At 34.0% G+C, this 72089-nt stretch overlaps 2 protein-coding genes, 1 long non-coding RNA gene and 4 pseudogenes across 3 annotated transcripts; 4 read left to right on the plus strand and 3 right to left on the minus strand.

Annotated features, from left to right (window-relative positions):
- Positions 1–11226: 11226 nt before the first annotated feature.
- LOC125825101 (uncharacterized) lies at positions 11227–13550 on the plus strand. The gene is made up of 9 exons (XM_049504447.1): positions 11227–11367; positions 11513–11801; positions 11894–11978; positions 12124–12267; positions 12335–12412; positions 12494–12629; positions 12770–12927; positions 13013–13136; positions 13263–13550. The coding sequence occupies exons 1-9, from the start codon at positions 11227–11229 to the stop codon at positions 13548–13550; spliced, it is 1443 nt and encodes a 480-aa protein (XP_049360404.1).
- A 23312-nt stretch (positions 13551–36862) lies between these two features.
- LOC125825094 (uncharacterized) lies at positions 36863–43312 on the plus strand. The gene is made up of 5 exons (XM_049504436.1): positions 36863–37184; positions 42001–42153; positions 42278–42383; positions 42484–42598; positions 43030–43312. Exons 1-5 carry the CDS (start codon positions 36887–36889, stop codon positions 43066–43068), a joined length of 711 nt encoding a protein of 236 aa, XP_049360393.1. The 5' UTR covers positions 36863–36886; the 3' UTR covers positions 43069–43312.
- Positions 38648–39070, minus strand: LOC125825096 (uncharacterized). Its single transcript, XR_007442834.1, has 3 exons — positions 39010–39070; positions 38824–38928; positions 38648–38708 (listed from the first exon to the last, which is right to left on the minus strand). It is a non-coding gene; the product is annotated as an uncharacterized LOC125825096 (long non-coding RNA).
- A 1260-nt stretch (positions 43313–44572) lies between the features above and the next one.
- LOC125825112 (F-box/kelch-repeat protein At3g23880-like) lies at positions 44573–45831 on the minus strand (annotated as a pseudogene).
- A 516-nt stretch (positions 45832–46347) lies between these two features.
- On the plus strand, positions 46348–47521 carry LOC125825113 (F-box/kelch-repeat protein At3g23880-like; annotated as a pseudogene).
- Positions 47522–50174: 2653 nt separating this feature from the next.
- On the minus strand, positions 50175–51353 carry LOC125825114 (F-box/kelch-repeat protein At3g23880-like; annotated as a pseudogene).
- Positions 51354–52919: 1566 nt separating this feature from the next.
- LOC125825115 (F-box protein At3g07870-like) lies at positions 52920–54093 on the plus strand (annotated as a pseudogene).
- Positions 54094–72089: the final 17996 nt, after the last annotated feature.

A 72089-nucleotide genomic window follows, 5' to 3' on the forward strand; every position in this document is an offset into this window, starting at 1 on the left:
GATTTTCCTCTTAGCCTATGTTATGGGTTAGCATTGCACGATTCGAGAGGGTGTTTGAGGGTTGGGCGGAGCATGTGGACCCAATATCCTTGTCATCTTGTGCTTGTACGTTATGACCGTCCTTCTACTTCTTTAGGATGAAATTTATTTTAGTAGTGGATGTTGTAATCACCCTCCAGGTCATTTTTGTGCAAGTTTTTGTGTTTCGAAGCATTTATAACTTGAACACTTGACTTCGGACAAAAGTTCATGAAGACGTCCTCAAAATGTAATGTTAACGGTTCTATCAACTCCAGAAGGGTCATTTTAGGCTAGGGGCATGGTTGGTTCAGGCCCCGAGGCTCCCGGTACAAGTTGAAGTTGTTAGGCATTTTAACTTTGAAGCTTAAGCCAAGGTTTGACTTCGGTCGACATTCTTGATAAACATGCTCGAATGGAAATTCTGTCAGTGTAGTTAGGTCTGAAATGTCGAGTTTGGTTTAAAAGGATATTTCGCGCAGTTCCCAAGGCTTACAATCTCATTTTGAGCATTCTTGTGGATTTTAGCTTAAAATAGAACTTGGGTGTGGGATCCGCTTTTCTTCAAGATGACTTCGGATGGAATTTTCAACGGTTCCGTTGAGTTTGAATGCCAATTTGTACGGGTAGCATATTTCATTTGCACGCACGAGGTTTTGAACTAATCTCGGGCACCTGTTAAAGAATTCAGAGTTTGAGAAAACCTGTTGAAGTGGTGTTATCTGGTGGTGCAGGCTTGTAGAGACCAAAATTTGGACTTTTAAAGATCAAAATTCCTTTTAGTGACCAGATTTCTGGTATTTAAATATCGAAAATCAACATCAACCCTCATTTTCAAACTTTGATATCTCGTGCTAGGAAGCTTAATTTTGGGTGATTCAAGTTGTGTTTCTTCTGTAATTGGCTTGGTTACGTGTTGGGATGATCATAAAGTGTCGAGGACTCTCCGATTGAAGTAATTTCTTCCCCCAAGGTGCTACCCAACTCTCTTTGGTCTCTTTAAATGGTGATTTTGTTTCATGTGCGTGTTTGGGCTATTTTGGGCATGGAATTGAGCCCCATTTCAGGGCACAAGCTTTGTTAGTCGATTAGGACCTTTTGACAAAGTCAATTTTGGGATTCCCTGCGCGGGTCTCATATTCTCATTTTTTACTTAACTTTGGTTTCATTTCCAATTGTTGTGATTTTTGTGTGTAAATAATCGTAATGATGTTGTGATCGATAATTTGATGATGTGGCCGTGTTTGGAGGCATTTCTGAAGCAGATATCCCTTGTGTGGTGGATTTAGAGCACTCATGATCAGCTTTGAGGTAGGCTTCAATATAATTTCTTGATTGAGCTTATTAGATAATGCTTAGTATAGATTTCATGTGATTTTGGATTAGATTTTCCAAATATTTAGCTTTCACCTTATTATTTCATATTTTCTTGCACTACAAGAAAACTGTTAATTACATGGAGACTTTGTAGGGGATTAGTATGAAAATTTGCAGGAAAATAAGATTCATGTGGATTTTCATACTAATCCCCAGGAAAATCCTCATGTAATTCACACTTTTTTTGTAGTGTTGATTTCGTAGGAGCCTTGGGATTATTTGCAGGTTCTAGGATCCTTAGTTTAGGCTTGTAACTTCATTTGTGGATTAGTTGATCTCGTTTATCCTTGTTAGGTTTGTTATTTGTTGCTTTAGGCTAGGTTTGGACCTTAGATGTCTTAGATTGTGTTTTATTGCCCTTGTTGTTGTGAATTGCTCCCGGTAGGGCTTGTTTTGGGTTGTTCTTCTTGTGTTGGTGCTTAAGACCTTAGTGGTTCGTAGTAGCCGTAGGTTGGCACTATTTGTGCGTAGTTAGGGATTGGAGCGGTGTGATTGGGTTAGGGAGTCATCCCTTGAGTTTTCTCCCCCTTTATTGATTTGGAATCTCTTTTTTGATCATTTTACTTGTTGTTTAGCAGTAGGCATGTTGTACCCTTATTGAGCTTATGATTATATTGTTGGGCCCAAGGCTGTGTGCGAGGATCAGTTGGATCCCATGTTAGTATTCTCTTCCTTGATAGTGTGGTTTGGTTGTTGTGTATTTATTTGAATTGGAGTGCCTTATTTGGATATGGGTGATGACATTCATTGTATTGTTTGTTCATTCTCACAAATTTATGGTACGATCCCGATTCATGCATTGGCATATTTATCTTTTATGTTGAAACATTATTTTACTCGACTCTATTCTAAATTGGTTTTAATGGGAGTCTTAACATCTAGATAACTTGGTTTCTAGTTTTTGAGATTATAAGGTGTCATGAACGTGCTCCTTTCCTACTTGAGCTATTAGAGGCATCTTGGATTTTCTCTATTTTCACTTGGTCATCCGACGTGTCGACACCCTTTCTTACATGGTTTTGGTCTTACTTACATCAATGGGTTACTCTTGCTAGTTGGGCTGGGAATTTACTGTCTGGATGGGCGACTGTGATTTGCATGAGATCCTCTTCGGAGTCGACATGCCCCCGGGTCACTCTTGCTAGTTGGGCGGCTTACACCCTACGAGTGGACTGACTGGTTGGGCGGCCTATATTATTCATATGCATTTCCTATCACCAGTATACTTGTTTGCTGATTGCACCCTCTGGTTTTATGGGGGCGGTTGTGTTATATTTGTAGATTGTACTTTCCCGACTTATGAAGTATGGTTAGGTTATTGTTTGACTATATTTTGTTTTATGTCATTGTTTTCTTTTTAGCTGATAAGCTTTGACTTTAGAATTGTGGTTGTGAGCCTCATTGCCCTAGGTAGTTGATTCGGTATCTCAGCTGCTTTCGAATAGGTTATTGGAGTGCATTCTAGGTACGTTCTTGACTCGACTTCTTACCCCTTTTATCCTGTTTATGTTCCTTATTGTTGTCTACATTAGCATCTTCTGTTTAGTTACTTGTACCTTCATGATTACTTGTGGTTTATGCTTGCGTTATTTTTTAACTCAGTTGATCGATCCCTACTGAATATCGTTTTGATACTCATACTACACTTCTACTCCATGCAGATCATAGTTAAAATTATGGTCATTGATTTGGAGTGGTGCGAATCAACTTGGAGTTCTAGAGACTATGGGGTGAGCTTCCTGAAGTGCGGAGTTGCCAGTTTTCGTCTATTTTTTGTTAGAATTAGTCTTTATATTGTATTCAGAGACAATTGGTACTTATCTAGTATTTGTAAAAGCTTTGTACTCTTATTTTGGATTAGATGCTCAATTACTGACTAATGGCAAGTCTTGGGATGGTTCCTTGTGTTGCATTTCTATTGATTACCCTTTCTTCGCCTCGTTATAAGCTTTATGCTTCTTGTTGTTGACTTTCACTTGGTAGTGTGTTGCTTATGGCTCCGGGCTAAGGGTTAGGCTTACCTACTGGTGAGGTGTAGTAGGAGTCATCATGACCTGAGAAATCGGGTCGTGACAGGGATGTTCTCAATTACTAAAACAAGATAGTATACTGCTAAATCTATCAAAAAATCAATTCACGCTAATTACTGACCTTCATGTAATTAACTAGTGATTAATACACAATTTCTTTATTGTCTAAAAACATGATGCTAGAATAGTAATAGGGATGATAATAAAAATATGTATCTCTTTTATATTAATTAAATTTATAAAAAAGATTTGGGACCTTTAAAGGCCAAATATTCTATTACTCTTTCTTCCACTTTATTCTTTTCATTAGTTTATTTTAAGAACTCTAAAAGATAATACTAAACTAATTTAATATCCGAAAATAAGTTGTTATAGGATAATTAGGTGAAATGATGTCTGCGTTGATATTTACTTTTTGATCGACTTGATTGTAAATATATTCATCAAGTTACAATAAATTAATACATATTTAGGGATCAAGAAATTTTTTTTAGTAAGAATCTTTTCCAAAGTTTAGTAGGGGAGACTATATGTTAAAGTTTACAAAATGTGTTATCATTTGCTTAATGTTTGTCTAGTAAGAATCTATTTCAATGTTTAGTAGGGGAGACTGTTAAAATCAAAAAGATATATATTATCATTGGGTTTAAAATTATTACATTTATTTTTAAAGTAGGTTCTCTCTTTAATCATTGTGTTGGATGTTTCTTTGGTGGGGGGGGGGGGGGGGGTCTAAGAAATAAAAAATGTTAACTGTAGTTATATGTGACATTGAATTTCTAAATGCTAGAAAAACTTTAAGCATAAAATTTGATTAATACTTCTTAGTTATATACGTTTTTGAATTTTTTTTTATTACATAGGCATTTTGATCATGACTTCACAATTAAAATTACTAGGCGAATGAATTTTACTATGTTGAGTGCAATATGAGAATTTGATTCCTGCTATCACATTTTGTGCGCTTTGAGAGGTTGAACAATCATGACACCGCAATAAGATAAGTTTTCGGCTAATACGTTGCATTTTGCTCTCCAAGCATGCTTAATATCAAACAATTGACATAAATTACCTTTAGACAACAAGGTATACAACTTTTTCATTTCAAGCAATTTAGTTCAGTTATGCCTATAAACGACAATGAAGGTGCAAAGTTTTACTTTTCACTAGTTCTTTTCTTCATCAATTTCTTTATCACAGTAAAAAAAATCATTTCAACATTGCAAGGACTTACATTAGAACAGGCGAAATTCAAAACATAAGGATAGTTCACTACAATGTGAGTTTCATGCTTGAAATAACCTTATATTCTTTGAGGTAAGGAGTTTGCATGGTTGGTTCAATTGAATCAATGAATCTAATTTATTGGAAAAAGGGGGGGAGAATATAACAAATAAACAATTAACTGATTTGTTATGCATGAGTAACTTATTCACGATTTATTTTTCATTATTTGGTGTAGTTGAAAGATATGTGAAATGATATTCTTATTCATTTTTATCCAGCTCGAAAAGGATTAATAAGACAATATTAGATGTATTTCATATTGCAACTCCAATCCAAATTTTAACACTGATAAAATTAGAGGTGCTTTCTGAGAAATTGCAACTCCGATAAATGGTCTAGATGACATATAAATCGAGATATATGAGGAAGTTGAGTGCCGGACAATGTCAAATCTGAAAATAATTAATAGGGATAACCACATTGCAAGAAGCATCGGCAATAACAACAAAAAATGTTTTGTGGCTAGTGATTTAGTGTCATCAACAATGGATGATTTTGAATAGAGGACTTGCTGAGGCATAATTTATTCTAAATAATTTGTTCTTCCTATGTTATTTTATCAAACTCCAAGAGATGTGCTTTTGAATTTTCATCAACTTTATCAAGTATATGACTAATCAGTGAACGTGTCCGCGCTTCGCGCGGCTATAAAAGATTAGTACACACAATTTTATTAAATATTATTTCTTCTATTTCATATTAAATGATTTTTTAAACCTTTTTTGATTGTTTAAACTAATCAATTTGTTCAAAGTTCAAGATAAATGTTTGATTTTTTTTCCTTATTTGTCCTTCCCTTTAAGGTTTTACATTTTTCCAAACTCTTTTGAATAATAACTATTTTACTTTTAAGAATAACTTGGGAATAACCAAAAGGAAAATAGTGGGAAATATAGTTTAATATATGTCCTTGAATATTTTTCTTAATATAAAAGGAAGATGTATTTACAATATTATTGCTATGAGCTTTATTGTTAAAAAAATAAATGAATAAATTTATGAAATCTTTGTATAATCTTCTGAGAGAATAAATTTATGAATTCTTTGTATAATCTTTTGAGTTCTTGTTGACATTCACTTTCACAAGAAGATTTATAGGACTACAATATGAAATATCAAATAATGTATTGTGACTATTGATTATTTTAGGGGTTTCAATAATAAAAAGTTATTGGAGTAATGAAGATAATAACCATTAATTTTTACATAAAAAAAAATATTTCTATAAAACAACTAATATCTCACATATTTATCGATATATTGTTTTCATGTTAATCAATATATATTTGCTACAAACTAATCATTGTTTACATCTTTCTGATAATAAATTTAGATACCCTTAAATTTCCATACTGATGCACAACTGGTGTTTGATAATATGTCTGAAACAAATCAATAATATTGTTTTTCTTGCTTCTTTCCTTTTCTTTTTCTTTTTTTTTTTAGTTGAATAAACAAGCGAGGATTGTAATGAAGTTGCTGGATGGTGAGAATTGCGAGGTCAGAACTAAACTTTTCATTTCTCGAAAATAATTGTCGCATTAGTTAAACACACTTGAAGTATTCTAGAGGGTAATATAATTCTCAAGTACTTTTAGAGTGTTCTTACAAATGGCTATAACGTTGAAACATTATTTTTACTTCTCGAGCACCAAACTATACTGTAATCCTCGAGTTCTTCTTCATATGAGAAAGTGAAAAACTAATAAATGCATACACCTCTACAGAATGAAGAAGGCATGGATGGATATCACTCTCAATTTATATGGACTATGTAATTCTTTATCTATTCTTTTCCGATTTCTCATTTGTATCTTGCCCACGACATAATATACGTGATTTATTATAATTGCTACACACTTTCATTGTAATCACAGTTAAAAAGTATTGTTCTTTCATCTAAATAATCAGGGGTTAAAATCTCAAGTGGTCCTTATTAGATGGAGCTCTCAAATTCACTCTTCCTAAAGAGTCTCATGATCTGGATAGGGATAGCCAAGATTTTCCCCAGGAATTTGAGAAAGCTGCTACTTATGGACGAAATGAAAATGGCAGTTGTATTCGATTATTCAAGTGCAGGGTTGAAGAAAAGGCCAGTCTTATTAACTACGTACAATTGAGATTTATTTTTTCCCGTGACGTTTGAATTGATACAATTGAAATATATGTGACTAAGATTTGCTTCTTCTCACATTATCTTGACTGTTCTTATGTTGTCCAATAATAAATATCTTCCTTTTTGAGATATTTGATTACTGAAAAAGAACATCTTTTTGAGTTCTCGAATTAATGAAAGAATCTCGCCCTGATAGTGAAGGAACTAGGGAAATAAACTAGCAAAGATAGTATGTTGGTTATTCCAGCTCTTTCGTTGCCTTAACGTTCCAGATTTACAAAGTAAATTAATATGTACTATGTGTTAGTTTACATGAAACAACTATAGCTTTAACCACATGATATTAATTGATCTTAATAGATACTTTTACAATTGTTCGGATTTGACATTTCATTAGCTTTAGCCTAACAGTTCAGCTAAGAAGCTATAAATCATGAATTAGTTGCCTAAAGTTATATATTATTTTGCTTTATTTTTCTTTCCACTAATCTCTATATTGTGTCTGTTGCAAATGCAGACTATGACAACATTTATGCCCGCAACAACCTTTCAAGTATGATCCCTTTGTGTAGGTAAACACAAAGCTCAAAGGACATCATAAAAGAATAATTGGGCTTGCTTTGTCGAATGTTTTCAACGTCCTTATATCTGCAGGAGCAGATTCTCAGGTAAATTAATTTGATATAGGTGTATTTCGACATATACCTTACTTAATAGAAAAATATAGGTTTTGTGTTTTGGGCAAATTTGTTGCTTGATGTTGTTGATAATAGTTGTTGTCGTTGATGAACAATTTCAGCACTTTGGCCATTTTTCTGCTACAATCTGTTGAGGCTAACAATGAAACAACTTTGCTTATTTAGCTACTGTTTGGCATGTTTATCGTTACATCATGTATTTGATGAGAATTAATTATTGTCTTTGATGAGGTTGAGTGCTACAGTTTGACACCTCATTTTGAAGTTGAATCACTATTGCATTTTGGCCTGTTGCTGCTCCATTTTGTAATGTTTTCTGAGTCCGGGTTGTTGTAATTTTTCTTTTACTACTGCTGAATTTTAAACTAAGATATTTGCTATACTTTTTGCCAAATTTGAGCCAATGGTTGATATGTGGTGAGCTAAACTTCACTGCACTTGTAATTTAGCCATATTGTCAAAAATATTGCTATGATAACTATGGTACTTTAGGCAGAAATTGAGGCTTAAGAACTACTGCATTTTTGCCAAACTATTGTTGCATTTTTTAGTTGGTTGGGGTTCATTATTGCTCTATGTTTTCGTGAAAAAAAGGGTACTTTAAGGCGGTTTGAAACAACTGCTTCACTTAAATATTTTCATCTATTGCGCTTTAAATGTTTAATTGATTCGAACAAATACTATTGACCGATTAAATTCAATTTAAGGCCATGCTCCTTTGAAATATCCCTCGGTTTGGGTCACTTGGCAAAAAGGTGATGACCAAGTATCTAAATAGTGGTAAGACAAAGAAACTCATTTAGAATGGCCGATGAGCCATGAGCTAGCTTCCAGCCATGTTGATGATTATGACCATTTCACACATACAAAAGAAAGTGTTATGTTCTACCCATGTTGGTACATAAGATAATTATTGTTAATGAATTTTCTCACTGATGCTTAAATGTCAAGTTCAATTAATCATTCTCATAGTCTTGCCTCAGTGTTTCATAAATTTCTTTCCTCCAAGAAGAAAAATTAATTGTTTGATATGCTGAAGTCTAAAATTTTCATTACAAATGATTGAAAGTATGTGAAATAAATAACTCTAAAATATAAATGGTAGAGAACAACATTTGAGGTCTATAAGCTTGCTTAAAGATTGGATCTTCTTATATATGAGTGAAACCTGATTTGAAAGGCTCGCCCTACTTATTTTCGCATTATGCAGGTTATAGTAAAAAATATGTTACTTTTGTAAAATGATTGACCAAGAGGATTATGACATCATGTTGGAGTTGACACTGTCATATGTCTCTTTTCTAGATCCATTGGTGATGCTATTTGATTGCATCCGCTTGCTTGATCTTTAATCGTCCGCTAAGCTCCTTTCGCCTATGTTGTCTCAGTCTTGGATAGAGTCCATTACCTATCTTTCTTTGTTTGAATGAAACTATCTGATGTCCTTTCATCTCAAATTGAATGCAATAAGAGTGTTAAATTCAGAGTTTCAAAGATCTTCGATGGATTGGTATATATATATATGTGTGTGTGTATTTATATGTATATATTGTTATTTTGTATTGATATTCAAAATGCCTAAATGATTTTCTTAGTGTAAACTTATGCTGTTTGGATTCTTAACTAAATAATGTTTGTAAGCCTTAATTTTCTCTTGCTGACCATATAAATCGTTCATTCTACTTCTATTAAAGATTAATGGTGTAGAATCTACACCTACTTGTGAAATTATATTGCATTTATGCTCAATATGAAAGATGCCCGTTGCTTCGAGACTTAGACCTTCTGTTGTTCAAGAATGCAGTGACAAACTCCAGAGCGTTGGACGAATTGGAACGTGTCAATCACCAAGTATATCTGACCTAGTTGACTAGCAAATTGTAGGTCCTCCCTAATTTAAAGAATAAGTCCTACTAATTTTGCTATGTTCAGGTAAGCAGATATCTCCTATCTTAAGTAGTAATTTATTGGCTTTTGTAGAGATGGAAGTTTTATGTATATATATACCAACTGTAAAATTCAACTTTGACAGGAGTTGAAACTTGCTTCACGACGGAGCATTTTGTTAGAAAATTCAACACTTTTTTAGTGGGACCTCAAAGATAATATACTGCTTTGATTTTATTATTATAGTTGCATATTATATAGCTTATGCAGACATCTAAAACATAATTAACAACTTCTCCAGGTATCCTTTCGAATGATTAATTCACTGCAAGAAATTTCGATAACGACTAAGTGACTGAATTGATAATACAAAGTCTACAAGTTTTTTTGAGAATTAAAAGTTATTTGGTAGCATTTTCATTGTTGAAAAAAGATAGGAATGAGATGTGCCGCCTCATACGCTAGATTCATAAGTTGGGTAAATTCTTTAACCAGTTTGAAGTAATCTGTTGAGGTTATTGTATATCTTGCACATCCACTCTACCTTTTCAACAATGAAAAAGATATTAGAATAACTCTTAATTCTCAAAGAGATCCTAAGAGGCACCTTCATAGCAATTTGGCCTCTTAAGTCATATCCGCAATCATCGTTCGCTGGATCACACTCAACATAAATACATAATACACGTACTTGGACAAAGGTAAGTGATTTCCACCACTTTTATTTTCTATTCCATGTTTATAAAGTCTCAATTACTTCTCTACTCTTCCTCAATCAATCAATTTAATAATACAAAAAACAAAACAAATATAGGAAATTACACAATCTCACTCTCCTCCACAAACATAAATGAAAGAGCTTTCAAATTTATATAAGGGCTATATATATATATATATATATATATATATATATATATATATATATATATATATATAAATAATGGCCTTAAAACAAACTTGGACCAAAAGTTATTCAAATTGTTGTACTGTAAATAACATCTGAAAAATCATAAGTTATATTGTACTGTGAATAACATCTGAAAATCATAAGTTATCTAATTATGGAGTTCAAAAAGAAACTTCAACCAAAGGCTGGTCAAATTGTACTGTCAAATGTAATAACTTATTCTCTTTTTTGACATAATTTCATTCGCTATTAAAACCCATCAAATTTCCACGAGACACATCACTAAATAATTAGACCAAAGCCTGTTCAAATTTGACTATGAAATGTAATAATTTTGTCTTTTTTTTTTGCACAATTTCATTGGCTACCAAAACCCCATCATTTTTTAAGAAGACGCCTGTACTTTTATATATATTGTATTATATATTTATTATTCATAGAGCACAAATTTATTAGGCTTTCATTGAAGAAAAACTTTTTCTCCCTTTCTCAGGTATTTTTTTTCTCCTTTTCATGTTTTCCTTTTCCCATTTTCAATTTTTCTTGCAGATTTTGTTTGTCATCAAAGGAGAAAATCAAAATGGGACAAAATTAGAGTTATTATTTTCACTTAAAATTCTAATTTTATTACTCAGCAGACAAATTTGGGGGTATTTATTATATTTTCTAATGTTTCAGTAAGTTAGGGATAATTATGTTCTTGCATGTTCCGAATTTGATTCAAAATATTCATATTGTGTTTTCATTACATTTTCTGACTTTTAGTATGTGGAGAGAAATTATGTTGTTGCATGTTCCTAATTTAATCGCCCTTGTTCATGCAACCACAAAAAAGAAAGGACTTTGACTCAATAGTCATGCTATCATGCAGATACTACTGTTTGGTTAAATATATTTCGTCTAAACATGGTACTTAGATTGAACATCAACCGAATAGAATTAGCAACACGAGATTGGATTTGTAAAGTTCAAATTGTGGAAATCGGACGCCCGCGAGAAAGTCCTGACAAGAAATGTAGATTCCAAAATTTGATTTTGGAAGATGAAGAGGTGAGCTCATTATATTTTATCTTATGAATATTCTTCTTTTTCTTTTTACCTCAGATGAACATTTTTCCATGGTTTTACTGTTGGTAAGTAGTTAGAGTTAATCTCAGCTTAGTTAATCTCAGTTTTTTATAACTCTTACTTTCAAGAATGCCAGATTAAGGCAGTAATGTATGCCGATGAAATTGAGCAGTATGCAGATAAGCTTAAACTCATGAATACCTATCTCATCTCTACCGCAAAAGTCAAAGTCTCGCCAACTTCATACGGCAAGCCAATACATAAATTTTACTGGGTTCTTGACAAAGAAACAGTAATTGAACATATCAAACCATCTAACGAACTTGAGAAACCACTTCCACCACCAACCAAGCTGGATATCACAACCTTTGACCGCATTCCTCATATGATGGTTGATTCTGCTGCTGAAATTGGTATATCGATCCTAATAGCTATTATCAGGCTAAAATATACATGTTTACTAATACACACACTTACAACATTTCATTATGTATTATATAAGCAGATATACTGGCAATCGTTCTTCGTTGTGGTCCTTACGCAGGTCGCAGTCATCAGAAGTGTCGAGAAATTACCATTTGTGACAATCAGTAAGTATAACATTTCACCTTCTATTTTCCCATTTTCTGAAAAGATTTTAAATAAGTAAACACTTTTTTTGGTTTGTTTGATCGGATCATCAGTTATCGTCTGGGTGTTATCATGGTACTTAGTATTCTCTCTTCACATTCTCAGGAAAAATCAGTTTCTCCTCACTCTATGGGAGGATTTCGGAGAAATAGAAGGAAATGAAATTGAAGCTAAAATGGCAACAGAGGTAGATCTAATTGTAATCCTCGGAAGGAGTATAGGAATCTCTACTTATCAAGGTACAGATGCGTTGAACTCTTTGCCAACATAATTTTAGATAATAACAAAACATTGTACAAGCTATGTGTTATACAAGGTTGTCACTGAAGATTAGGTTCAATTCAACAATACGTGTGGATCCTAATTACCCACAAGCAGTAGAACTCATCAACTGGTATTCACATTTCATCATTATTCTCTAGCTTTAATTTGCATGTAAAGAACTTACTAAACATATTAGTTGTTGTAACAATAGGGCAAAAGAAAACAAAGCAATGTTGTTAAGTCGTGCGTCAGAGAAAACCTCAACAAGCTCATCTGCCCGTCCTATGGTAGTGACTCCTGACGGCCAACAAGTTATCTCTATTGCAGAAATGTCATCATCAGCTTCTGTAAGTCATACTTCAAGTTGATCGTTTGAGGGTATGCTTATTAATTTTCTGATTGTCTAGCTTTAGCTAAATAATAAAAACAAATTATATTTACTCATGAGTAATTTAAGACGTATTATGTAAATGATATTTTTCGACAGATGGGACTCTTCTATGTTGAGGCAGAAATGGACATATCAGATGAATTCCAAGAGTTTTGTGTGATTGAATGCTCAGGATGCAAACAGAAGAAGCACACAAAGGATAGAAAGGATTTTGAATGTCCAAAATGCAATCGGAAAACAACATTAGTGCCTCGGTACTATACTTTTGACTTGTAAATTATAGTTTGTACAAAATATAGCGAATATTATACACAAATTTTAAACTTGCCATGATTTTAGGTGTATCTTTCAAATTGATCTTATTGATAGTACTGCTACAACCACAACATCTATCTCTGGTGAATTGGGAGAAAAACTACTATCCATGACAGCGGAAGACATATTTGACATAACTTGCTTTAAGGTGATCTCCCATTCCCGCTGGCTACTTGTACTTATCTATTGTCACAACACCATATATCTTGAGCAGAAACAGTTTAGCATATATGTTTAGTTCTAAAGAGTTTGTTGTGACTCTTTACATTTACAGAGGCAATCATTGTCTGTTAATCATGTCCATGAGATGCTGTCAAACAAACTATTTCAAATTCAGCTAAGGAAGTCATCTTGGGGAAGCTCAAATAACACACATGCAACTTTGTCCATTCTTTCCTACATGGAAAAGGAACATACTCCGCATAGCACTACTGATAGGAATTCTAAAAAGATAAGGCCTTTGGAAATAAGTGAGGTGGAGGTGATGGCAACAACTACTACAGCTGGTTCTTCAAATGCGATGCCAAAATTTGAACCACCCACACCAACCAAAAAGGTGTAAAAGGTCAGTCTACATCTGACCTTCACACCAAACTATGTCACAATGATTAACAATTCGAAATATTTAGAAGTATTTAAAAAAGTTCTGGTAAAAAAAACTAACAGAGTTTTAAAAAGTAAAGGTAGAATCATTGAGGTATTGGAAGAATATTGTTCATAATGTGATCAGTAAGTTGTGCAACTCTTTTGAAATCCAGAAAGTATACTACTGGAAGAATTTACAACCAACTACATTTCTCTTCCTCCAAAGTTATAATTCATTTGGGATTTCAATTTTTTTTAACTGTGTTGGATTTTGATGATTCTGAGTTAGATTACTGATGTAATTAAATTCCTTTATACGAAAGAAAGTATGGAGAATGAAGAATATGAATTAGATTATTTTAGTTATAACAATTGAGCAGCTTGATTACTTCAGAGTAGACCATCTCTTTGGGTAGTGATCTATGCGTGTTTGTCAAGTTATTAAGCATTCAAATGTCTTTTATTTTTATGGAAATGAATTGTGAACTATTGCCATACCAACAATTCAATACACTTATGGAGCATCTATACTCTTAAACATTGATTCCAAGAATGATAAACCTCAATTATACTAATTACAGAGCTGATCACAAAGAGATTCAACAGGGAATCTATCACTTTTATCGTGATTCCATGACTTTCTTTCTATTTGATACCTAATGGGCATATAAATTTACCTTGAAAGTTTTGCTCATTCTAGGTGATTAGCTCCCCCCCCCCCCCCCCCCGTTATCTGACGTGTATTGTTCTTTCTGAAATTTCCATTTGCTCTTTTCCAGTTTCTAACTAAAAATGTGCTAGTTTGGAGGCTAATATTTAAATTGTTTTGCTATGTGTTGCCATATTTTTCAGTTTCAGACAGACTTTAAACTGTCTAATTACAGGAACTCCCTCACACCATTTTGTGACTTTTGCTTAATAGGGAGAATAAAATGAATCAGTCTCCCTATGCTATGGTTTTTTGAATGAAGAAGATTAGCTACTAAGAAGTGAACTCCGGCGTCCTCTACATATGATAAACAATGACATGCTAATCTTATATACTAAAACTGAAACATTTGCTATCTTATTTTGGTTGTATTACATTAGTTAGTATTTGCAGATCGTTCAAATCGACATCATATTGATGTCTGTTGTACATATTCTGAATATTTCTAATAGTATATAATATATGCTATTATCCATCTTCTGCAAAAGTAATCACCCTTGATTCATTAATATTAATATTTTTACAAGCATAATATTTTGACTATTGGGCCCGTGCTTGCCACGGGCCTCCCCCATCTAGTCTCTATATATATACATATAAGCCAACAATATATATATATTATATGAATTGGACTAGCACAGCATATAGAAGTTGCACCAAAAGTAAAGTGAGTTGTACCAATAGGGTTAATTTGGTAATTTGACTCATGGCTTTCTAACTAATGTGTATATTCATCTGTGAAACATGTGTCCTAGCTACGTGATATATCGCTGTTCTTTTTCATCCATTCTCTGTCCCAAGAAAAAATGCTCTGCAAATGGGAAGGATTTTGCAAGCCCTAATATGAAATTCTCACTTAAACTGCATACCTTCCTAGGTATGCAATGCTTCTTCCCTTCCTTCTTTCTTCTCATTTTTGTTTTGCCTTTTGATTTTAGATCCGTTTTGTCGATTTTTTCATTCGATGAGTTCCGACTTTTTATTTATTTATCAATTTTGGTGTTTAGGTTGTGGTAATGTTGCATGCACTGAATCTAAACTTGATTGGATGTTGTTGTTATGGTCGTTTACTTCTCTTCTTCTCCGTTCTCCCTCTTTATTGCTTTGTATTTCAATTTTTGTGCTTTGATTATTGAAATGTAGTGTTTCTTCCACTTTTGTTCTTGATGTGGGTCAGTGGGTGTTTTCTCAATTTGTTAATTTTTCATAAATAGGACTTTACAGGTACTTGGAGAAGAAAGGTAAGGAAAGAAATTGAAAAGATGCCATGCAGGGAACATTGAGCATTATCAGGTACATCTAACTTAATTTTGATTTTTTTTCTCGAAAACACTTTCAACTGGAAGGATTAGCTATTAGAGTTACCCTATTTTCACAACCCGTTCTCCTATGTGGAAAGTCCAGTATTTCTCCCTCTTTTGTTGATTTAATTTTCCAGTTGGATATGCAGTTGAATTATAATGTTGAATACTAACATATGTATATGTAGATAAACACAAACTATAATTTGCTTATATGACAAGGGAGACTTTCTTTGAACATGAAGAATTCTTTGTAAGATAAGTTATTTATTTTTCATAGAGTGCAAGTTTCGGTATATAAATAGCAAACAATCTCCATTTTTAACACATCTTATTCATTTATCTAAAAGCAATTGAAAAATGCAGATTTCAATCAACAGTTATCGCCTTCAGGGAATTACAAAATCGGCTCAGAGATTTGCTCCTATACCATTTGCCCCTAATGGTTTAACTGAAGAATTTTATGATCTGGATGCTTATAACCCTGCTGAAAGTAAGTTCATTATGAAACTTCAAGTTCATCTAGAACGAATGAGCCAAGAAGATAGTCACAAATTTGATTTACTTATCAGGTACTATTATAAATTTCTATTTCTACTAAATTTTAAAAAACGTAATGAAGATGTACGTGTTCAGTTTGAAATAAGCTATAAGATAGTCATGTTATGATTTATTCAGTTCATTACTTAATTGATGTAAACAGGTGCAACATTTACTAGGAACAGACAGAAGACATACAAAGATACATATTAATTAGGCGTCATTTCCATGATCACATTCATACTTATCGGCTCCGTTGACTCCTCAAAGTCAAAGTGAAATTCTTGAAGAAAGCTTTCAAGGTCACAAGGAATGACTGGTATATAAACACTTCCCTTTAAAATTTTCGATGATTGTTTTATTAAAGACATTGAAGCTTTCCAATAATTCTTGATCTTGATAAGTTGATTAACTGTTTTCTTTGTACACTTAAACTATAGGCAAAAATTGCTTACCTGAGCCAGCTTAGAAGATGAACACATGCTTCTGGAGTGCGAATTCATGCCGAGAGGAAGTTTGGAAAATCATCTATTTAGAAGTAAGTATAGTTTGTGTGAAACCATAACTGCATATTTGATGCAAGAACGGATCCACAATATGTTATGTAGATTCATGGGGACCCAATTGCTTTTTCTAAACCATATATAAGAAATTTATTTTACTATGAACTTAGTTCATTATAGAAATCCATAAACTTGAGATCTTGAATCCACATCTAATTTGAGGACGTCTAGTAATATCATCCATGTAATGTCATTGAATTAACCTTTGGTACATCTTGAATAGAGGAGTGCTTATTTCCAACCACTATCATAGAATCTCCGAATGAAGGTTACTCTCGAGGCAGCTAAAGGACTGACATATCTCCACAACCCAGAAGCTAAAATTATATATCAGAATTTCAAATCATCTAACATTTTGCTTGTTGCTGTATGTAAAACTACTTTAAAATTTAGTCTTCTACAAGTTTTAACAATATTTATGTTGTCCTCTTATGATCTGTCCATACATGAATTGACAGAATTACAATGCAAAGTTGAGTCAATCAACAGTAAAATGGGTACCTTCTATTGTGCTGCTCCCGAGTATATGACCACTGGTAATATACAATTTCAATTTACTCCTAATTGTTCTTGTGCTTTACCTGAGCTGAGCGTCAAGCGGAAGCCAAGTACAAAAGTAGTTAAAAGATAGAGATGGTGTCATTAGGAATAACTTGGTTGGTCCATTTCCATCTGTTTCTCTGTTCAAAGAGTATCAAAATGCAGCGATGGTAGTAAATTGATCAATTTTCACTGTACTATGTCATATTTCCAGCATTAGATAGTACATTTATCAATAGTTTAGCCAATTTTTAGATATAAGTGTATCCAAATTGCTTAAAAGCTGCACAACTAGACTGTTTTGGCATGATAAATGATGTTGTTCGACCTGAAATTTAATATGAATTTGGTATATTACCCGTTGTTATGCGAGCTTAATGTTTTATTTTTTGATTCACATGTAAAAATTGACAGTCCATAGTAGCCTCTTTCTCGATATAGTTGTCAGTTGTAACTTTGTTTTCTGTTCTTTAAGCTACTTTACTGCACTTGAAGAGAAAATTCAGTAAAAATGTGGCTTAGATACTTAAAGTCGGAGGAATTCAAAAATGAAGTAAGATGAATTCCTCATTAATGTGTTTTGATGGATTTTATGGTCAACTTGGTGGCTATGTTATATGAATTTTGTTGGACATCACTGAAATTAGTTGCTGACTGTTTTGTGTGTACTTGATGAATTGTATCCACATTACATGGACTCTTCACTTTCAATGCAGCATCAATGTTGAATTAATTTGACAGCATGTCCAGTCTCCTCAACTTTTGTAAATGTAACTCTTTAGGACACTCTAATTATCGACCTGTGGCTTGTTTGATTTATCTGTCTCTTTATTAGGTAGATTTTTTGTTTCTGCGTCGAAAACCTACATGTTGACCATTCATTTAGGTAGTGTAAATGATGTTTTAATAAAAGACTACTGCAAAAAATTCCTCCACCTTAAAGCATAATCGAACTTGCATAACACGACAGTCATAGGTGATTCATGTAAATACAGAGGGATAACACACACTGCTCAATTAGTTCTAATGGTAAATGTTGTTTTATCACATCCTCAAATAGAGGCCTCACATTCGAACTTGGGAAACATTAAGTCAATAAGTGCACTAAAATGAATATAGTGTGAATAGACTTCCTTCATCAATTAGCCTCGCTGAATTTGTTAAATTATCACACAAATTTTCTTAAGTTCTTGATGAGGTCTCTCTTAAGAGTTATCTCCTCTGTTTAATCCTTCAGTCTTTCATACTCGCAAATATCAATACTATGTGTCCTGAAAGAAATTGGGAGTGTAACACTACTTGGTTTGTTCTGTCATGTAACCTGAGATAATTTCTTTTCTCAGCTTCTGATTGTCGCCTCTCATATGTAAATCATATGACCACCAGAAGTGACGTATACAGTTTTGGAGTTGAAGAAAAACCGCCCCCACGGAGAACATAATCTAATCCAATAGGCTTAAGCCTTTACAGATTACCTCTATTTTATAGTTTACTGGCAAATTAAAGTTCATCTCAAGAGTTGTACATGTTCATGAATAAAAGTAATAAACTTAATTTTATTTCTTTAACATGTGATGCACTCACTGTATTACTTCAAAAATAATGAATAGTTGGTGGATTTACACAATATCTCTTTACTTATTGTTTGTCTACTATAGATTGGAAGACCATAGGGTGAGATTGTATTCATTTTGTCCCTATATAAGATGACATAGTTATGTCGATTATTGTCTCCTAACTCCTTGGAGAAGAGATTTTCCATTTTGTATAGGATAGTCAAGGGATTGGATGGGGGAGGGGGGGGGGGGGGGTTGTAATCTAGCAAAACTCAATGGGATGGATGGGTGAGGATTTAGGGGTAGCCGGTGTAGGATAGTCCAGGGATGGGATGGGAGTTGGATGCAATGGCTAATTTGGAATTTTCACTAAGGTTGTTTAGTAATTTCTTTTTTTTTAAATAGTACTAGGAATCTAAAGGAAATTAAAAGACTTTCTGGGAATAAAGAAGTTGTTGTTGATGTTTTGAATAGCAAAGCTCAAGTTATTTTTACCCCATTTTTGTCAATGTGAGTAATCTGATTCTTCATTTTCAGGATTTTTAGTTGCAGATGAACGTAAGAATTTGATCTTTACGGAAGTTTTACTAGATTCTGGTAATGATTTAGGCTTATTATGTAGAAATTCTACAAAGGATTATCCAAGTTTAAGATTTTTTTTTTGTTTTGATAATTGTGGTGTTTGAGCTAGCTTGCATGGACCTCGACTAATTTTATGGGTACTTGATACCTCTCACGAGCATAGGCATCAGATAACTTTGTCCCCCCGAGGCTGTGAATCGAGGTTTAAGATTCTTGAAAAACAAAGTTTGAGTTATCTTTTGCCTTAGCTATGTTAGTGTGAGTCCATTCTTTTATGCTTATTTCAACAACAACAACATCAACATATCTAGTGTAATCTCATAAGTGAGTTTTGAGGAGGTAGAGTGTATGTAGACCCTTACCCCTACTTCAGGGAGATAGAGAGGCTCTTTCCAAAAGACAAACTTATTTCTGCAAGAGAGTACAAATTTGTTTCTTTTTTCAAGTTTTTCTGAATTTTGCTGATCATATGAACTAATTAGGTAGAGTTTGAAACTTTCCTTTATATTTTATTTATGATTCTTATAGAAGTAAGACACATTGAATATGTTATGTATGTTCTAAGCATCTTGGTTGTTTATATAGAAATGAGTTATATAAATTAAAAAATTTATCAAGATATCGTAAAAAAATCAATTGATTCCTAATTAAGGGTCAATCACTTCTTCTTCGTTTGTCTACAGTTGAGTTGAACGGTAAGCGGTGATCAAATATTCACTTCTTCTTTGTTTGTCTACAATTACTTTGAATGGTAAGCTAATCAATCTTTGTTTCTGCTTCGTTTATATAATCCTTATTTCACATACTTCATATAACATGCCTTTGATGTAGATTTTTTTCTTTCCTTTGATTACTGAAAACGTTGATCCTATTTGTTGTGCGACATGTTTAATCAGTTCAAATAGATATGAAAAGAAGGGGTTTTCATTTATACACCCCTCATATAAAACTCTTTATCAGTTTAGTGTGTCTACAAGTGATAATGGTCAAATGGGTGAATTTGCTGATCTCCACAATTAACTCTGCAAGAATGTTGAAAAAAAACGGAAGCATTATTAAGTGTTTGAGAAAGTAAATGAAAGGGTAGTTTCTTATCCTGTTGTTCTTCGAATTCTCTTAATAATTGATTTTCTCATAAGTCATGTTTATGGGTAACAAGAAACGCGTGGTTATAATATATTTTTCCTTGTGCACATGGCGTATTGCTAAGACCAAGCATGTGGAAGTGATTTTCCATAGAGAACCACACAGTCACGAGAATTTCTGCCACAGTTTTATTAGTGCCTTTAATTTGCAAGAATGTCTTGATTTGTTTTCCTTGAGATTTTGAGTTGTTGCAATATTTAGTTGTATAGTAGATCACCATCAATATGAATCTACTACTCAAATTGGTTGTCCCTCTTTTTAACTCTTGAGAAATGTAGCATCGTATTTCATTTTCTTAATTTCATTTAATCCCTATCTGCCCTTCTGGAGAGATTTATGTATTAGAATGAGTGTTGGTTAACCTGGATGTATGTGGTTAGTTCATTTTGATTTTATCTTAGTCTTGATTTCTTAAAGCTGCAGTTCAGATTACCTACTCAACAATAACTATCGGGACCAGTGATTTGATCTTTCGGAAAGAGTATCTCTACCCCCACGAGGTAGTGATAAGATCTGATAAGATATGTTGTTGTTTGAACTCTATTGATTTGTATAATCTCTTCCTCATTCTACAACTTAACTATCACTAAGACTTCAGAGTCTTAAGTATTGTTCATGTTTATTACCTACTTTACTGTTCTCCAAGTGATTTTGTTCCAAAATTAAGTACACTATGTCAGTTACCTGTTTTCCAGATCAAGCTGGATAAAAATGGTATTGGGAAGAGAGGACAACAAAACAGGAAGTGAGATGAGAGGGACGACAAAATGGAAAGGGGAAGCAACATGAAGGAGCACATAAAAGGGCAAGATAGACAAAATAAAAGGTCATTTTCTATTAAGTTTTACCAATTTACTCTCTAACAATTTCTTTTTGGTTAGAATTGGCAAATATCTTATATAATGGGCACGTAATTGACACATTCACTTTGACTTCAATTTTCTTACTTCACATGATTCATTTACTCCATCCCTCGGGTTACCATCATCTTTCATTTATTTATTGAAAAGTGTTCATTGTTGTTTTATTAGATTTAGAAGCTACAATGTCTTAAGTACAATAAATTAGGTACATCAATTACTGACTTTTTTACTAGGTAAAATAAAATACAAAACAAAGTATATGATCTTTAGCATCAATTGTTGATACACTTTTTCCAATAATTTGCAGGAACGACAGTACAAAAAGTTGAAGAGTTGATGGTCCATGTTAAAGTTGTGACACCACTAGAATTGAATGATAGACTGTAAAATTTTAATGTTCTTTCACCTCCTTGATTATTCTTCTTTTCTTTCTTTCTTTTGAAGTTGTTTAATTTGAGTTAACATTTCATGTCTTTTTCTTTATTGATGGTTTGGTATGGTGTATAGTTTGTAGATGCTTGAATGAATAAACTTTGTTTTCTAATTTTTCAGATCACATCTTTTATTTTAACAAACACATAACTTGAATTAGTTAATACTTGCAATTGGTCACTTATATAAGTGAATAGTTTCCAACAATGCTTTGCCTATATTGAGAATAATAGACTAATTATGTTTATGTTGGGCCCGTGCTTATATATATAAAGGAAGAAAAGATAAAAATGGTTGTAACCAAATTGAAATTATAATGCTTAATTAGTAAATTCAATTAATAAAAAATAAATGCTATTGAGATCTATCAAAATTTGACAAGTGTTTTTTTTTTAATAAATAAAAAAATACCAGAGAAGGTAAAAGAAGGTTCTCAGGAAAATTAATTAATAATATTAATGATAAAATAAAAAACACTTTCAGTTTTCTACAAATTTTTATGGCAACAAATTAAATGAGATTGAATGATAGAAAAATTAACGGGAAGAAGAATAGTTTATGGTAATGAGGAGGAGAGATACATATGATATCTTATTTTTGGAAAATTGAAGTGTCACATTATTATTTTATTCAACATAACATATCAAAGAATTATTTGAATTTCAAATAGTGAATGTCCATCATATAGGCCTAATTTTGCCTTATTTTGAGAAATGAAATTGAATACCTCATAATTCTTACAAGTGTTTCAAATTCTTGGTTTACTTTGGAATATCTTAATAAAATATGTGAAGTCTTCAAAAGGTTAAATTCACAATAAATTATGGAAAGAAAGAATAAGAGAGACTACAAATACACCTTCATTGGCTTCCTTGAAAAAATTTAGCACAACAATCTCCTCCATTCCTATCACAAGAAAATTATATATATAGAGAGAGAGGAAGAAAAAGTAAAAATGGTTATAACCAATTTGAAATTATAATGCTTAATTAGTAAATTCAATTAATAAAAAATAAATGTGATTGAGATTTATCAAAATTTGATAAGTGTTTTATTTTTTAATAAATAAAAAAATACCAGAGAAGGTAAAAGAAGGTTCTCAGGAAAATTAATTAATAATATTAATGATAAAATAAAAAACACTTTCAGTTTTCTACAAATTTTTATGGCAACAAATTAAATGAGATTGAATGATAGAAAAATTAATAGGAATAAGAATAGTTTATGGTAATAAGGAAGAGAGATAGATATGATATCTTATTTTTGGAAAATTGTAAAAATAAAAGGTATAATAATAAATTATGGTGTTTTATAAGGAGGATAGATAAATAAATTCTTTTATTTTAGAAAACTATAAAAAATAGAAGGTGTCACGTTAAGAATTTAAGGAAAAGTAAAATTATAGTATTGATGAAGAAAGAGGAAAAGTAATAGATTGTAGTAACATTGAGGAGAAATAAATAAAATATTTTATATTATTATATTATTATATTTTGCAGATTTTTATATATTTAAAAATAAATAAAAATTTGATTGAAATAATAAATAATGATAATCGTGATAAAAGAGAAGTGTCACATTATTATTTTATTCAACATATCATATCAAAGAAATATTTGAATTTCAAATAGTGCATGTCCATCATATAGGCCTCATTTTGCCTCATTTTGAGAAATGAAATTGAATACCTCATAATTCTTACAAGTGTTTCAAATTCTTGGTTCACTTTGAAATATCTTAATAAAATAAATAAAGTCTTTAAAAGGTTAAATTCACAATAAATTATGAAAAGAAAAAAAAGAGAGATTACAAATACACCTTTCTTGATTTCCTTGAAAAAATTTAGCACAACAATCTCCTCCATTTCTGTCACAAGAAAATTATATTATTACCATTATTTAGAAATGGCAGTTAGAAGGACTAACACAACAACAAAATGTTGTACTTAAAGTAACACATGTTGTACGGTGAATTAGCAACAAAAGGGTTGTACTTAAAGTACCACACGTTGTATGGTAAATTGATGAATTATAAAAAGTTTTTTTTGTTGTCCTACTTCAGTTGCTAACACGTGTTTAATATCGTGTCATTTTTTTCCTGATTTTATACTCTTCTACTTTCTTCTCTGTTGTTGTATCTGAAGCCCAATTTTGATTTCACAATTTCATGGGTTCAATGAGGATCAATTACACATTTATTATGATTGAGCAGTTTGTTAGTAAATCACAAGATAAGAGCATTAATGTTCACAATTTCACTACTTACTCTCACAGAAGGTATCCGATCTATACATATAATTGTTCACAATTTTGGCTGTTCTGTAAAATGATTCTGCTTCCATCCATATGATTTTTGTTTTTTTTTAATCTCAAATTCATCAACTTTTTAGTTGGTGATTTTTTCTGCAATATTTATGTATAGTTACTGCATTTCATTATCTATCAACCCTTTTAATTTTCTTTTTGAGTTGTTTCTTACTGATTTCTCCACATGCATGTTGATGTAATTTTCTTATATGTTTAAAAGTACAAGGCAAAGGAAGAAGAGATCGATGAGATTGTACTACGAAAAAGAAGGAAAAGTTATTAGATGGATATCACTTTCAACTTTTATGGTGTAGGTAATGAATGCTTTGTCATTATTTTTCGATTTCCCATTAACGTACATGCTTACTTATAAATTCTATAATTTTCTGAGAAGTTGATGTGATGAAGAGTCTAATTAATTAGGCTACCTATCCCAGATGCGGAATCAAATTTGGGACCAATTTATACATACTGTGTTGGTGAAACTTTGTAAAGATGCACATGTTTTTCTCACATATTTAGCTTGGAATGGATGATATGAGAGTTACACGAAAATGTCATCACAAGTATCTTTTAATTATTTAATTTCTTAAGATTATGAATTGGGTAGTACAGTTCGTATGAATTTCTGTGAGATGAGATATTCTCTCATTAGTTTCAGTTGATAATTCTTTTGTTAATTGCAAAAGCTAAAGGAGTAGCGATTTATTAATTTCAGTGTTAGTATCATCGTCATGTTGCATGTTAAACATGTAGCAAGAGTTTCAGTTAATTAACCTACATAAGGGCATTGCAATTGAGCCGATTTTACAAATTGTTGGTCAGCTATATATTCATGATCCATAATTATTTGATGAATGGTGGTTGACCTATACATAGAAATATCGAATTTAGCCAAGGTTGCGACATTACTTTATATATATATTGATCCTTTTCTATATTGTTCTTTCTTATGCTAATTGTTGAATGTTTAACTTGCAACATGGGATAAGTCTTTTGTTGAGTCGAGTTGAAGCTAAATGTTTTTCACAAAACAACATATACTTCGTAGAACATTTCTATCAACTTACCTAAAACGATGCTCATTCACTTTCTATGTGAATTCCGTCATATTCTGGTACTTACACAGTAAGTCCTAAAATTCCTGTCTGACTACATTATTTGTTTGGAGCAGACAAACTTCAAGTTTAGCCCCTTAAGAAGAATGAAGTTGAAGTGGTATTAGACAGAATTTTTTGTGCCAAGATAAATACAAACAATTTGAATGTCTAGGCATATTGATGCAAATAGCTGAAGATGTAACATGTGAATTTCAGCAGTTGATGACTTAATAGGAGGTAGGTTATGTAAAATTGTGTAATAGGAAGATATCTATAAAATTTAAAGGTAAGTTTTATAGTACAATTGTTAGTCCGATAATCTTACATGCATGTGAGTGAATATTGAGCCTCTTAGCTTAATATGTTTGCTAGATGAAAGTCATAAAATACATATAAATAAGGGTGTGCAGTTATATAAGATTAGAAATGCTTAAATTCGATCGAAGGCATAGACGGAACATAGAATAAAATGACATCTCTCTCTTTAAGGACATCCAATGAAAAAGATAAGAGGATTAAGTAAGAAATGACCAAAGTTAATGTAGGATGTTGGACACATAAAGAGACTTGCCGACGACCAAATTAGTTTAGGAGCTATCTTAGGAGGGGAGGGGTAGAGGGTAGAAAAATATTGCAACAGTGTTGGTTACTTTAGTGTTATTTGTGCACGACTCCAGATTACTACAGTGTAGTTGTGGTAGGAATTCAATTCTTATTCTTTTTTAGATTTGGAAAGTCTTAGTTGTCTATTTTCATGTATATTTTATAGCTTTTTCTTTCCTTTTCGTTTATTATTTGGGAAACAAGAGATCAGGTTACCAATTAACTATATATGATTGAGGTTTCAGATTTTTTCTCTCTTACAAAAGTAGACAATTTTTTCCTTTGTAAAGTATATCTTTAACTATTACTAAAATTCATCTTCAACCTTCGGGTTTCACTCGAATAGTGTAGTATAGCTTTGTGTGACTTGAAAAACATCCACTACTAAAAAAACAGTGAATACCGACCTAAAAATTATCGACCTCAAATGGAGGTCAGTAATTTCCGACCTCCGGAGGTCGGTATTGTTAAAAAGAATTAAAAAAAAAAAAAAACTTTAGAAAACTTTTTATGCAAAATAAAGCAGAAAAAACAAAATTCCGACCTCTGGAGGTCAGAATTTTTCCCGGAAAAAATGAATTTCAATAAAAACGACCTCTTGATGTCAGTATTAAATAAAATAAATAAATTACAATATTTTATTTTTTCTCAATTAAATATAAAAAAACAAAATTGAGAAATATTTTGATTTAATTTTATTTAAATCGTCTTCCGGAGGACGGTTTTGTGTAAAATAAAAAACAAAAAATATTATAATACAGAAGTAATTAAATTAATTTTCATTAAAATATTTATACAGTGACTTTCATAAAATTAATAAATTAATAATTTTAATTAACTTTAAATAAATCGTCTTCCGGATGATGGTTTTATATAAATTAAAAAATAAATTAATATAAAATACCGACCTCATGAGGTCGGTATTTTTATTTCATCCAAATACTTTTAATAAGAGCAACATCCGGAGGTTGGTTTGTTTAAAATGTTCCTATTAATCATAATTTTGCTAGCATAATAGTAAATTTTCATTTTACACCTACAATTAATTGTTTAAAAAAGTAACAATTTTGTATACTTTTATAAATAAAAAGTTAGAATACGCGGAATAAACCAAAAACATCAATAATCCATATTTAGAGTATGAAACTACGTTGATATGAAAACCGACTACAAGTAGTCGGTTTTCATGCAAAATAAAGCGGGAAAACCAAATACCGACCTCTGTAGGTCGGAATTTTTCCCGAAAAAAATGAATTACAATAAAAACCGACCTCTTGATATCGGTATTAAATAAAATAAATAAATAACAATATTTTTATTTTTTCTCAATTAAATATAAAAAATAAAATTGAGAAATATTTTGATTTAATTTTATTTAAATTGTCTTTCGGAGGACATTTTTGTGTAAAATAAAAAATAAAAAATATTATAATACTGATTTGGAAGTTGGTAAATTAAATATTATGTAATTAAATTAATTTTCATTAAAATATTTATATAGCGGCTTCCAGAAAATTAATAAATAAATATTTTCAATTAACTTTAAATAAATCGTCCTCCGAATGACGGTTTTATATAAGTTAAAAAATAAATTAATATAAAATACCGACCTCATGAGGTCGGTATTTTTATTTCATCTAATTACTTTTAATAAAAGCGACATCCGGAGGTTGGTTTGTTTAAAATATTCCTATAAATCATAATTTTGCTAGCATAATACTAAATTTTCATTTTACACCTACAATTAATTGTTTAAAAAAGTGTAACAATTTTGTATACTTTTATAAATAAAAAGTTACAATTCGTGGTATAAACAAAAAATATCTATAATTCATATTTAGAGTATGAAACTACGTTGATAAGAATTAAGAGATAATTATACTTATATTTCTAGAGTAATGTACAAATTCTATCAGTCCGTCGTCAAATCATGAACTTAATATATCATGTCATGATGTAGAGGTGAAGAGCTAACATATAATTTATTCTAGTATGAAATGCGAGGTAATATTATTATATACGTTCGATCTTGAATGAATGTCAAGTGTAGTGATCATATCGTAGGCAATAATGACATGTAAAGGATAATTCATCGGAGTATGAAATACGTTGATTAATTATATACTCCTCGAGTAGTTTAACAAATCAAGTCATATATTAATGGTTCAGATATGAAATACATTATCAATTAAAGAAATACCGATGATCAATTCAAGGAGATTTATATATTAAATTTGATATTGATAAACTTTAATTTGTTGATCGATAAACTTAAATTTATATAATTAGGAGGTATATAATTTAAATTTATAAAATTAACTTGATTGATAAAATTAAATTTATTAAATTAAACTTCTGTTGATGTATAGTTAAATTAAATTATATATATATTTATATATTATAAAATTAACTTGATCAATAAAATTAAATTTATTAAATTAGTCTTACATCAAATTGATAAGGCAATTTCATAAATGAAAAAAGCATATTTGCATACTAGTTTAAGATCTACAAAGTTCATAGTAGTTATACATGAAATGAAAATGCTTAGAATACAAGAGTATTTTGAATACAAACATGCAAAAAGCATATTAAAAAGAAATGTTCTTTATACAACATAGCCTACGTCAATTTTAGAATACAAGAGTATTTTGAATACAAACATGCAAAAAGCATATTAAAAAGAAATGTTCGTAATACAACATAGCATATATCACTGCATAATCATAATCTTGCATTCAAATTCCGCATACCCTGTCATTGACATCAAATAACTATTGGTATCAAAGCCAATCAAGATAATTAAACTTAATCAAAATGATTAAACCTATATGGTATTTAGATAACCAAACTTAGTAACCATACTAAAGGTAATAAAGTTAAATAGAGACCTAAAAGAAAAAATTCTACAAATAATCATAGATGAAAAATATAGAGAAAAAACTTCAATGGAATTCATACTAGTTGGTTATTCAGAATATGAAATGGATTATCTAGATACATCTAATTATTATCTATCAGATTAAAAGAAAAATGAGTTTAAAGGAAGCTATAGATTTATTAAATGACCTAGTGGAAAGTCATAAGCAAATAAGCCTAAGGCTAAAGTTAATAGAGATAGAAATTATATCTCTTAGAGAAAATATTCCTAGAAGGATAACAAACTTAATATAAAAAACATAAAAATTTGACAAAAAAGTAAGTCAAAAATACATAAATGAACTCTTAGCTGAAAAATTTGCAAACAAAAGTTCATATAAAAAAGGAAGCCTTGATGAGAAACTCATTCAGGATTTTCTAAAAAACCAAAAAATTAAAGAAATAGAACAGTCTAAAAAAGAGACTTTAGAAGAAAAAACTGAAGATGAACAAATTGAAACAGGTGAAAACTCTGAACAAAGAAATGAATGAACTAGATAAACTAGTTTATGCGTTAGAAGACCTTGATTTTTCAGATCAAAAACTAAAAGTTCTAATGAACAAAGGAGATACAGGAGGACCCCAAGGAAAATTTGAAATCGGGGATGGATCAAACTTTATAAAAGAAGAAATCTTGCAACAAGCAGATATGGAAAAACAGTTTGCACCTAAGGCAAAAAAGAATAAAGACTTCATGAGTCAATACCATAATAATAATAATAAATCAAAATACATGCCTAACAGACTCCCAACAGGAGATGTAGGAACAACCCAATTCTTAGATCTAAATTGTAAAAGAGAACCAGAATTAGATCTAGATATATGGCTCAGAATGTATTTCTCTTCTTCTTACTAGGAAAAGGAGTAAGTTATTCTGACGAAGAAAAATATATCATTATGATAAACACTTTCACTGGAAAAGTAAGCAACTGGTATACAGGATTGTTAGATGATGCAAAGGGAGTCGTCAAAAACAATACCATTGAAGGATTTAAAAAATCTCTTCAAGAGGGAATAAGAAACCTTGTGCAATTCATACGGAATGAATTTGTAGGTGGCGAAGGAACCACCACCCAAAATAGAGAAAAAGTAAGGATAATCGCAATAGAGCAATTAGAAAAATTACAAATTTGTAAAATGAGTCATATTCAAGAATACACTTGTGAATTCGAAGAATATTATTACAAAATTTTTTATAGTAGCAAGGAAATGCTACCATATCTTGAAAAATATTTTCAAAATTATCAAGCTTTTGGGCTAAATATTTTAGAGAAGAATATGAAAAAGAAAACAAAGAAGGTGATACTCTTGGGCAAAGGATATCTTTTCTAAATAATAGACATATGAATGCTCTTCTTTTTACTAGATGTAAATGCTCCTATTTCAAATCCCTTCTTTAAAAGTCGATTTGACTAAGATTTGAATTCCTCCTAAATGGACATAATTCATTTTCTTTTTTTCCCTTCAAGGATTTTCCTAAGAATCTGTTATATCATTGGTTTAGTTAACAAGTTTAATTTATGTCTTCCTGTTGTTTGAGTAATTTCTATTACCTTTTCTACTTCTTGATATTCATGATAGGAAATTTTATTTCTTGTAAACATTCTTTGCATTCTGTTAAATATATTATCTTCAGTTTTTAGATGTAATCGTAATCCTTGGATTTTCTTAAATAACTCTCCATCGAAAGTTGCTTTTAGGGCGTATCCCCTCTGATCTTCTTTAGCTTCCAAAATTTGAATTGAATTGTCTTTTTCTTTTTTATTTCTTTATTCATTTATTCAGATTCTTCTGAGCTTGTTGAGTATTCCTCATAGAGTTCTTCATAGAAGTCCTCACTTTTTATTGATGTTACAGATTCTAAATCTGAATCAATTTCTAGTCTATCAATTCTTGATATTTTTACTCTTTTCTTGTTACATTCATAACTTTTATGACCTTCTTCGCCACAGTTGTAGCATTTACATTTTTATGTTGTTCTTTTGAAGTTATTTTTCTTTCTATAATACCTTCTTTTAGGTATATAGTTTTGTTTGAAAATATTTTTCCTTTTGATTAAGCTTTTCTTGAGCTTTCTTCTTTTCTTATAAGACATGTCCTTGCATCCCCATTGGGTTGCTGCATTTCTATGTACACAATATAATTGGGTGTTAATTCTTTTGGCCTTCCTTTGTATGTTATGTGCCATACATAATTGTCCAAGTCTATTATTTAGAAAAGATATCCTTTGCCCAAGGGTATCACCTTATTTGTTTTCTTTTTCATATTCTTCTCTAAAATATTTAGTCTAAAAGCCTGGTAATTTTTGAAAATATTTTTCAAGATATGGTAGCATTTCCTTGCTACTATCAAATATTTTGTAATAATATTCTTCGAATTCACAAGTGTATTCTTGAGTATGACTCATTTTACGAATTTGTAATTTTTCTAATTGCTCTTTTGCGATTATCCTTACTTTTTCTCTATTTTAGGTGGTGGTTCCTTCGCCACCTACAAATTCATTCCCTATGAATTGCACAAGGTTTCTTATTCCCTCTTGAATGGATTTTTTAAATCCTTCAATGGTATTGTTTTTGATGATTCCCTTTGCATCATCTGAAAATCATGTATACAAGTTGCTTACTTTTCCAGTGAAAGTGTTTATCATAATGATATATTTTTCTTCGTCAGAATAACTTACTCCTTTTCCTAGTAGGAAGAAGAGAAATATGTTCTGAGCCCATATATCTAGATCTAATTCTGGTTCTCTTTTACAATTTAGATCTAAGAATTGGGTTGTTTCTACATCTCCTGTTGGGAGTCTATTAGGCATGTATTTTGATTTATTATTATTATGGTATTGACTCATGAAGTCCTATTCTTTTTTGCTTTAGGTGTAAACTGTTTTTCCATATCTGCTTGTTGCAAGATTTCTTCTTTTATAGAGTTTGATTCATCCCCAATTTCAAATTTTCCTTGGGGTCCTCCTGTATCTCCTTTGTTCATTAGAACTTTTAGTTTTTGATCTGAAAAATCAAGGTCTTCTAACGCATAAACTAGTTTATCTAGTTCATTCATTTCTTTGTTCAGAGTTTTCACCTGTTTCAATTTGTTCATCTTCAGTTTTTTCTTCTAAAGTCTCTTTTTTAGACTGTTCTATTTCTTTAATTTTTTGGTTTTTTAGAAAATCCTAAATGAGTTTCTCATCAAGGCTTCCTTTTTTATATGAACTTTTGTTTGCAAATTTTTCAGCTAAGAGTTCATTTATGTATTTTTGACTTACTTTTTTGTCAAATTTTTATGTTTTGTATATTAAGTTTGTTATCCTTCCAGGAATATTTTCTCTAAGAGATATAATTTCTATCTCTATTAACTTTAGCCTTAGGCTTATTTGCTTATGACTTTCCACTAGGTCATTTAATAAATCTATAGCTTCCTTTAAACTCATTTTTCTTTTAATATGATATATAATAATCAGATGTATCTAGATAATCCATTTCATATTCTGAATAACCAAATAGTATGAATTCCATTGAAAATTCTTCTCTATATTTTTCATCTATGATTATTTATAGAATTTTTTCTTTTAGGTCTTTATTTAACTTTATTACCTTTAGTATGGTTACTAAGGTTTGGTCATCTAAATACCATATATGTTTAATCATTTTGATTAAGTTTAATTATCTTGATAGGCTCTGATACAAATAGTTATATTTTTTTAAAGTTATAAGCATATAATAAAATAGATATTGTTTAAACATCATGTTGTGATATTCCCTTTAGGTACTCAGTCCTCTCTCACCCCGACCCACCCCCATCGACGCCCATCCCCACCCATCCTTGCACCACGCCACACCACCAAGCCCGATCGACGCTGCCTCAGCAGCAAGTCGCATCAGCAGATCGAGGGTGGTCGCAGCAGTAGGAGGAGGTTCTCAGTTCGCGCTTCCATCCTGATCGGCGCCGCCTCCATCCTGATCGGCGCCGCCTCCATCCCGACCGGTGCCTCCTCCATCCCAATCGGCGCCGCCTCCATAAGGTTTGTTCTGTTTATTTTCTCAGTAATACCAACCCACTCACTTTTCTCTTCAACTATATGAAATGCTTGTTCATTGGGCAAATTGTTGTTGATTTTTTTATGAGTATTGATTAATTACTAGTATAGTGCGAATCTAGAAACGGAAAAAAATGGAGTTTGAAAGGGATATGTTCGTAAAGTCTTCAAGAACAACTTGAGTATGACTGTTCTGACCACTGTTTGTACAACTTGAGTAAGACTCCATTCAGAAAAAAATGGAGTTTGAAAGGGATACTAACTTATTTTAACACAAAGTATGGCTACACTTTTTCTGAAAAATAAAACATAATAATATGAGGATAACTCGACTCTAAAATCTAATTATTTAACAATATTCATACTAATATTTAGATTTATTTATGCAAAAAGCAGTCGGAAAAAGACCCAAACAAAAAAACTCCATCTCAAAGCATGTGGGGAAAGGACAATTTTACTACAAGCTTCATTCATGAAAAACATAATCATATACCTATAAATCAAAAATACATAATGTAACATGACTTCTCTACAAGTTTCCTCTGTTTGTATTGTCCACTCTTTGCTTCACATAACCAAGAACAGAAAAGGACATTTCCCCAACAAAACCACCCCAACCACAAATGCAACTTGCTTTCAAGGTATTATTATTTTGTGAGTATTAAGTTTGAGTTAACAAAACTTTCTGATTAACATTTATTTCTTTTCGTGCTAGGCAACTGAGGAAGCTCAACATCTAAAAAAGTTGTTACAAGACTATATTGCTTCTTTCATCAAGTAGGAGATAAAGTTTGGTGCTTCTAAATTTCTAAAGTTCAAGTACAATTGTTTTCTATAAGTGTTTGTGTCAATCTAGTATTGATACTTAGCTTTAATTTTGTCATAACTTGTTTGTGTCCATCGAGTGTTTGTTTTGCATAAGTACCAACACTAGTTGATCCTATTGATGACAAAATTGATTTTCTTGCAAGATCGATTTGTGTCCATCTAGTGTTGACACTTAGCTTTAATTTTGGAATAATGTGTTTGTTAAGCATAAGTACCAACACTAGTTGATCCTATTGATGACAAAATTGATTTTCTTGCAAGATCGATTTGTGTCCATCTAGTGTTGACACTTAGCTTTAAATTTAGAAATAATATATTTGTTGATGGATTTAGTTGTTGGAATTAAGTCAAAACTAAACTAGTTTAATTGAAAAACTTGTTAAGTTGTTTTAATAAGTTCAAATAAATAATGTGGTTTAGTTGGTGGATTTAGTTGTTGGAATTAAGTCTAAACTAAACTAGTTAGAGTTAAAAAGTTAAAAAGTTAAAAAGTTAAAAAGTTATTAAGTTGTTTAAATAAGTTAAAATAAATAATGTGGTTTAGTTGGTGAATTTAGTTGTTGGAATTAAGTCAAAACTAAACTAGTTAAGTTGTCAAGTTGTTTAAATAAGTTCAAATAAATAATGTGGTTTAGTTGGTGGATTTAGTTGTTGGAATTAAATCTAAACTAAACCAGTTAAAGTTGTTAAGTTGTTTAAATAAGTTAAAATAAATAATGTGGTTTAGTTGGTGGATTTAGTTGTTGGGATTAAGTCAAAACTAAACTAGTTAAAGTTAAAAAGTTGTTTAAATAAGTTAAATTAAATAATGTGGTTTAGTTGGTGAATTTAGTTGTTGGAATTAAGTCAAAACTACACTAGTTCAAGTTGTTAAGTTGTTTAAATAAGTTCAAATAAATAATGTGGTTTAGTTGGTGGATTTAGTTGTTGGAATTAAGTCTAAACTAAACTAGTTAAAGTGGTTAAGTTGTTTAAATAAGTTAAAATAAATAATGTGGTTTAGTTGGTGAATTTAGTTGTTGGAATTAAGTCAAAACTAAACTAGTTCAAGTTGTTAAGTTGTTTAAATAAGTTCAAATAAATAATGTGGTTTAGTTGATGGATTTAGTTGTTGGAATTAAGTCAAAACTAAACTAGTTAAAGTTGTTAAGTTGTTTAAATAAGTTTAAATAAATAATGTGGTTTAGTTGGTGGATTTAGTTGTTGGAATTAAGTCTAAACTAAACTAGTTAAAGTTAAAAAGTTGTTAAGTTGTTTAAATAAGTTAAAATAAATAAGTCAAAACTAGTTAGGCTTAGAAAGTTGTTTAAATAAGTTCAAATGTTATTTAGTTGTTGGAATTAAAATTATCATTATTGTTTGTGTAGATGGATCCTGATCGTAGTTGGATGTATAATTGAAACAATCCTGGTCGAGCATGTATGATTCGTAGTGAAAATGGTTCAAAATATATCTGAACTTTGACCGAAATGGCTGTAACGATACCGAATTTTGGAAAGGACCTTTTACCCCCTGCACTATTTTAATAGTGTATTTTAAAGCTATATATGTGCTCACGTGGACACACTACTATTTATAATGATGCAATATTTATGATGTCCACGTGAGCACATATATACCATTAAAATATACTATTAAATAGTACAGGGGGTAAAAGGTCCTTTCCAAAGTTCGGTATCGTTACAACAATTTCGGTCAAAATTCAGATATATTTCAGACCTTTTTCCTTAAATTTTATGTCAATTTATGGAATATGAGAAGAAAGGAAAATTTTTTGTAGTTGATTTGAAATTATGATGTTTAATTAGTATGAATATATGTGATATAGAATTATGGGAATGTATAATCTAAGATGTGTATTTTGGAGTTTTTAATATAGCACACGAATTAAAAAAAAAAAAGAAGAATCACAAAAATGTGATATGATTTAGAAATGTGAGAATTAAAGATATAAGGTATGTGTTTTGGACTTTTTAATATAGCACATTATTTTTTTTTTAAAAAGAAGAAAATTCACTAAAATGAGAAAAAAGATAAATGAGTTTTTTTTTTATCATAAAAATGTGACACATCACTTTGTCTATATCTAACTTTAATATATATTAGATATAGACATAGATTTATGTTTGTGAATATTTAATTAAATATTTTTGTGAATATTTTGAATCAAATAAATAGGAGAAGACAAAAAAACAATTATTTTTGAAAAAAAAACCGGATGACAATAAAGGTAAATGGAAGGTTATTAGGAAGACATTAATAGTGGAGTAATAATGGGGAGAGAGAAAGTGTAGTGCATCTATTTTTCTAAATTAAATGCAAAAAATATTTAAAATTTTGCAAAAAAAAGAAAAGAAAGACAAATAGGAATGCTGGCCAAAGAAATATGCCACATCATCTTATTCACATCTAGCTTTATATAGATATATAGATTCAATAAGATACATAACATTTGTATTATGTATGCAAAGACCTTGTATAAGAAAAAACACTTGAAATTGATGGATAAAATGTTTATATTAATTTTTGAAAAGATAAATATAGAGAATGATAAATAAAAAATATGTCATTTTCTTTGAATAGATCTATTATCTGAGGATTCATATCTAAAGTGATGAAAAAGTTAGAGTAAAACGAACGATCAATAATAAAATGTATTAAGACTTAAAATTAAATCTTTTTTATTGTAGAATTAAAACACTATTTAATTCGTAGTTGGATAAAATATTCTTGACAATTCAATGTACTCACTTGAAAACAAAATCGAATGAATGATCATGAATAAGCTTATTGATGTAGTTTACCACCACATGAAGCGCGGGTGATTTACGTAGTAGGAGTATAAAATATAATATATATTGAGTTTTTTTTGTATTATTATAAAACTTTGGTACGATATACGATATTTCAGTATTATATTTATTATAAATACCAATATCATATTGAATATCAGATTAATTTAAAATGCGTGCCAAATATCATAATATCCCTAGTGCGATATAGAAAATTTTGATTTCAATCAATATGATATTGGATATATATACCGTATCAGGTCATGCCCTAGAATCCAACATTTTATAGCGGGAAAACAATTCCCGAATCTCAACCCGCCAACTATAAAACCCTCACAATTCATTCTGTTCTTTTATTCTCTTTTGACATAGAAAACACAAGCAGAGCTATCGAAAAATTGTTGAAAAGGAGGTAAAAAGGTATGAATTTAGTATTTGCCCCAAAACCCAATTTCAGAATATCGAATTAACTGAAATTATTGCTAATTTTTCATTACAGTATGTCTAGTTCTGGGGAAGATTTTTCTCAATTTGGTATTTCTGTTGAGGAGAAAGACAAGCTTGTAGCAGAGGTGATTCGGTATGTATTATTCAAGAGTGAACAGAGTTCAGGCTGCCCAATAAAGAGGGAGGAGCTAACCCAGTTGATCACTGGCAAGAATTATCGTCAAAGAAATCTCCCTGCTTTTGTTATAACTGAGGCAAAATTGAAACTTTCCTCCCTTTTTGGCTTTGAAATGAGGGAACTTCAACGCTCTCGCTCTTCTGCTCCTCAAAACCCTCGTTCATCTCAGCAAGGTTTTCTTTAAACTATTCTTCTTATTTTATTGAACGTTCTTTTATTTCAAAATTTTAGTTGGATTAAAACTCCCAATAATGTGTACTCTATGTAGCATGGGCCGTTTCGTGTTATCTTTTTGGCGGATTAGAAAGAGCTTGTTGTTTATTCGCCTCCCCAGATATTTAGGGAAAAGGCCTTCCTCAAGTATAGTCCGCAGTAGCACCCAACGTTGTGGCCTAGTGGTCCATGAAGTGATTGAGAGGCCTGAGTTCTTAGGTTCAAATCCTAGCAGAAACAAAAAAAAACACTAGGTGATTCTTCCTATATGTCCTAGCCTTGATGGATAGAGTTATTTAGACCACTGTTACTGGTGGGGTATCCCGTAAAATTAGTCACTGGCCCAGACACCACAGTCATAAAAAAAATGGATACAACCTGCAGTACAAAATTTTTCTCCCATATTTTTCTTTTCTATTTTTAGTTTTGGAGTAGATAGAGAAGATTTGATGCAGTCCTGAGCTTCTACTGGATGTCATAGGACTTAGGAGGGCATTCAGACTTCAAGAAGAAAAAAGTAGAGCCTCTTCTTGACTTGCAAAACATTAGCCAGGTAAAGGAGGATGGGTTGCACTAAGTTAATGATATCTTTTCGAGTAATTTTAGTTTTCATACAAGTTTTTGAAAAACTCAATAAATACAAATCATCAAAAATTTAGACATGTTTCTTAGAAGTAGCAAACCAAGAAGGTCTGCAAGGCTGATCTTGAGATTGCTACCTTGATTTTAGCAACACCGTTTCCACTAAGATCTTTTGTAAACATTTTTAAAAGTTTCCTCAAGCGTAAATCTTTCAAAGATAGTTTATTGCCATTGCCAGCAGTGCATATACTCCAAGATGAGAATACTTCAAACTAACTCAACTTTTTGGTTAGATACTGGGAATCTAAGGCAGCATGAAAAATCCAGCTATTGACAAAAAATTGAGGAGTAACATCAATGCAACAGCACACTCTTTAGGAGACAGATTATATACTGATGTAAAAGCAGCTTCTAGTGCTCTTTCTTCTTATTCTCTTTTCTTTATATGGTAGACCCTGCTCCTTAAACCCCACTTGGATAACCAGCATCTTTTCCAACTCCCCCCTTGATGAGGCCCCTGTCGTGGTTATAGAGAGTCCTTTTCACTAGACTATCCTCTTTTGTCAGCTTCTAGTGCTTACTTATGGAAACCTATGTGAGATTGTTTGCTAAGGGGTATCTCAGCATTCCTTGCATAAAACGGAATTAGAAATTTCCTCTCTGTTTAGGTATTCATGTTTTATATTGTCTGAAGCTTACGATCTAAATTTCGTCATGGCTACCCATAGGATTGAGTGAAAAATTTATTTCTGCACTTAGTATTTTGTAGCCATAAAAGTCCAGCTAAGTTGACAGAAACAACAATCACAGGGCAGCTAGCTTACCAGGTCCTCCCAATAATGTCCTGAGACAGCCTTTTTAAAACGAATTATCCACTTCCCACCATGGGAGTTAACAGCATCCTTCACAGACAAATATAATCAGTAAATTAACTCAGTAAGAGATATACATAGTTAAGGACTTTAACAAAATTGAAGACACAGAAAAACAATAGTTAGCATGAGCACCAAAACTAACCTTCCATAAAGGACGAATACCCTCCTTGAAAAGATGCAAATAAGTTGGGCTGAGCAATGCTGATGGACGAGCCAAGTGGCAGTAGCAAACCCAAAAACCTTCAACCTCTGGATGATGAACACATAGTAGATTAAAAAGGCTGTCAAATTCACGTAAAGCCAAAGACCATAAATAAATTGACTTAACAGTACTAAAATCAACAATTTTCTTTATATTGTCCTCGTACGATGTTTGTGTGCGAACCCCAACGTGAGTATACCAGAAAACAAACTTGTTTTGATCGCGATGATGAAGTTAAGTGAGTACCAAAAGCACAATTCATAAAAGAAAAAAGAAAACAAAAGATAAAAAGTAAACATGGCTAGAAAATAATACTGTGCTTATGGAACTACAAAGTCTAGCATTTTTTTTTAATAAAGAGTGGGAAAACAGAGCATGATAATACACTGCAAGCATATCCTAGTCATCATATGTGCATGCTCCTAGACATATCTGCAATTCTAAAATCCTCCTGGCCTAACTGGCACAGTGAACATATATCTGCCTTATGTTTGTCACTGCTGATGGATTGTTAAGTGGTGTCTTGCTTGAAGACTTTTTCACTGGTGTCAGGCAGCTTGTCTAAGTGATACATTCTGGCTTCTTCTTGCCAAGGCTGAAGGATTTTGCATAGTATTCAGTTCCCCAGTGAAGAATATGTATGGGGCAGCATTAGGTATGAGATACACCAAGGGACGAAGAGCATGAGCAACACCATCCACATTAGCCTCATCATGATCAATTACTGATTGTTTTCTCCAACAACTTCTATATTAGTGTCTGAAACATGAAAATACTGGTGACTTCCACCCACCTTAATCTCACACTCACTATCCTGGGAAGCATCAGGTATGAGAGAAACAAGGGCTGGAGACTATGAGCTTCACTCTCCATAGTGGCCTCAGCATAATCAACTTCAGATTCTTCAATGGATTCTTCTTGTCCAATAACTTCCATAGCAGCAGCTGGTGCATCCACATTAGCCTCAGTATGATCAACCTCATATTCTTCCATGGGATTTTCTCCAGCAACTTCCAGACCATGAGCTGCATTGTTGACACAATGCAGAATGATAAACTTCATATTCTTCCATGGGTTCTTCTTCTCCAGTGTCTTCCACGTTAGTTTTGGCAATATCTTTCAGACACTGCACCTCTTCATGGATATCTATGTTTGTTTCTGGATTGGCACTCACAGGTTCTTCCATCAACTCTTGTTTTCTTGCAACGTCAGAGTTACATTCTGCAGCCTCATCCACTTGACATTCAAACATCTGATTAAAATTATCTTCTTCATCTCCATTTTCTGCCACAAAATCAGATGTATCACCACAATGGGGCTCATCCTGTTCATGCGGCTTCTTGGTCACATTACCATCTGAATTCCTCGTCATATCATCACCCAAGTTTCGGTTTTTGTTCTGAAAATCTTTTTCCTTTTTAGCCTCAGCATGATTGATTTCAGATACTTCCATCGTTTCCTCTTCAGATCTGTTGTTATTGTGACCAAGTGCTACTTCCTTTGAGCCCTCTTCTGCTATGTATCTAAAGCAACAACTACCAGGGCACTGCCACTGTCTTGCTGAAAACCATCTTCCATGTCTACTTCATGTTGTTGACCTGATACAGTATCTGATTCATTCTTGATGTTCAAACTCTCAGATGATTTTAAATCAAAACCATTTTTGTCTAATTCTTCAGTCTTGTGAACAGAATACTGCTCAGAGTCCACCTCTAAACTTTCATAAGTTTCTTCAAAAAGCACATCAAACGTGATGGTTCCTGACTCTTCATTCTCTTGTGTGCTTGATACCTGCATAGGTTTCCAGCTAACCTCACTGATTGATGAGTGCTATAGACTTTCCTAACTGAACTCTTTGCCATCACTTCCTTTCTTTGGCTAGTGAGAACAGTTGCTGGTGTCTTTGGAACATCTTTCTTTTCTTCTTCAATCCACCCCGGTTTTCTCTTTTGGTTCACACTCCTTCATTTCTGTTTCCAGCTAAGTGCGAAGTGAAGTTATTACACCCCTCCTTCTGGTAGTTGGTAATGCAGGAGTCTCATGCATATCATTTGGGCCTTCATCAAAGTCTCTGACCAATGCTCCTCTTGTTCTGCAGCGATTCCTTGTCAAGGTCTCCAAAGTTTCCAAGTCATGTTATGTTGTATAGTTTGGGAACCAGTCTGAGGTACACTTGTTGCTTCTGACTCCCAGGAGACTCCATGGACGGGTTTGCTATATCAGATTCACATGTTTTCAAGACCTCTTTAATCCCATCACCAAACTCAAGAGATTGAAGAGAATCGGCCTTGGTGACATTGGTGATGCTAGCTAAGATTTTGTTCTTCTCAGTTTATCAAAGGCGCGCTGTAAGTGCACTTAAGCCCTGAAGCAAGGCTCAAAGCATGTTGAGCGCTTCACCTCGCTTTAGGTGCGCTTCAATGTTGTCATCAAGGGTCTAAGGCAAACGTTTCTTTTCCAATGAGCCTCTTATTAAGAAGTGACACTAAATAATAGATATTTCACTTTATCATAAATTTTTTTCAATTTCTTTGGTCATATATTTGTCATTCATGTTTATAATTATTAGTCTTGGACTAAAAATATATATTTATATTCTTTTCTCCCTTTGTGCCTTTTTTAATTAAAGCCCACACTTTATTTGTGCTTTGGGCTTAAAGCCTCCACGGACCTTAGAGCTTTTTGCACTTTTTTCCTTTGATAAGACTGGTTCTTCCTGCAGAGAGCTTTCAATTCTCTCCTTGAGAGGCTGTGGAAATGCATCTGTGTGTTTGAATGAAACAGGGAAATCAATCTGCGAATGTTGGGGGGTGGGGGATGAGGTTTTTATGAGCGACACTTGGATTTTCCATCTGATTATCCCTAGATACATAGTACAAAGTGTGGATATTTGCTACTTGTAATAAGTAATCTTCAAAAACAAACTAAAGTTGGAACTGTGATGTATATTGTATAAGATAGGTATTAGTTAGTAGTATTCATGATTGAGGCTTGCAAAATGGAATTCTTCATTTTAAGCTGCAAACTGTTTGTGTTGTTAATCTATTCGGATCCATAGGCTGTGTATTTTGTTGTTGAATTGTGTATTTTCAACATGGACTTTTTCATGATGGACAGTGACAGCTGATGCAAAGTCATATATTCTCAGAAGTCAGCTACCGGCAGATGTATACAAGGCATTTGTTGAGGATGAAAATAAATCACACGTCACTGCTCTTACTTTTGTCGTTACTAGCATTGTTCGTCTTGCTGGAGGCAAAATTAATGAAGGTATATTTGCAATTTCGTTTTTGCTTGAACATATTTTTCAATTCCTATTTATTCCATGTCTTTTACTTCCTAATATCTAATGAGAGGAATGAAGCTTACATTTGCTGCTATCAATGTGTTGAAGAAAATCTTTGGTATCAATTGAGACGACTGGGATTGTCTGAAACTGATGAAAGTCATCCTGTTCATGGAAACCTCAAACTAGCATTGGAAGCAATTGTTCAACAAAGGTTAGAACCGACAAACCAGAGGATTCCATGTCCATGTCATATAGTTCTGCTTTCTGGTGTTCTGATTTTTGCACATCCACAGATACTTGCACATCCACAGATACTTGCACAAAGAGAAAGTTAATGGTCCAGAAGGTAATGCAACGTTTTATGAACTTGCTGAGAGGTCACTAGATGGGCCAATTAATGATGGAATGAAAGAGCATATATCAAAGGTATCATTCAGACTTTTGTTGCATCTTATGGTTTTAGTATACAATTATCTCCTATTTTAGTCTGCTGCAAGGGTACTTCTAGCTGAAGAGAGTTGCATTCACCTGGATTATGAACTGAACTGTCAATTGAATCACTGTAGTAATAAGCTTTTGCTGCGTCCCTATGGTCCCTGGAGTAGATTTGTGTGGATATCATTTATTTGTTGCAAGAAATGTATCCACTAGATTTCCAACATACCACAATCTGTGCATCAATAAAATATATGATTTGTTTCTCCCTATTTGGGAAGCTGGGTGATAACTCTAGCAACCAATCCTACAAATAGAAAGTGTGTCTAATTTACATTAATACTTGATGCTTGTTGCAATTTGACAAACTTTCCATTTGGTCGACTCCAAATACCAATTAACCTTGAACTATCCCTTTGCAGATTGTGAACAAAGATATTACTTCGGTGAATGCTGACTAGTTTGTTTACTGATGTCTGGGATTCTTCACAAGTGTTTGTGGCCATAGTTCCTAACTGTACGATATTGGGTTTTGAAGCTGTGAAATTGGTATGATGTTTTAGATTCGCCAGAGCTGCTACTTTCGTTCTTCGTCTATTTTTGTGAAATACAGCCATTCATGTATTTACGCAGCTGAATTGATATTATTTATATGATTGTCCTTTGTCTGGCATACTAATCAACATATATATATATATATATATATATATATATAGAAGCATTAATAGAGCCCCCTCATCTAGTCAAAATCTTTAATTGGTTGTCCTCCGGATAATATTTGACAGATGTATCATCATTTGGTTAATCGTGCGTGAACAATTAACACTAGCAATCCAGATCACTGTCCTTGTCCAGATTTAACTAAGTTGTTTATTTTGGAGATGTGCGTTAACAATTCCAATACAACCTGTAACAGAAATGACTGCTAACAAGCACAGGGAAACTTGAAAACTAATTCTGAAAGCATTACTAAAGTGTTTGTAGACAACTTCAAGTAGAGTCAAAGCTAACAGAGGTCACACATACAAGGATGTGAAGATTGGATGTTTGGGATTGAGAAGAATAAAAGTCCTGAGCCAGATTTCAAATCTGCTTGATTGAGAAGAATGAAAGAGTCGTTGATTTTTTCAGGAATGGTGAACTGCTCTTAACAAATCACTTCTACTAATATTTACCTCATTCCAAAAGTTTATTGTCCAAGAAAATGCTAGTCAATATAGACAAATATCATGTTGCAATGTAGTCGTCGTTTGGTAGGTTGTATTAGGAATAATGCTCAAGTAGACTGAAGGAGGCTGTTGCTCATATAGTAGCAGATAATCATGCAATCTTTAAACTAGGAAGATCTATGATTCATAATCTGCTTATATGCCATGATTTGCTCAAACAATATGATAGAAAGACAACTCCTAGATGCCTCGTGAAAGTTGATGTCAAAAAGGCCTATAATATGTTTAAGTTGGAAATTTCTTGAAGAATCAGCCAATGAGGAACATTTGGTCCTGTTGTTTTTAAATATCTCGTGTGAACCCCTTTGTATTAGCAATGACCTAGTGTGGGTTGAGCTAAATTAGGCATTATGCATTTACTTCATCACGCCATTTTCGACATCAGGGAGAAATATGGAAATTATGACTATCAAATCACACTAGAAGCAATGAAATGGTAATAATGTGCATGACTGCATATTCAACCAAATAGTTAGACCGGTGCAATTGATGAGACACAAAACACCTTATTGCCGAATTTGGCAACCTTGAAAGGACTGGCCATATTTAGCTCAAAAAAGCTAAAACAATTAAATCGATCAGTTAGTAACACAGTAACTACAAGAAGATAAAATGACAATCAACTAATAAAGTCATAAAGATAAGGAATCACAACAATTAAACTGAAAATACATCAAAAAGCAACATTCAGAACATTATAATTATCAAATACCAAATTTGATAAAACATCTTTCACTTACACTACCTTGAAACACCCACAAACTTTGGTGAAATACCCTACCTTCTGATCACATTCTTCATTATTGTATCGATAAATTTTGTAGTCCAGCTGCTCATTAGGTCCATAAGCCTCCATTCCTCCCAAGAACCCATCCGAATTGACACTGTTCCCTTTGAGCAAAATAAGTTATTCCTTGTAATTCTAAACATAAAACAAGTAAGAGATCCCTCGAATACCAGGATCCATATTTTGTCCACTATTTGGATCATAAGAAACCAGATTAGTCCTCCTAGTTGAAAACAAAACGTCATCGTTGTTCCTAAATCGAACAACTTTCTCTATACCTGCAACCAAATTTATACCGTACAATCTACTCCAAGATTCCAAAACACCATACTACTTCATTACCCATACTTCACATGAAGCGCCATCTATCTCCCTCCCATAATTAACAACAACAAGTGATTCCTCAAACAACATAATCGATAAATTTGTTGGAGTTGCACCATCTAAAGCATCCAGAAGCATAATCTCCCCAAACACCTCATCCGCTATACTAAAAGACAACTAAACTCCGAATTCCACAAACTTTCGGAACCACATCATATGCAATCCAATGTACAACTCCATTAACAAATGCCCCAACCACATAACCTCCACCATGCAATGCTTAATCTCAACTCCTACCACTCTCCTCCAAACCCCACTATTAATCGAATAAATTTTAATCTCATGAGGACCATTATACCCAAACAAAATATTTATATGATACACAAGTCTAACCAACTTATAGTCATCAGTCTCAGACAAATCAACACAAACATATGAGGTGACTTAGGCTTAATTGAAGGCATATGTATACTTATAAACTTATGAATAGAAGGGTTCCACAGAACAAGACTCCGTAACTCACCAAGCAACTCATTATACAAACACACGATGCCACTGCAGCTGCCAATAATTTTGAAATACCCTTTTTTGCATTTGAAAGGGAAATTCAATTTCGATGTAAAATCCAGGGAAAAGGGTCGATTCTTAGATTCTTGAAACAACGAATAGTGCTCTCTTTTGCGAGTTCTGACGTAACGCCTAACAAGAAAGGTGTTGGAATGTACGATTTGGGCGAGGTGAGCGGAGATGAAAGAAAAATTGGTGATGAGTGAATGCTACAATTTGCAGACAATTGTGAATCGAATGAAGGATTTAACAAGTAGTTTCAGTAGAATTTCTTTCAAAAGTTCGGAACCAAAGTAGGTAGAGTCAGAATTAGTCATTGATCAATTTTGAGAGCAAGAGGGAGAGACAGGAAGAACCCTAGTTGTGGAAGACATTTTTTGTAAAATTTCCTTTAAATATAGGGATGTCAACGGGCAAGGGCAGATATAACTTTTGAGGGGCGGGGAGAGGCGGGGCGGGATGAGGCGGGGTAGGACAAGTTTAGATATTTTTTAATCAAAATCATGCGGTGCAGGGTGGGTTGCGGTTTTGGGATAAATGCTAAAATCGCTAAGCTATTTATTTCACTTATCTTCTTGCTTTCTTTTCCTATAAGTGAAAGAAATGGCTTAGCGATTTTAGCATTTTTTCCAAACCCGCAACCCGCCCTGTACCGCATGATTTTTATTAAAAAATATCTAAACTTATCCTGCCCCGCCTCGTCCCGCCCCACCCCTCAAAAGCTATATTCGCCCAAGCCCGTAGACATCCCTATATTTAAAGCAATTTTTATCAAAATTGCCTGCCACAACTAGGGTTCTTCCTGTCTCTCCCTCTTTCTCTCAAATTGATCAATGACTAATTCTGACTCTGCCTACTTTGGTTCCGAACTTTTGAGAGAAATTCTACTGAAACTACCTGTTTAATCCTTAATTCGATTCACAATTGTCTGCAAATCATCGCATTCACTCATCACCATTTTTTCTTTCTTCTCTGTTTACCTCGCCCAAACCCCACATTCCAACACCTTTCTTGTTAGGTATTACGTTAGAACTCGCAAAAGAGAGCACAATTCATCGTTTCAAGAATCTAAGAATCGACATTTTTCCTTGGATTTTACATCGGAACATAATTTCCCTTCAAATGCCAGCAAGGGTATTTCAAAATTGTTGGCAGTTGCAATGGCATCATGTGTTTGTATGATTGTTTTCTTGGTGAGTTGCGGAGTCTTGTTCTTTGGAACCTTTCTATTCATAAGTTTATAAGTATACCTATACCTTCAATTAAGCCTTAGTCACCTCATATGTTTATTCTTGGATTTGGTGCTGATTTGCTTGAGACTGATGACTATAAGTTGGTTAGACTTGTGTATCATACGAATATTGTGTTCGGGTATAATGGTCCTCCTAAGATTGAAATTTATTCGATTATTAGTGGGGTTTGGAGGAGGGTGGTAGGAGTTGAGATTAAGCATTGCATGGTGGAGGTTATGTGGTCTCAAGCTTTTGTTAATGGAGTTAGACATTGGATTGCGTATGATGTGGTTCCGAATGATTGTGAAATTCGGAGTTTAGTTATGTCTTTTAGTATAGAGGATGAGGTGTTTGGGGAGATTATGTTGCCGGATGCTTTAGCTGGTGTAACTCCAACAAATTTATCAATTATGTTGTTTGAGGAATCACTTGTTGTTGTTAATTATGGGAGAGAGATTGATGGCGCTTCATGTGAAGTATGGGTGATGAAGCAGTATGGAGTTTTGAAGTCTTGGAGTAGATTGTACCGTATAAATTTGGTTGTAGGTATGGAGAAAGTTGGTTGGATTTAGGAACAACGGTGACATTTTGTTTTCAACTAGGAGGAATGATCTAGTTTCTTGTGATCCAAATAGTGGATGAAATACGGATCTTAGGGATCTCTCACTTGTTTTATGTTTAGAATTACAGTGAATCACTTATTTTGCTCAAAGGGAACAATGCCAATTCGGGTGGGTTCTTGGGAGGAATGGAGGCTTATGGACTTAATGAGTAGCTGGACTACAGAATTTATCGATACAATAATGAAGAATGTGATCAGAAGATAGGGTATTTCACCAAAGTTTGTGGCTGTTTTAAGGTAGTGGAAGTGAAAGATGTTTTTATCAAATTTGGTATTTGATAATCATAATGTTCTGAATGTTGAACTTTTGTTTTCCATTTACTTGCATTACATTAGTTGTTACTGTACTCTTGATGCCTTTTGATGTATTTTAATTAAATTGTTGTGATTCCTTATCTTTATGACTTTATTAGTTGATTGTCATATTATCTTCGTGTAGTTACTACCTTATCGATTTCATTGTTTTTGCTTTTTTTGAGCTAAATTTGTCCAGTCCTTTCAAGGTTGCCAAATCCGGCAATAAGGTGTTTTGTGTATTAGTGATATCTCTTGATTGATATTCCATAACTTAGTATCTCATTAGTGGTTTAGTTTCTATTATAATTAGGTGAAGATCACAATCCTTTAGTAGTTAAATCTTTCCTTATTTGTAGTTTGCTCTCTTGTATAAGTACACATACATATTAATAAAATAATACACTTCTCTCCAACAGTAAAGCTCATATTGTGTCTCATCAATTGCACTGGTCTAACTATTTCGTTGAATATGTAGTTATGCACATTATTACCATTTCATTGCTTCTAGTGTGATTTGATAGTGATAATTTCCCTATTTCCCCCTGATGTCGAAAATGGCATGATGAAGTTAATGTCTAATTTAGCTCAACCCACAGTAGTTGGTTTTTTAGCTAGCCAAGTGCATATTCTTCACTTTGTAAACCAAGTACTAAGCTAGTAATGGACCCTGCACAATAGTGAAAGAGAGAGAGGCCTGTAAATATCAGTGCTGCAAAGGGCCAAAAGTCTTAAGGATCTATACTTAGTATGCATTTATGCGACCTTGTCTTCTATTTTTATCATTCCAGATTGTCTAAACAAAACAAGCGGGGATAGTTCTCCTTGTCTTCTTGATACATTCGAGTATGGTGTCACCCATTGAGCCCCTAATATATTGAAAAAATAGGTACATATTAAAAAAAAACTAGTAAATTACATCCTCTCATTGAACTTGGCTGACCTCAAGAAGATTGCTTTTGATTTTGTTGTATCAGAACTTGTGTTCCATTTCTGTATCAAGATAAAATATTTTGTTGCATATTTTCAAGTATATATGTTACGAAGTCAGATTCTGCATTCCATAACATGATCTCATAGATCGAATTTCTTGTTGTTTTTGGAGAGATGATCATCACCTATGTTAGATAAAAAATTTCCAACCACAACAGACCTAATTCTTTCCGCTTTTTAATAGTTGAAATGGTCTCAAGGGAGTCCTTAAGTGCTTCAATTTTTTTCATTTTCTCAACTTTTTGATAGTTGGACATTTTTGTGTAGCAACTTTGTTGTACAACAAAAATTATGATTCCTCATTTCCTTTTTAGTTGTCATGTTGTGCTTTTCAAGATAAAATATTTTGTTGCATATTTTTCAAGTATATATGTCACTCAAAGTCCGATTTCGACTTCCATCACATGATTTTAGATGCTGCATTGATCCATGTAGCATCTTGTTTACTATCCCTAGACTGAGATCATAAATTGTATTCTTGCTATTTTCAAAGCGATGATCAACACCTATCTTAGACAAACACTTTTCAACCTCAGCGGACTTAATGCTTTCAGCTTTTTGATACTTGAAATGGTCTCAAGGGAGTCTTTAAGTGCTTTAATTTTTTTTTCACTTTCTCAGTTTTTGGATAGTTGGACAATTTTGTGTGGCTTCCTTATTGTACAACGAAAATCGTTGTTGGCGGAGCTCTGTAACTAGAACTCTACTATACTTGAACATTCACTTAGTCACTTCTTTGATTTCACAATTTTGGGAAAGCGCGATAACATATATCTCAATTTTGTTACAAGTACTCAATATAGTAGCTTCTTCAATATGATTCAAGCAACATAGTTCGAAAATTGCTTGAGGTCATTATGATTCAACTGGTATTGTATGAATGTTAAGTCCAATTAACATAATGATGCTACTCTTCTTTGTATATCGATCAGATGTTTTCAGAACGATCCAAACTCGTAAGACTTAATTCCTTTTCTGCCACTGATACCTCACATCTAGGGCTCAATGAATACAAATATATATACCAATGGATGTTGTATACTCAATCAAGTAATCAATATAAATTCTTGATTAAATTAAATACTCTTGGGTTTTCTTATTAGAGCTAAAAGCAACTTCACCAGGGCCTCTGCTATAAACGTCAGCCTTATTGCCGGATTTGGCAACCTTGAATGGAGTAGCCATATTTAGCTCAAAAAACCAAAAACAAGGAAATTGATCAGCTAGTAACATCACAGTAACTACAAGAATACAATATGACAATCAACTGATAAAGATAAGGAATAACAACAATTAAACTGAAAATACATCAAAAAGCAACAGGAGTATAGTAACAACTAATGTAATGCAAGTAAATGGAAAACAAAAGTTCAACATTCAGAACATTATAATTATCAAATACCAAATTCGATAAAACATCTTTCACTTCCACTACCTTGAAACAACCACAAACTTTGGTGAAATACCCTACATTTTGATTACATTCTTCATTATTGTATCAATAAATTATGTAGTCCAGCTACTCATTAAGTCCATAAACCTCCATTCCTCCTAAGAACCCACCCAAATTGACATTGTTCCCTTTGAGCAAAATAAGTGATTCCATGTAATTCTGAACATAAAATAAGTGAGGGATCTCTCGAATACAAAGATCTGTATTTCGCCCACTATTTAGATCATAAGAAACCAGATCATTCCTCCTAGTTGAAAACAAAATGTCACCGTTATTCCTAAATCCAACAACTTTCTCCATACCTGCAACCAAATTTATATAGTACAATCAACTCCTAGATTCCAAAACTTTATAATGCTTCATCACCCATACTTTAGATGAAGCGCCATCTATCTCCCTCCCATAATTAACAACAACAAGTGATTCCTCAAACAAAATAATCAATCAATTTGTTGGAGTTACACCAGCTAAAGCATCCGACAACATAATCTCCCTATACACCTCATCCGCTATACTAAAAGACATAACTAAACTCTGAATTCCACAACCATTCGGAATCACATCATACACAATCCAATGTACAACTCCATTAACAAAAACCTGAGACCACATAACCTCCACCATGCATGATTAATCTCAACTCCTACCACTCTCCTCCAAACCCACTATTAATCAAATAAATTTCAATCTCAGGAGGACCATTATACCCGAACACATTATTCATATGATACACAAGTCTAACCAACTTATAGTTATCAGTCTCAGGCAAATCAACACCAAATCCAAGAACAAACATATGAGGCAACTGAGGCTTAATTGAAGGCATAAGTATACTTATAAACTTATGAATAGAAGGGTTCCATAGAACAAGACTCCGCAACTTACCAAGAAAATCATCATACAAACACACGATGCCAGTGCAGTTGCCAACAAGTTTAAAATACCCTTGTTGGCATTTGAAAGGAAAATCCAGTTTTGGTGTAAAATCCAAGGAAAAGGGTCAATTCTTAGATTCTTTAAACAACGAATACTGCTCTTTTTGCGAGTTTTGACGTAATGCCTAACAAGAAAGGTGTTGGAATGTGGGGTTTGGGTTAGATGAGCGGAGATGAAAGAAAAATTGGTGATGAGTGAATGACATGATTTGCAGACAATTGTGAATCGAATTAAAGATTTAACAGGTAGTTTCAGTAGGATTTCTCTTAAAAGTTTGGAAGCAAAGTAGGTCGAGTCAAAATCAGTCATTGATCAATTTTGAGAGAAAGAGGGAGAAAAAGGAAGAACCCTAGTTGTGGAAGACAGTTTTTGTAAATTTTCCTTTAAATATAGGGACATCAACGGACTAGGGCGGGCATAACTTTTGAGGGGCAAGGCGGGACTAGGCGGGGCAAGACACATTTAGATATTTTTTAATAAAAATCATGCGGTGTAGGGTGGGTTGCAGGTTTGGGATAGATGCTAAAATCGCTAAGCTATTTATTTCACTTATCTTTTGTTTAGGACCTTTAGGCCAGAAAATCCAGCAATCATATACTTACCGGATTAACCTTTTATTTGTGTTTTATTAGCTTAATCCTATAACTTATTTTTAAAGAATCAGTAATTATGTTTCTTTTGTCCTTGTGTTATGTTAAGTCAGAATCCATTGTTTAGCTATTCTTGGGATTGCTTCAAGTCTATATTCAAATATGGGTGAATTTATAGAGTAATTATGTGGTAAGTTAAGGTTGGATGAGGATTAATGTATGGCATTTATGGTTTATGAACTAGGCCTCTCCATCATTATTTTATTACGAGTTCAATTTTCAATTATGACAAATGATTGGAAAACATCGTCTCCTCCTCATATGATTGTTGAACATCTAATATTTTCTAAATTTAATTCTTTGGTATTAATTGTTCTTTTGTAATTAGTGTTAGCCCCTAAATACTTGTAAATCAGTTTTAATAATGAAAATTAATTCTTTCCTAAAAAGTATCTTCGTAAGAAAAGATAGAAAGAAGCACATATGTGAAATTCACCCAAGGACAAGAAGGAAAGAAGATTAGCCAAAGAACAATTAATACCAAAGAATTAAGGAAAGAAGCACATATGTGAAATTTTTATTATTAAAACTAATTTACAAGTATTTAGGGGCTAACACTAATTACAAAAGGACAATTAATACCAAATAATTAAAGTTAGAAAATATTAGACGTTTAACGATCATCTGAGGAGGAGATGAAGTTTTACAATCATTTGCCATAATTGAAAATTGAACTTGTAATAAAATAATGATGGAGAGCTCTAGTTCATAAATCATAAATGTCATATATTAATCATCATCCAACCTTAACTTACCACATAATTACTCTATAAACTCACCCATATTTGAAAATAGACTTGAAGTAATCCCCAAGAATAGCTAAGCAGTGGATTCTCACTTAACATAACACAAGGATAAAAGAAACATAATTACCGATTCTTTAAGAATAAGTTATAGGATTAAGCTAATAAAACAATAAATAAAAGGTTAATCGGCAAGTATATGATTGTTGGATTTTTTGGCCTAAAGGTCCTAAACATAAGATAAGTGAAAGTAACAACTTAGCGATTTTAGCATTTATCCCAAACCCACAATCCGCCCTGCAATGCATGATTTTTTTAAAAAAAATATCTAAATTTGTCCTGTCCCGCCTCATCCCGCCCTGCTCATCAAAAGCTATATCCGCCTCGACCAGTCGAGTCGACATCCCTATATTTAAAGCAAATTTTACCGAAATTGTCTGCCACAACTAGGGTTCTTCCTGTCTTTCTCTCAAAATTTATCAATGACTGATTTTGACTTTGCCTACTTTGGTTCCGAACGTTTGAGAGAAATCCTATTGAAACTACATGTTAAATCCTTAATTCGATTCACAGTTGTTTGCAAATCATGACATTCACTCATCACCAATTTTTCTTTCATCTCCGCTCACCTCGCCCAAACCCCACATTCCAACACCTTTCTTGTGAGGCGTTACATCAGAACTCGTAAAACAGAGCACTATTCCTTGTTTCAAGAATCTAAGAATCGACCCTTTTCCTTGGATTTACATCGGAACTTAATTTCCCTTTCGAATGCCAACAAGGGTATTTCAAAATTGTTGGCAATTGCAATGGCTTCGTGTGTTTGTTAGATGATTTGCTTGGTGAATTATGGAGTCTTGTTCTATGAAACCCTTATATTCATAAGTTTATAAGTATACCTATGTCTTCAATTACTCACCTCATATGTTTGTTCTTGGATTTGGTGCTGATTTGCCTTAGACTGATGACTATAAGTTGGTTAGACTTGTGTGTCATATGAATATTGTGTTCGAGTATAATGGTCCTCCTGATATTGAAATATATTCGATTAATAGTGGGGTTTGGAGGAGAGTGATAGGAGTTGAGATTAAGCATTGCATGGTGGAGGTTATGTGGTCTCGGACTTTTGTTAATGGAGTTGTACATTGGATTGTGTATGATGTGGTTTCGAATGGTTGTGGAATTCAGAGTTTAGTTATGTCTTTTAGTATAGCAGTTGAGGTGTTTGGGGAGATTATGTTGCCAGATGCTTTAGCTTGTGTATAGCCAACAAATTTATCGATTATGTTGTTTGTGGAATCACTTGTCGTTGTTAATTATGGGAGAGAGATAGATGGTACTTCATGTGAAGTATGGGTGATGAAGTAGTATGGAGTTTTGGAATCTTGAAGTAGATTGTACTGTATAAATTTGGTTGCAGGTATGCAAAAAGTTGTTGGATTTAGGAACAACGGTGACGTTTTGTTATCAACTAGGAGGAATGATCTAGTTTCTTATGATCCAAATAGTGGACGAAATACAGATCTTTGTATTTGAGGGATCTCTCACTTGTTTTATGTTCATGATTACAGGGAATCACTTATTTTGCTCAAAGGGAACGCTGTCAATTCGGGTGGATTCTTGGGAGGAATGAAGATTTATGGACTTAATGAGTAGCTAGACTACATAATTTATCGATACATTAATGAAGAATGTGATCAGAAGGTAGCGTATTTCACCAAAGTTCGTGGCTGTTTTATGGTAATGGATGTGAAAGATGTTTTTATCAAATTTGGTATCTAATAATTATAATGTTCTGAATGTTGAACTTTTGTTTTCCATTTACTTGCCTTACATTAGTTGTTATTGTATTCTTGTTGCTTTTTGATGTATTTTCAGTTTAATGTGATTCCTTATCTTTATCAGTTGATTTTTATATTATCTTCTTGTAGTTACTGTGATGTTACTATCTAATCGATTTCATTGTTTTTGGTTTTTTAGCTAAATATGGCTAGTCCTTTCAAGGTTGCCAAATCTGACAATAAGGTGTTTTGTGTCTCATCAATTGCACTGCTCTAACTATTTGGTTGAATATGCACTTATGCACATTATTACCATTCCATTGGTTCTAGTGTGATTTGATTGTTATAATTTCCATATTTCTCCCTGATGTCAAAAATGGCGTGATGAAGTAAATGCATAATGCCCAATTTAGCTCAACCCACACTAGTTGGTTTTTTAGCAAGCCAAGTGCATATTCTTCACTTTGTAAACCAAGTACTAAGCTAGTAATGGACCCTGTACAATAGTGAAAGAGAGAGAGGGGGGTAAATATCAGTGTTGCAAAGGGCCAAAAGTCTTAAGGATCTATACTTAGTATGCATTGCTGCGACCTTGTCTTCCAAATGTCTTCTATTTTTATTATTTCAAATTGTCTAAACAAAACAAGCGGGGATAGTTCTCCTTATCTTCTTGATACATTCGAGTATGGTGTCACCCATTGAGCCCCTAATATATTGAAAAAATATGTCATATTAAAAAAAAACTAGTAAACTGCATCCTCTCTTTGAACTTGGCTGACCTCAAGAAGATTGCTCTTGATTTTGTTGTATTATAACTTGTGTTCCATTTCTGTATCAAGATAAAATAATTTGTTCCATTTCTGTATCAAAATAAAATATTTCACTTTCTCAGCTTTTTGATAGTTGGATATTTTTGTGTAGCAACTTTGTTGTACAACAAAAATTTATGATTCCCATTTCCTTTTTAGTTGTCATGTTGCAGTTTTCAAGATCAAATATTTTGTTGCATATTTTCAAGTATATATCTCACTCAAAGTTCGATTTCGAGTTCCATCACATGATTTCAGATGCAGCATTGATCCATGTAGCAACTTGTTTACTATCGCTAGACTGAGATCATAGATCGTCTTCTTGCTATTTTCAAAGCGATGATCATCACCTATCTTTGACAAACACTTTACAACCTCAGAAGACCTAATTCTTTTAGCTTTTTGATAGTTGAAATGGTCTCAAGGGAGTCTTTAAGTGCTTCAAATTTTTTTCACTTCCTCAGGTTTTTTATAGTTGGACAATTTTGTGTGGCTTCCTTATTGTATAACAAAAATCGTTGTTGGTGGAGCTCTGGAACTCTACTATACTTAGACATTTACTTAGTCACTTCTTTAATTCCGCAATTCTGGAAAAGCGCGATAACATATATCTCAATTTTGTTACAAGTACTCAATATAGTAGCTTCTTCGATATGATTCAAGCAACATAGTCCGAATTGCTTGAGGCCATTCTGATTCAACTGATGTTGTATGAATGTTAAGTCCAATGAATGCAAATATATATACCAATGGATGTGTATACTCAATCAAGGAATCAATATAAATTCTTGATTAAAAGAAATACTCTTGGGTTTTCTTATTAGAGTTAAAAGCAGCTTCACAAGAGCCTCCTATAAAAGTCAGCCTTACCAAACTTTATAGGTACGCACTTCACTTGAACTTGTATATATATCACCGATGCCTCACATCTAGGGTTCAATGAATGTGAGTGTATATATATATATATATATAAATATATATATATATATATATTAATGGCTTAATTCTTCGACGATGATTCCTAGATAATCCAACTTGATGACAAATAAAATCAACAGAAGACGAATAATCACAATTGAATTAGAATTAGGGGTGTGCATCGGTCAGTTAGGTTCGATTTTATGTATTAGCGATTCGGTTTATCGGTTTTCGGTTTTTGATTTTTAATACGCTAAATCAATAACCAAACCAACAAGATATTTTTAATTGGTTTTTAGTCCTTAACAGTTCAATTTTCGGTTTAACCAATAAGGAAATGTTGATAAAACAAATATATGACTTCTCCAACATTTTAGAGTGACAAAACAATAATGTAACTTTATTTAATGTTCATAAAATAGAAACAATAGTAACTAACATGAAAAAAACTATATAAGTACAACACAAATAGAAGAACTAGGACTATAATTGAATTGGAAGCTAAAGGACAAATATAGTAACCAATAAGGTAATGATATTAATATTTAATGGAGTATTTATGTAGGGTTAAAATAGTAAATTACTATAGTCTTAATGGGTTTTTCGTTTACCAAATAAACAAATATTCAAAAAACAAAATCGAATCGCTAATCTTACAATTTTTTAAAATAAAATCATTAAAACTCATTAATCCAATAACCCAATAACAATAAATCAATAATATTTGGGATAAGGCACAAGTACTCCCCTAGACTATGACCGAAATCAATATTTGGGATAAGGTACCAGTACTCCCCTACACTATGACCGAAATCCCAAAGACACACCTTAACTAAACTAAGGTCCTATTACCCCCCCCCCCCTCCCCCCAAACTCTTTCTTTTTGTAATTTTGTACACCTTTTAGCTTATGTGACACACTCTGTGACTCCACGTAGTTGAGACGCGTGGGAGATGTTTGGATGCCATGTACGCCGAAAAGGTGTATAAAATTACAAAAAAATGGATTCAGGGGATTACTTTAGTTAAGGTGTGTCCATGGGATTTCGGTTATAGTTTAGGGGCGGTACTTATGCCTTATTACATAATATTTTTTTAAATTTGATTTATTGATCGGTTCGATTTTTGCACACTCCTTGCAACTGCAAAGTATATAGCAAAATGACTCCGCATTAAAATACAATGTATACGTGTGTTGAGAATTGTTGTGAATATAATTCTATGAAATATATTTTAATAATACAGTAAAACCTCACTAAATTAATACTCGGTTAATTAATAATCTCTCTAGAATAATATTTTCATTCGGTCTTGATTTGGGTAAATTAAAAAAAGCACTCATTTTGATAAGATAATAATATAACATATTTTTAGAAGACCCCTATATAAATATATGATCTCAGTAATATGATAAATTAATAATCTCTTAAAAGTACAAATATATCTAAGACAATTTAGTGAAATATGATTATCTTATTTTCTATATTTTGTTAAAATTTAAATCTAGTTGAAGCTCATCTCTAACTTTTCTTATTATATCCAATTAAAGTTTCAGTGTTGCATTTTTGAACTATACCATAAAATTATGAAGAGTTTTAGATGTGATAAGTGCTTCCTTATGCGTAACTTGTTCCAAAGGTATTGCATCATCTTTATCTTTATAATCAACATTGTTTTTTTCAATGGTATCCACAATTTCTTCTAAGCTCGGGACCTCTAAGTGTGTATCATTTTCACCCATCTAACAGGTTATTAACGTCTATTTTATTGTGGTAATCGGGATCATTAGCCATGACCTCAAATTCATGAATGACGTTTTCACAAGTAGGTCTTTCAAATTCTCTGAGATTTCATCTCCGAATGAACTTTGCAGTGTCTAAACAATTTTTAAATTAATAAATATTAATTCATGGATTAAATAATACTTCTATAAAATAATAATATTTTAGAGTCCCACGTATATTAATTTAGTGAGGTTTTACTGTAACAATTAACATAAAAACAAATCTCATGAGCAGGGAAGACACTCAAAGGAGCAGCAATGAAGAGTTATCATCTATAATGCAAGGAAGTAAACTAAGATAAGGACATGAAATCATCTGAAAGAAAGAAAAAATGATTTGTTGTGACTTGTGAATCTGTGATCAATCAACAAATCACCTCTAAATCAAAAAAGGAAAGATGGTAATAAGATTTGATAATCAAAATCAAGATTTAGATGGAGGATTAAGACTCAGAGAATAGCAAATACTCTGTGTAAGGCAGATATAAATTTCGTATTGACGATCGAAAAGAAAGGAATCACACAGACATATCTTATATGGACATGTATACTCAATCAAGAAATCAATACGAATCCTTAATTGAAAGAATTACCCTTGGATTTTCCTAGTAGTGCTAAACGCAGTTTCACTAAAGCCCGCTATAAAAGAGCCTTACGAAATTAAATAGTTACACACTTCACTTGAACTTGTATACTGTCTCTCTTCTATCTTTCATAAAAATAAGTATACTCTCTAATTTACACCTGTAAAAAAAAAGAGAAAGAAAAGACACAGGTAGGTCATACAGGTAGTGACTGTGTCAAGATTGTAAATATGGTTTGGAATCAGGTAGAGTCGAGAACCATAAAATTATGTACTAACAAGTTTCTCAAAAAGCTTTAAAGAAAACCCTTATAAATCAAGAGGACTTGACTAGGTACCATACCTATAATCCGAACCAATATAAAAATATTTGTCTCTCTTACTTTTAGCTATTCATATTTATCTACAATTTGTTACGCTAAATTATTGGAAAGGTGACTCTCACCCTTTGACAGTTGACTAAGAAATAAATTTTCAATTCAACCCTCACCCCCCCCCCCCCTTCTTCACTTTCAAGAAGATATTTAAATTCCAAGTTCAACCGGCGTTTCTCCCAATACTACATTGGGATTATATTTGACTTTGCAAGGTCATTTTTTTTAAAAAAAAAATTAACGAAACCAACTTTCAGAGATCAATTCTTTTAGCATCAAAAATTGAAAAAAAAAAACAAAATTTCAAACAAATTGGCCTCCTAAGGTCGGGTATTTTTTTATAATTTTTTTTTCAAATTCAACCTCTCGAAGATGACTTTTTCAACAAAAATAAGAAATTACATACACAAATTTTATAATATATATATAATATTAAATTTTTATAAATAATTATAAATATTTTATATATTTTTTCATGAAAAATATATTTATCTCTAAAAGATTAATGGCTATTTTTTTGGTTATAACTAATAGAGACATTTTATATACCAAATTAGGAAATTATGTACCAAGTAGGACATAATCATAACATACCAGCAGTTAAGCAACTAAACATGAGCTATAGTTCAAGGATAGTGGTTAAGTTCTGCGATTCGGCTCGCTAACTTGGACTTCAACTACTTCGCGCATAACCACAATCTGAATTCTTCTTGGTATGAAAGGCCCGACAATTCCTTTTCTACCATATCATTAATGCATCCACTACAGTGGTCCTAAGTTGTTCAACATGTGGATTCTTCCCATTAGCATGAGTCTCAATCCAACACACTTCCTCTGTCCATTTATTGTGTTTTTGTTATGTCCTTGACAACACAATAGTTTGTTCCAAATTGCAGCCAAAAGGGAGTATTTAAAGAACAAGTAATCAATTGATTCCTTTTGTGCTTCACATAAAGGGAGACATTCTGATCTATCAACTTCCACTTCAACAGTCGATCTCTAGTGTGTGCATATTGAGAATTGCTAGGTAAAGTATGAAATTTCATTTGGGTCTTCCGAAAATCTGTCATGACCCAGACATTCGTGATTGGCACCCACACTAACCATCCGGTGGGAGAACCACCACTAAAACCAACCCGAATAGTTACCTGTAGAGGCGGGTAGGAGACCATCTTTTGATCGTACTTGCTACAACTGTGGTGAACCTGGGCATATGAGGAGAGACTGTCCCCACTCATATGTGTTAGATTCCGCGTAGCAGCAACAATCTAGAGCAGTGGTACCCGCGGGGAATGATTAAATGGTAGAGGACGTCCACAAAGTGGGCGAGGAGGTAATCAACGAGGCCGTGGAGGTATAGGAAATGGTAATGGAGGTAGGGGTAACACGCAATCAGGTAGGGAGGTGGCTCGTCAAGATGATAGAGCTCAATGTTATGCTTTCCCGAGCAAAAATGAGGCGGAGGCGTCCGACGCGGTGATCACATGTACTATTCTTGTCTGTGACCGGATGGCTAATGTGTTATTCGATCCGGGTTCTACTTATTCGTATGTATCTGTGAGGTTTGCCTCTGGTTTTGAGATGATTTGTGATATACTTGATGCCCCCATTCTTGTTTCTACCCCTGTTGGAGAGTCAGTCATAGTCACCCATGTCTATCATGCTTGTCCTATTGTGTTTATGGGTTTTCAGACTTGGGTTGATTTGGTGATTTTGGATATGATTGACTTTGACATAATCTTAGGCATGGCTTGGTTGTCCCCCTATTACGCTTTGCTTAATTGTCATACTAAGTCTGTAACTCTAGAAATTTTGGGAAAGGAAAAATTAGAGTGGGAAGGGGTGTACAAGCCTAAGAAAGCTAAGATTATATCCTTCATTCGGGCTAGTAAATTAGTAGAGCATGGTTGTTTGGATTATTTGGCTCATGTTAGGGATGTTGAGATTGAGGCTCCATCTATTGGGTCTATTCCTGTGGTGTCTAAATTTAGTGAAGTGTTTCCTAATGACTTGCTTGGTATGCCTCCGGATAGAGATATAAATTTTTGCATTGATTTGGAGCCTGATACTCATCCCATTTCTATCCCTCCATATCAAATGGCTTCGGCAGAATTAAGAGAGATTAAGGCTCAAATCCAAGGGCTCCTTGATAAGGGATTTATTCGCCCTAGTGCTTCCCCATGGGGTGCTCCATTTTTGTTTGTTAAGAAGAAGGATGGTCGTATGAGAATGTGTATAGACTACCAACAATTAAATAGGGTCACTATTCGGAATAGGTACCCCTTGCCTAGAATAAATGATCTCTTTGACCAATTGCAAGGTGCAGCGATTTTCTCAAAGATTGATGTAAGTTCCGGTTACCATCAATTGAAAATTAGGCTTGAGGATGTGCCTAAGATGGCGTTTAGAACTCATTATGGGGACTACGAGTTTTTGGTTTGACCAATGCGCCTGCAACTTTCATGAGTTTGATGAATGGGGTGTTCAAGCCATTTCTTGATTCCTTTGTGACAATCTTTATTGATGATATTTTGGTTTATTCGAAAAGTGAAGAAGAGCATGCCAACCATCTTTGTCACACCCCGAGCTACCCCCGAGATGCGAACACGGGATCTACAACCACAAGTGATCCCAAGCTAGCCCTGCTGGCACGATTATGAGCATACTAAATATAAACTAAATAATAGAAATTGTGCGGAATCTATAGTCATAAAAAAATGAAAAGATGGGGAATACCCAGAGATATATGAAAACTGATGAGTTTAATACAAGGAAGATATTAACTCAATACTAAGCAGAATCTATCTATGTGTGAAAATAGCCTCTAACTGACTAGAAATGCTGGGACAGGCCCCAACTAAGTTTAACAAAACTGAAACTAAAGGACTAAAAATACTGAAGAGAAACTCATGACTATTGTCCTCGGAGAATGAGGACTCACCACTGATTATGCTGAACTGGAGATTGGGAACCGATCTAAGCGTGATCTGGAAATTGAGAACTTGAACCTACATCACGAGAAGATGTAGCGCAAAGTATGCATCAGTACTTGAAAGGTACTGAGAATGCAGAATAGAATACAACTGAAATAACATATAACTGAACAAAGCAAATAAGCAATGACATAATCTGAACATGATATAAATACTGAATGCTAAGATAACTGAATGCAGTGACCAATTTATAACATGCTGAAACTAAATACTGATAAATGGTCAATGCAATAGAATCTAACTGGATTTTGGGAGCTACTAATAACCCATAATAAAACCACATGAGCTAAATGTGGAGTCTGATGGATACGCCCCATCGAGAGGACCCAATATACCCTGCTAGAGGTATAGAGGCATAATGGCGTGATCACTGAAATGATGCCCACAGAGGGGACTTACAACCTACGTGGCTAGTAGTTCTGGGACTATTTGAGTACACTGAACCCTAGTCCAACTCGGTATTATGCTACTCCCAATGGATTAAGTGATTAACACAGTATGACTGAATTTTTGTAAGTTACTGGATAGCTCAAACTGGACATGCAAACTGAGTATGCAACAATTAACTGATATTGATGCATTAATAACTAAGGCATGTATAACTGAATAACTGAAATATCTGACCTAGCATGTGCAATTGAAGAACTAAAGAAATACATAACTAGGGTTCTGGAATTCATGCAATAAACTGAATATTAGCATACTAATCTGATTTGGATCATTCTAACAGCTAAGAACCCACTAATTCTAACATTCAAAAAACCCTAGGTCTAGTCATAATAAGGGAATAAGGAAATTGACTGAAAACTAGGGACCCAATGGGTGGAAGGAACCCACTAGTGAAGTCCCACATACCTGGTGACGAATTCCACAGAGAAATCTTTAGATTTTGGGGTTGGAACTGAAGAAAACTTGCTGCGTTCTTGGAGTTAGGGTTAGTCGCCTCTTTCTCTTCTTACGCTTCTAATTTTCTAAGTTCTGAAGAATGATTTGACTTAGGTAAGTTCTAGTTATGTTTCTAGGCTTAAACTGACTAAAACCTCATAATTTAGTGTCTAAACGACGTAGATTAGGGGTCCAACAAAAAATAGGAAAAGACCAAAAAACCCCTGACTTAACTGCTGTCGGAGTGATCGACGGACGGGACCTACGGGTCGGATGTCAATCTACGGTCCGTAGATTGGGGTCGTAGGTCAAGTCAACCCGACAGGGCTTCACTAAAACGAGCATAACATTTTACTCGGAGGTTGGATTTTAGCAAACTTGGTGGCGTTGGAAAGAGGATTCAATTATATATCATATCATAGTTCATGGGACATATAATTCCTTTTGTGCTAAGAGTTATGACCATTTGAAGTTGACCCAATTAACAATTTTCCTCTAACTGGCTGTTGACCCTCACCTACGGTCAGACCTACAGACCGTGGATCGAATGACGGTCCATGCTGGTTGGCTGTCGTTTGCGTCAGAGGCTGGGTAAAGGGGGCCTCGATCCACGGACATAGACCACGGACTGTGGTCTGACCAAGGGACCGTGGGTCGAGAGTTAGCCGATTTTCTGAGCTGGGTTGGGGAGGGGTTGTAGTGGTGAACCACGGACCACAGCACGGGTCGTGGTCTGACCTACGGTCCGTGGCTGGCAATCGTGGGTTGCACCTGTAACTTCTCAAAATCTGCATTATTGCTCTGTTTCGGATACGGGGTGTTACATTATCTCCTCCTTGGGACCATTCGTCCTTGAATGAAGACTAAACTAGCTGAAATGGAGGGAGAGGGCTGCAATCCCTACCACTAAACACTGAGGAATGAATTTCTGACTGAACTGAGTTCCAACAACATGCAAATACGCTGAAAATGCAAGTACAAATTGAAGGAACATGATTCTAAGACTGAATTTACGCATGAATGACTGAAAAACTGAAGAGGAACTATTACCTCAAGATGAAGTGGAATCAGAAGGAAAGAGGTGAGGATACTTGGCTTTCTTCTGCTTCCCAAGTAGCTCCCTATACAGACTGACTCTTCCACCAAACCTTGACTGAAACGACTTCTTTGTTTCTCAACCTTCTAACTTGACGATCAAGAATCTCAACTGGTACATCCTCATAAGAAAGGCTATCTTTTATAACCACAATCTCTAATGGCACTACATATGCTGGATCACCCACACACTTCTTCAAAAGTGAAATGTGAAAGACTGATGCACTGCTGCTAAGTCTGCTGGCAACTTTTAACTCATAAGCCACTTTACCAATCCTTTTTAAGATTTGGTAAGGGCCTACATATCTGGGACTGAGCTTCCCTTTCTTGCCAAATCTCATCACCCCCTTCATAGGTGACACTTTCAGGAAAACTCAATCATCAACCTGGAACTCTAGTTCCCTTCTTCTCACATATTCATAAGACTTCTGACGACTCTGGGCAGTCTTAAGTCTATCTCTAATGAGTTGCACTTTCTCCATAGCATCAAGGACTGAATCTGGTCCTATCAAGACTGTTTCACCTACTTCAAACAAATCAACTGGAGATCTACATTTACGCCCATACAATGCCTCATAAGGGGCCATCTGATTGCTGGAATGGTAACTATTATTGTATGCGGACACAATGAGAGGAAGATGATCATCCCAACTCCCCTTGAAATCGATCACACAAGCTCTCAACATGTCCTCTAAGGTTTGAATGGTACGCTCTACCTGGCCATCCGTCTGGGGATGAAATGTTGTGCTAAGATTAACTTGAGTACCAAGACCTTTCTGAAATGACTTCCAGAAATGAGAGGTAAACTGAGGACCTCTATCTGATATAATAGACAATGGAACCCCATGCAACCTCACAATCTCATTAATGTAAAGCTTGGCTTAGTCCTCCACCGAATCTGTAGTCTTGACCGCCAAAAATTGAGAAGACTTAGTAACTCTGTCAACTATCACCTAAATAGAGTCATGCTGTCTGTGAGTACGAGGTAATCATGTGATGAAGTCCATTTTGATCACTTCCCACTTCCAAGTAGGAATGTAAATCTCTTGAGTCATGCCTCTTGGTCTCTGATGTTCTACCTTGACTTGCTGGCAATTGGGGCACTTAGCCACAAAATCTGCTATATCTTTTTTCATACCATTCCACCAATAGACTTCCTGCAGATCGCGGTACATCTTAGTGGCACCTGGATGAATAGAATATCTGGAATTATAGGCCTCTGCAAGAATATGCTGTCTCAACTCGCCCACATTAGGAACACATAATCGACCTTGGCAGCGAAGCACACCATCTCCCCTTAGGAGAAAACCTCAACTCTCTATTGGTGGACTGCACCCTTCAGTTCAAGTAATATCGGATCGCTGTCTTGCTTTTCCTTAACTTCCACTATCAAAGAAGATTCTTCCCCATTTTGAACCGTTACACCACCATCTTATATGCTCATAAGACGAAATCCTACGCGAGCAAGTCTGTGAACATCCTTTGCTAGCTCTCTTCTTTCTTCCTCAACATGTACTACACTACTCATGGATAATCTACTACTACATTCTCCTTACATGGATGATAATGCACGCTCATATCATAATCTTTGAGGAACTCAAGCCACCTTCTTTGGCGAAGATTCAACTCTTTCTGGGTGAATACATACTGGAGGCTCTTATGGTGTGTGAACACATCTACATGAACACCATACAAGTAGTGTCTCCAAATCTTGAGTGCAAACACCACTGCTGCAAGCTCGAGGTCATGAGTCAGATAATACTTCTCATGTACCTTAAGTTGTCTAGAAGCATAAGCTATAAACTTACCTCGCTGCATCAACACACAACCTAGGCTGACCCTGGATGCATCACAATAGATCACATAACCATTTGAACCCTTTGGTAGAGTCAAGACAGGAGCTGTAGTCAACCTAGTTTTCAATTCTGCGAAGCTTTGTCACAATCATTTGACCATCGAAACTTGACCATCTTCTGAGTCAACCTAGTCAATGGTGAGGCTATGGACGAAAATCCTTCCACGAACTTCCTGTAATAGCCTGCTAGACCCAAGAAACTTCTGATATCTGTAGCAGAGGTAGGTTTGGGCCATTGTTTCACTGCTTCTATTTTTTGAGAATCCACTCGGATCCCTTCGTTGGATACTATATGCCCAAGGAAAGCAACAGATTGTAACCAAAACTTACATTTGCTAAACTTAACGAATAACTGACGATCTTTGAGAGTTTGCAGGACAATCCTCAAATGACTCGCATGTTCTTCCTCATTCCTAGAGTAAATGATGATATCATCAATAAAGACGATAATGAACAAGTCTAAGTACTTCTTGAACACTCTGTTCATCAAATCCATGAAAGCTGCAGGAGCATTGGTTAGTCCAAATGACATGACTACAAATTCATAATGACGATACCAAGTTCTGAAGGTTGTCTTCGAAATGTCACTATCTCTGACTTTAAGCTGATGATAACCCGGTCTGAGGTCTATCTTTGAGAAATGACTAGCACCCTGAAGTTGGTCAAACAAGTCATCAATCCTTGGGATGAGATACTTATTCTTGATTGTGACCTTATTCAACTGCCTATAGTCAATGCACATTCTGAGAGAACCATCTTTCTTCTTTACGAACAACGCTTGTGCACCCCATGTCGAAATACTAGGTCTGATGAAGCCCTTATCTAGAAGGTCTTTCAACTTCTCTTTCAATTCCTTAAGCTCTATTGGAGCCATTATGTAAGGAGGAATAGAAATAGGTTGGGTATCTGAGAGGAGATCAATTCCAAAGTCGATTTCCCTTTCGAGAGAAACTTCGGGAAGATCTTCAGAATTCATTGACTGCAGGAACTAACTCAAGAGTTGGGGTTTTGGAGTTTGAATCCTTAACCCAAACTAGATGATAGAGATAACCCTTAGAGATCATATTTCTGGCCTTAAAGTAAGAAATGAATCGATCCATAGACACTAAGCTACTACCATTCCATTCTAGGATTAGTTCGTGTGGAAACTGGAAACGAACAATCCTAGTTCTACAATCGACTGAGGCATAAAAGGAATGTAACCAATCCATGTCTAGAATGACATCGAAGTCTACCATTTCTAACTCTACAAGATTTGCTTAGGTGAATTCTAAGAGACCGTGACAGGGCAATTTATGTATACCCGTCTAGCAATAACTGGGTCACCGACTGGAGTACATACTGAGAAGGGTTCTGAAAGAGTTTCTGGGATAACACTGAATTGGACTGCTATATAAAGAGTTACAAAAGACAAAGTAGCCCCTGCTGTCTTTCCACTGAGTGAACCATATGTGAGCCGCATCCTTAAGTTGGTAGGATGCCAACTCAACCCTACCATTACCAGTCACTTGCATCACTCCAAAGATTTTCATAACCTCATCAATGAAGTTCTGTGGGTCCTCACCAACTTGCAACCCTAAAAACTCAGGCGGATTCATCCTAAAAAAATCTCAAACTCTAGCTACCACTGATCCAACATTTCTATTAGTAGGAACTGAAACCTGCTGATTGTTCTGGTTGGCCACACTCTGAGCCAATATCTGAATGACGTTCCTGAATTCTGCATTAGAAACTTCCTGACCTGGTACTGGAGGAGTTTTGTTTGCATTCCTGGCATTCACATTCTTGGCGTAAGGTCTATGAGGAGGCATGATCCTAAGCGCATAACGATGGATTAGAAAGGAGATTATACCAACGCACGATAAGAATATCAAGAAAGTGAAGTTTTCCTAAAACACTTCATAGCCTCCCTTTCATTAGATGTGGTGCACTTCACACCCATGAAAATGACTCTACTTAGTGTGGATTTTCAGATATCCTAGGACTCTTAAACCTAATGCCCTGATACCAAGTTTGTCACGCCCCGAGCTACCCCTGAGATGCGGAAACGGGACCTAGGACCATAGGTGATCCCAAGCTAACCCTGCTGGCATGATCATGAGCATACTAAATATAAACTGAATAATAGAAACTGTGTGAAAGCTATAATAATAAACAAAATGAAAAGATGGGGAATACCCATATACTATAACTGAGATATATGAAAACTGATGAGTTTAATAAAAGAAAGATATTAATTCAATACTAAGCTGAATCTATCTATGTCTGAAAATAGCCTCTAACTGACTAGAAATGCTGGGACAAGCCCCAACTAAATCTAGCAAAACTGAAACTAAAGGACTAAAATTACTGAAAAGAAACTCATAACTATTGTCCTCGTAGAATGATGACTCACCACTAATTCTGCTGAACTAAAGATTGGGAACCGATCTAAGCGTGATATGGATGCTGAGAACCTGAACCTATATCACGAGAAGATGTAGCGCAGAGTATGCGTCTGTACTTTAAAGGTACTAAGCATGCATGATATAATACGACTGAAATAACATATAACTGAACAAACAAATAAGCAATGATATAATCTGAACATGATATATATACTGAATGCTGAGATAACTGAATGTAGTGACCAATTTATAACATGCTAAAATTGAATAGTGGATATACTGATAAATGGTCTATGCAATAGAATCTGACTGGACTGTGGGAGCTACTAATAACCGATAATAAAACCACATGAGCTAAATGTGGAGTCTGATGTATAGGTCCCATCGAGAGTACCCAATATAACCTGCCAAAGGTATAGAGGCATGCTGGCATGATCACTGAAATGATGCCCATAGAGGGGACTTACAACCTACGTGGCTAGTAGTTCTGGGACTAATAGGTACGCTGAACCCTAGTCCAACTCGGTATTATGCTACTCCCAATGGATTAAGTGATTAACACATTATAACTAATTTTCTGTAAGTTATTGGATAGCTCCAACTGGACATACAAACTGAGTATGCAACAATTAACTGATATTGATGCATTAATAACTGAGGCATGTATAACTGAATAACTAAAATATCTGACCTAGCATGTGTAATTCAATAACTAAAGAAATACATAGCTAGGGTTATGGAATTCATGCAATAAACTGAATATTAACATAGTAATCTGATTTGGATCATTCTAATAACTAAAAACCTAATAATTCCAACATTCAAGAAACCCTAGGTCTAGTCATAATAAGGGAGTCAAGAAACTGACTGAAAACTAAGGACCCGATGGGTGAAAGGAACCCACAAGTGAAATCCCACATACCTGGTGACGAATTCCACGGAGAAATCTTTAGATATCAGGGCTGGAACTGAAGAAAACTTGTTGAGTTCTTGGAGTTAGGGTTGGTCGTCTCTCTCTCTTCTTACGCTTCTAATTTTCTAAGTTCTGAAGAATGATTTGACTTAGGTAAGTTCTAGTTACGTTTCTAGGCTTAAACTAACTAAAACCTCAAAATTTAAGGTCAAAACTACATAGCTTAGAGGTCTAACGAAATAGGAAAAGACCAAAAGGCCCTTGACTTAACTGCTGTCGGAGTGATCGACGGATGGGACCTATGGGCCGTAGGTCAATCTACGGTCCGTAGATTGAGGTCATAGGTCAAGTCTGTCCGATAGGGCTTCACTAATACGAGCATTACTTTTACTCGGAGGTCAGATTATAGCAAACTTAGTGGCGTTGGAAAGAGGATTCAATTATCTATCATATCATAGGTCGCGGGACACATAATTCCTTTTGTGGTAAGAGTTATGACCATTTGAAGTTGACACAATCAACAATTTTCCTCTAACCGACTGCAGACCCTCACCTACGGTCAGACCTACGGACCATGGATCAAATGACGATCCGTGCTAGTCTGCCGTCATTTGCGTCAGAGGTTGGGTAAATGGGGCCTCGATTCACTGACCATGGTCTTACCTACGGACTGTGGGTCGAGACTTAGCCTATTTTCTAAGCTGGGTTAGGGAGGGGTTGTAGTGGTGAACCACAGACCACTAGCACGGGCCGTGGTCCGACCTATGGTCTGTGGATGGAAAATGTGGATTGCACCTGCAACTTCTCAAAATCTGCATTTTTGGTCTGTTTCGGATACGGGGTGTTACAATCTTCATACTGTTTTGGGTGTTCTTAGGAAGCAAAAGTTATATGCTAAATTTTTGAAGTGTGAATTTTGGTTGAAATCAGTTGCATTTTTAGGGCATGTAGTGTCAAAAGAAGGTGTAATGGTAAATCCTCAAAAGATTGAAACGGTTAGGAATTAGGTTAGGCAGGCCTGGCTCTGTGACGGTGGTTAGGAGTTTTGTGAGACTCACTAACTATTATCGTCGATTTGTTAAGAATTTTGCTTCAATTGCTACTCACTTGACCAATTTGACCAAAAAGGAGATACCATTTTAATGGACTGAAAAATGTGAGGAGAGCTTTCACAAGCTCAAGACTCTCTTCACCACCGCGCCCATTCTAGCATTACCAGTGGAAGGGAAGGACTTTTTAGTTTATTGTGATGCTTCTCATTCTGGATTGGGTGTAGTGTTAGTGCATGATAAGAATGTTATAGCCTATACATCGCGCCAATTGAAGGTGCATGAGAGAAATTATCCAACCCATGATTTGGAGTTGGCGGCGGTAGTATTTGCTCTTAAGTTCTAGCGGCATTATCTTTATGGTGTTAAGTGGGAAGTGTTTACTGATCATTGTAGCTTGCAGCATGTGTTCACTTAAAAGGATCTGAATTTGAGATAGTGAAGATGAATGGAGTTACTTAAGGATTATGATGTGACTATTCAATACCATCCGGGTAAGGCTAATGTTGTGGCAGACGCTTTGAGTCGAAAAGTAAGTATAGGTAGCTTAGCTTACTTGAGTGTAACCAAGCGACCTTTGGCCTAAGAAATTCAGACCTTAGAGTCTAAGTTCATGCAGTTGGGCATCTCTGAAAGAGGCGGGGTGTTAGCTAGCATTAAAGTTAAGGCCACATTTATTGAGGAGATCAAGGCCAAACAATTTGAGGATGAAAATTTGAACGAACTCAAGGAGAAGATGGCGAGTGGTAAGGCACAAGAGACCACTCTTGATGCGGATGGTGTACTCAGTGTTAAGGGGAGAATTTGTGTTCCTCGAGTTGATCACTTGATTCAAAAATTGTTGGCAGAATCTCATGGTTTGCGATATTTTATTCATTCGGGTGTGACCAAGATGTATAAAGATCTGAAACAAATTTATTGGTGGTCGGGCATGAAGAAAGACATAGCGGAGTTTGTGGAGAAGTGTCAAAATTGTCAACTAGTGAAATATGAACATCAAAGGCCTGCAGGTTTACTTCAAAGAATGTCACTTCCGGAGTGGAAGTGAGAAATAATAGCTATGGATTTTGTGGTTGGTCTTCCGAAGACTTTGGGGAAGTTTGATTCTATTTGGGTAGTGGTCGATAGATTGACTAAATCAACCCATTTCATTCCGGTAAGAACAGATTATAACACTGAACAATTGGCTAAGGTTTACGTGAAAGAGATAGTAAGGTTGCACGGGGTGCCCCTTTCTATCATCTCAGATCGTGGTACCCAGTTCACTTCCAAGTTTTTGATGAAATTACATGATGAGTTGGGCAAACAACTCACTTTTAGTACAACCTTTCATCCACAGACGGATGGACAATCTGAGAGGACCATTCAAGTGTTAGAGGACATGTTGAGAGCATGTGTGATTGATTTTGGAGGGCATTGGGATAAATTCATACCTTTGTGTGAGTTCTCTTATAACAATAGTTATCACTCTAGCATTGATATGGAACCATTTGAGGCACTATATGGGAGGGGATGTAGGTCACCCATAGGTTGGTTCGAGGCTGGGGATGTGAAACCTTTGGGGGTTGATTTAGTGAAGGATGCTCAAGATAAGGTGAGTAGTATTGAAGCTAAACTTCTAGCAGCCCAGAGTAGACAGAAGAAGTATGCAGATCATAAGGTAAGAGATATGGAATTTTAGACTGGTGAGAACGTTCTTCTTAAGGTATCACCCATGAAATGGGTAATGAGATTTGGCAAGAAGGGTAAGCTAAGTCCTAGATACATTGGTCCATTTGAGGCTCTTGAATGTGTTAGACCGGTGGCGTATAGATTAGCTCTACCCCCCTAATCTATCTAGTGTTCATCCGATATTTCATGTGTCTATGTTGAAGAGATATCATGGTGACAAAGATTATATCATTAAGTGTGACTCAATTGTGCTAGACAAAGACCTCCTATATGAGGAGGAACCAATTGTTATTCTTGATCGTGATGTGCGTAAGTTGAGGACCACGGAGATTAAGTCTGTGAAAGTTTAATGGAAGCATCATCTAGTTGAGGAAGCTACTTGGGGAGTCGAGAGGGACATGCGAGACAAGTATCCCTAATTGTTCGTCGAATCAGGTACTACTTCATTTTTTCCTTAGCCTACTTTCCCTAAGTTTTGTCACTCGGGGACGAGTAATGGGCAAAATGGTATCTATTGTAACGACCGGGTTCCATCGTTATAGAAATGCCAACGGGGG

This window comes from Solanum verrucosum, unplaced genomic scaffold (genome assembly GCF_900185275.1).
Source record: "Solanum verrucosum unplaced genomic scaffold, falcon-dt-bn FXZP01000206.1, whole genome shotgun sequence".
NCBI classification, from domain to species: Eukaryota; Viridiplantae; Streptophyta; class Magnoliopsida; order Solanales; family Solanaceae; genus Solanum; species Solanum verrucosum.

Bases quoted from the DNA above. Each gene is read 5' to 3' on its own strand.
- LOC125825101 (XM_049504447.1), top strand. From the start codon at position 11,227: ATGGTACTTAGATTGAACATCAACCGAATAGAATTAGCAACACGAGAT. The intron at 11,802-11,893 runs GTATATCGATCC...TTATATAAGCAG, and splicing joins TGATTCTGCTGCTGAAATTG to ATATACTGGCAATCGTTCTT. The intron at 12,928-13,012 runs GTACTATACTTT...CCATGATTTTAG, and splicing joins AAAACAACATTAGTGCCTCG to GTGTATCTTTCAAATTGATC.
- LOC125825094 (XM_049504436.1), top strand. From the start codon at position 36,887: ATGTCTAGTTCTGGGGAAGATTTTTCTCAATTTGGTATTTCTGTTGAG. The intron at 37,185-42,000 runs GTTTTCTTTAAA...CATGATGGACAG, and splicing joins CCCTCGTTCATCTCAGCAAG to TGACAGCTGATGCAAAGTCA. The intron at 42,154-42,277 runs GTATATTTGCAA...AATGTGTTGAAG, and splicing joins TGGAGGCAAAATTAATGAAG to AAAATCTTTGGTATCAATTG.